General features: G+C 39.4%; 3 protein-coding genes and 1 long non-coding RNA gene across 5 annotated transcripts in view; 2 read left to right on the top strand and 2 right to left on the bottom strand.

The window, feature by feature from the left end:
• itga3b (integrin, alpha 3b) overlaps positions 1-13176 on the bottom strand; it is a 24702-nt gene extending 11526 nt beyond the window's left edge. Inside the window, exons 1-2 of the mRNA XM_057357825.1 lie at positions 12730-13176; positions 1-73 (exon numbers count right to left, since the gene is read on the bottom strand). The exon at positions 1-73 is cut by the window's left edge and continues 64 nt beyond it. Coding sequence (XP_057213808.1) covers positions 1-73; positions 12730-12902 — 246 coding nt within the window. The 5' untranslated portion in view covers positions 12903-13176. The remainder of the gene's footprint in view (positions 74-12729) is intronic.
• Positions 13177-28317: 15141 nt separating this feature from the next.
• Positions 28318-32227, top strand: dlx3b (distal-less homeobox 3b). Its single transcript, XM_057358536.1, has 3 exons — positions 28318-29002; positions 29868-30052; positions 30520-32227. The coding sequence occupies exons 1-3, from the start codon at positions 28681-28683 to the stop codon at positions 30817-30819; spliced, it is 807 nt and encodes a 268-aa protein (XP_057214519.1). The 5' UTR covers positions 28318-28680; the 3' UTR covers positions 30820-32227.
• Positions 32228-35487: 3260 nt separating this feature from the next.
• On the top strand, positions 35488-64943 carry LOC130569215 (uncharacterized). Of its 2 annotated transcripts, XR_008964798.1 has the most exons (5): positions 35488-35666; positions 56584-56847; positions 56929-57087; positions 57259-57976; positions 63866-64943. It is a non-coding gene; the product is annotated as an uncharacterized LOC130569215 (long non-coding RNA). The 2 variants fall into 2 exon arrangements; XR_008964797.1 differs by lacking the exon at positions 63866-64943 and having other exon boundaries at positions 57259-60176.
• Positions 37513-45900, bottom strand: dlx4b (distal-less homeobox 4b). The gene is made up of 3 exons (XM_057358707.1): positions 41868-45900; positions 40564-40757; positions 37513-38269 (listed from the first exon to the last, which is right to left on the bottom strand). Exons 1-3 carry the CDS (start codon positions 42166-42168, stop codon positions 38018-38020), a joined length of 747 nt encoding a protein of 248 aa, XP_057214690.1. The 5' UTR covers positions 42169-45900; the 3' UTR covers positions 37513-38017.
• Positions 64944-72089: the final 7146 nt, after the last annotated feature.

The raw sequence follows: 72089 nt of genomic DNA, 5'->3' as shown, positions 1-72089 counted from the left end.
AGCTCCGGTCTGATTGATGTTAAACTTGCTGAGGGAGGGTTGTGCTTTCTCTTGAGGAGCCCCGACCAACAACCTTTAGAACAACAACAGACATACAGTTCACTTACATGATGCTGATATACAGTATATATGAAACGCCATCCTATGTTTGTACAATCAGACCTTCAAGTAATTATTATGCAAATTTTGAGCATAATCCCCTGTGGAGTCATTTGGGGTCTCTCATCTCGTTTCTTCTCAGACTTGAAGCAGTGACCATGAACTCAAACATTTCTCTTCAAATTTAACCAAATCCAGATGATTTTCCTTGCACAGTCATTTACACCGCCATACTGTTAATAGATTTCATCAATTACAGTCTCATTTGTTTCTGTTTTTATTTCTCCTTAGCACTTCTATGAGAAACAAAGTTCATACAAAAAATTGCAACAAATCATTGCAGAAATAAATCTGAATTGAATTTGGATCTCAATCAGGAAATCTATCCATGAAAAACAAACAACACACATCTCCACAAACACAGAGGAGGAAATTCCTGAGTGTATGTTCTTGAGGAGAAATGAAGGCAAAAGAGATCAGAGGAGATAAACAAGCCCAGGCCTGAAAGGAAGGAGTCTTTTATCTCTTAGCTTCCTCACAGCAAACCTCAGTAAATGAGAAGTGAATCGACGATCAAACGAGAATTCCTGTTAACGACAACCTGTCGCCACGTGAACAACAGCACAAACTGGAATAATATACAGTAAGTGGGTAAAAATAAACATTTAAAATGCTCCACACAAAAATATCTAACACAATCTTGTATTTCATAGTAACTATTTTACGAGGTGTCTAATTCATATGGATTCGTACAATCTTATTTGTTTGTTTTAGTATGATGCTCTTTCACCCCAGCGACATTAGGTTGAGATTTTTGCTTTTTCTAATAATCATATGTTTATGAATGACTCAAATCGTACTAATTCACCTCATAAAACAGTTACAAATCGTTGCTGTCCTTCCAAATTCGCTGTTTTTCAGAAAATTGACAAATCACTGAACTTTTTAAACGATTAAATACTGGTTTGTCAAAGTTGACAAGCACTTTTTAATATATTTAATTGGTTAGATTTTTACAAAACCCAGTGACAAACATAGAGGGTGACTAATAATATGAAAAAATGAAAATTCTGTCATCATTTACTCACCTTCGAGTTGTTCCAAATCTGTATAAATGTCTTTGTTCCGATGAACACAATGAAAGATATTTGGAAGAATGCTTATAACCAGACAGATTTTGCCCCCCATTGACTCACATAGTAGGAAAAAATACTTTATCATTTTTAGACATTTTGAAGAATTTAGGACATCAGTTCTGGGGCACTTTTGACTACCATTGTTTTTTTCCTACTATGGGAGTCAATGGGGGGCAAAATCTGTCTGGTTATGAGCATTCTTCCAAATATCTTTCTCTGTGTTCATCAGAACAAGACATTTATACAGATTTGGAACAACTCGAAGGTGAGTAAATTACGACAAAATTGACAGACATTTTTAGGTGAAGTATCCCTTTAAGGCAAAAAAATCAGGAAATATGGAGATAGGAGGTTTCAGAAGGATAGCAGTGAAATTCCCCTGACATCAGACTGGAATGCCCCAAATGAACACACTGAGGGTGGGCTGTAATTTAAGGTAGTGGGCATGTACTTCGACAACCAAACAAAAACCATTTTGCAACATCCTAGCAACATGCTAACAACCATTGAGAATGTCTTAGAAAGCACATAGCGATGCCCTGGCACCACGCACAACTCCCTTAAAACACGGCAGTAAGTTTTCAATGTGAAGTTTCACCGTCTGTGCTGCAAACCGCAACATACATATTTCCCTCAAAGTGAAGAATTGCACGTCTCTACTCTAAGAGCGGGCGAATGATGTCACGAGAGACAGGCGAGCTATTTCTGAGCCCTGAGGATACGCTCTATCACCAGGTGTCGACGCACTGAGCTTAGCAAGAAGAGTCTAGACTTGTAGAGTTGTAAACTCACTCTCGCGGCTCGCTGACACTGGATGAAAAACTCAGATCTGTCATGTGCTTTTCTTAGACAACCATGGCCGCTACCTACTGTACATGAGATCCTTCTATGGTATAAGACCTGTGTCAGGAGATCTCCTTAGTGATGATTTTTGCGATCGTTTCAATTCAAGTGATAGATTCACGGGCAGCTCAAAGCTGCTGGATCTTTAAGGAGTGGGCAAACATTTCTCACTCATGTTCAGACAAGACCTCCGCAGTTTAATGGCATTACTGGAATTTTTCCCAAGTGAGAGTGTTGAAGCAAACCTGCGGTCAGTCGTGACTAATATTGGTCAATGCGGGAAGATGTTAGATGTACCTGGCTCACGCTAGCACCAGTACACTACACGTTATATGCGTGTTTACAGTTTGCAGACTGCAGAAGTGAGGGAGGAAAGGATTGAATATAACAATATGAGAAAAGCTCTTATTGTGATTTATTACATGAGCTGATGGCATGCAGGAATATTTAACCTGTGGTACATCTAAAGTATGTCAAAAATATGATTTAAAATGACCCCGAAATCAAACCTGGAGCTTTGAGGATTTAGTTAATGTCTGTTTGCTTTGAGGTCCTTTGTATGGTGTTTAGCAGATTTAAAATGAACAGTATATGAAAATCAATTAAAAATATCTTCAGAAAGAGGAATGATGTATTAAAGGAACAGTTCACCCAAAAACGAAATTTCTGTCATCATTAACTCACCCTTATGTTGTTCCAAATCTGTATAAATATCTTTGTTCTAATCAACACAGAGAAAGATATTTGGACGTATGTTTGTAACCAAACATTTCTTGGCCGCCATTGACTACCATAGTAGGAAAAAGGACTTTTTTACTTTTTCAGTTGAACACAAAAGAAGATATTTTGAAGAAAGCAAACAGTTCTGAGGCACTTTTGACTACCATAGTCATTTTTCCTTCTATGATAGTCAATGGTGGCCAAGAACTGTTTGGTTACAAGCCTTCTTCCAGATTTCTTTCTCTGTGAAATTTATACAGATTTAGAACAACTCGAGGGTGAGTAAATGATGACCGAATTTTTATTTTTTGGGTTAACTATTCCTTTAATTTTGTCTGACATTTGCAAATAAGTATCTACATGTGGCATGAAAAGAGACCAAAACCATTGTTTAAAGATACAATTGATAAACACACCACCACGATTCTCATCTATACAAAACAAAAGTAACCTAAAACATATTTTCTTGTGTTCTTACTTCAAAACATTCCGACAAGCTAAATAAAACTGCTCTATTCCTGACATTGCCATAGTGACCGTAATAAATGTGCAAGATTTTTGAGTGAACTTTATTCAGACCAGTAAAACCCAATCCTGAGCCAAGTAAAATCATATGAGCAGATTTGTTTACTATGTTGTAGTTATATTGGATTGACATTTATGTGCAGTGTGAGAGCGTCTGAAAGTTTGCAGCTCACACCAAAAGTGTGCATTGGCACATTTGGCAGTCCTGCGGCTTAAACATTTCCTTCCTCTGTCATTGCTGAGGTTGAGGTGCTCTGTAGATCTCACTATGGTTTCCTTTATTATTATTACTTTTAAGACAGATATGTTCAAACACAAGATAAATAATATTAGCGTACCTGATCAGTCACGGACTATTTTTGGTTTGTCAACTCCAGTTACAGGCCAAATAACAGTATGGCGATTTTGATATAAACATCTTGTTTATTACTGGTTTAGTTATAAACTATTATTAGTATGAAGATGAGAGAGAGAGAGAGAGAGAGAGAGAGAGAGAGAGAGAGAGAGAGAGGCCTTGCTTATCATTCACTACCAGCCCAGCTTTATCTGAGATTCCACAGGCACTGCAGAGAAAGAGACCATCAGTGTTTTGTGTGTGTATGTGTACTCTGTGTGGAGATGTGAATCAGCTTTTCTTATGGTATTAGCATGCAAAAAAAACACTCTGAGAGATATTATGGGATATCACTCGGCTCTGTGACAGCACCACAGTCAAGAATCTGACTGTGGCATACCGCTGTTCAGCCAATCAGAAGCATTTACTGCCTGTCAATCAATTTGAATGTTCAGGTTTGCTGACATGAGATTGATATTTTGAAAATAAGGGGCGGGTCTACATCAGCATCTGCTTGAGTTCTGGTGGAAGGGAACAACAAGGAAACTTCACTCACATGCAGAACCCTTAGTTTTACGCCTGACACTGTTTAGATTTAAAGCGGACGTAACACACGCAGTTTCTGCAAATCTCATATTAATCTTGAGTACCTATACCAGGGATGGATTTCTGACCGGGCCAATGGGGCCAGTGCCCATGAGTCCTTGACTAGCATGAGCCCGAGGGGGCCCTGGGCTTCACAGTCTCGCGGGAACTTTGGCCGCTTTCTTTGGTCAAGTCCCTCCCAACATATGACTGACAGGTAAAGCAACCACGTTTCGTTTTGTGCCGCGTCATGTTTAGAGGCATGGAAATGTCCCCATAATAACAGTCGTGAACCTCGCATACGTCTAAGAATTTGGCGTTCAGTCGATCGTGAGGAATTCTTATTGCAACCGATGTAAACACGACAGCTTACTACTTTAATCAGGCTTAATTATTTTTAGCGTAACCCAGGCATTTTACACCAGTATTCAGGTTTGAATACTCATGATCATCTTAACTTTCACTTTCTATAACTGTGAATGCGCAGCTAAGGGAAAGAACGGAAAAATTGTGGGAGGGGGGCCCTTGAAGGTAACTGGCCCCGGGGCCCTTTGAAGTCATAATCCGTCCCTGACTTATACAGTAGTATTTCATACTTCGTATCTTCGAAGAGTCTTTAGTTTGATCAAATTTATAAAAAATACAGATGTGCGATTATTTCCGAAACAGGCGAGCTCTTGAACACAATTCATCATCGCATTATCCCTGCATAACTGTTGATTCACTATAAGTTTGTGCTGTTTACATAATGCACGTATGCGGCGATTGCCAACAAGCTCTCGCGGGTTGACGCGTGGGCGTGCTCTTTCATCTCGCTCTCGCTGGTTGACGCGTGGGCATGCTTTCCGGGAGAATTGTCCAATAAGGGACTAAGAAAAGTTGTTACGTAAGGGAATTTCATGTTAAAAAAAACGTTTTCAAAACCTATACGAACCTTGGGGGAGTGAATCGAGCACAGAAATACTACGTGATACGTCCAACTCATTTTTAGACAAGTTGACCATGTCAAGCATGAGAAGCCAGCACGTTTAACAGTGTAGAAGTCAGAATGCATGAAACACCATTGCACATCCCCTTTAAATGTCTATAATGTAAGTATAATCAAGCTTTCACACATAATGTAGTTTTATATTTACAGATTCAAGCTTTTATCCTACAGTTCACAGTTTATTATGCAATACCCTGGAAATCAAACCCATGATGACCTTGGTGTTGTCAGCACCTCAGAGGAGCTACAGGAAAGCTAGAAGAAATGTTGTACAGTAGGAAACTCGCAGCTTTGAAACCGGATTCAGCATTTGCTGTCAACCACAGCCAAATCTGTGGAAACATAAAGCATGACCCGAGTCTGTCCTTTTAATCTGAAAACACGACTATTACTGAACCGTGAAAACTGACATTAATGACAGGCAGAACGGACCGAATGTGACCTTCTTCTTCAGATGCATAATGTACTGTACAGTAAAGCTATTCACATCATGAACAACTTTACATGCACAGTGTAGCTGGTTATAAAGCAGGTATGACTAGTCATGTGACAAAATGGCAACTTGTAAGATCCGGTTCTATTTTTTTAGATTTAGGTTTAGGGTTTGGGTTAACATATTTAATTGTGATCATTACTACAGGCGTACACTAAATTATGATTACATAGATAAGAGCAAACGTTGGCAACCACGGGTCTCCAAATTGCGGCCAAGTATATAAAGTGGGAGGAGTTGGATCTGGATCCAACCACGCATCCTGGATGTCGTGTACTGCAGTGAGGACCGTCTCAGCCTGTGCGAAGGCCTGTAGATGATGCGGCATCTAAAAAGGTGATTTTTAGCGCAATTTAAGCTTGTCAAACAAAAGTTATGATTCATGTCATGTCATGTTTAATTATGGATCGGAAATATGCTGTTTAATTGTGATTTTTGCCAGCGATTTTAGAAATATCTGCCTTCCCCCATTCTAAAACAAGATTGTTTAATGCATTAGATTATTGTTGATTGGATTATTAGACCAAGTTCCCCTTGGACAAGATTATCGATTCAGTACAAGTACCGTAAACAGGGCAACAACACAAGCCGGGAACAAAGTCCGTAATGTATTTAGCATTTTTCTAAATGGTGTAATTACTCTGAACAGGAGAGATGCAACCTGATTATAGAACATCAGTCAACATTACTGTGTGTAAATACTTACAAGAACAACACCACCGCCAACCTTAAACACTGAAACCTAACACTAAAAACTAAGTAAATTCATTTTACTTCAAGACTTGAACTCATTGAAAGTTAACATGACACTGCAGTCAGACGATAGAGGTCTTCCCATTAATGATGACATCACATATTACAGTACAGTATATCATATGATGATCAGACTTCAGAAAGAAGTGCCAGAAATGTCTCTAACTAGTGAAGGATGGTGCTTGCAAAGCCAAAACAATGGGTTTGATAGTCAGGGAATGCATGCGCTCATAAAATAGAAAGCTTGGAGTATGAACCTCACATCTACTCTGACAGCATCCATTTGCCTACTTTTAAAATGTTTTAAGAATGGCACATGACAGCTAGCATCCTAAAAAAACATATATTCCTTAAAGAGCAATCTGGATCAATGCATCTGTGTGTTAGACAGCGAAGGAACTCTTGGGTCATTTCATATATTTGGTTGTTTTTATGTGCCGGTCCTTGGTATGACATCTCCCGAGGGTTGAGTAATGATGAGAAAGGAAACAGATGTGGACACATCTCCCTGGATGACCATTTCCACCTCTCGCCGAGGCACCTGGGCACTTTCAAATGATCTCCTCACGATGAGAAATAAAGGTTCCCTGATGATGATGATGGTGAGAAGTTCATGATGTTCTCAGCAGGTGTCTTTTCACGGCCGATATCTCACGGCTCTCTTGAGCTGATTTCTTAAACAGATTTTAGGCCCATACTCAGATTCTCAGGGGAGGACTTGACTGAAGCCTGAAGAGCTGGTAAACTTTGTTATAGTTTTTGTTATTTCTATTTGCTCTTTATTTAATCTCAGTGATGTCTAGAAATAACGGTAGCACTTTATTTTACAGTCCTGTTTCCCATGTACATACTGTGTACTTATTACAGTAAATATTATAACTGGTTAATAACAATGTACTAACCCTGAACCTACCCCTAAACCTTAACTTATACCATGTAGTTACCTCATACTACCCATTGCTTTCTTAGGTAAGTACACTGTAAGTACACTATAGGTACACAAACTGTTAAATAAAGTGCAACCGAAATAACTGAGAAAAAGATCTGCGATTTTCACTTTCAATTTTTGAAAATGTTCTTTTTACACATCGAGTCAGAAGGAGCATTGATCTGGTGAGAAGTTCCCTCTGTATTGTCATTCCTGTGTATAAAGACCCAGTTTCAACCAACAAGTCTATTCAAAACCATACCGGCAGCGGATCATCAAAGCACACAGCTGTGGCTTTCAGTCACACCTGAATCAAACAGTGTAACCGCTGAAAAATGAGAATGCTGTAGGGTTGCCAGATCCCACGATTTCATGGCAGCCGCCTCTCAATAATACAGAATATTCTCAGCTCATTCATTCACAAACAAAGTCTTCCATGGGCATTTTCCTCTTTGCAAGTCTGTGTAAACATTTGCTTAGGAGGTCATTCATTTCTTGTTGTATCTTATTATACACAATAAGAATGAGGGGTACGACACCAAGGATTGTGGGAGTTGACCATGAAGACATGTTTATGTAGTGCATGAGAGTTATGTTTGTAAGGAGGGGGTTGAAATGTTTGCGATGGGCTAAAAGAAAGTCAAAAACTAAAAGTAGGTAAAAGAGAAAATCATTGAAGCCACAATGCACTGAAGTTTGAACAGCTCTCCTCTTAAATTAAATGTGTGACTCGGAATCGGACATATTGATTTGTTCGTACTCTCCATCAGAAAAAAAACAAGAGCGGAGCACTTAATAAAATCTGGGTCCTGCTGAAGCAGGTTTGGAAACAGTGTGTCTGTCTGGTTGGTAGGCCTCTAATAGCATGGTAATCCTCGGGAGCTCTATCTGTTTGTGAGGTTCATCTCAGTCCTGTCTCAACCTGCAGTCAGGCAGGTTCACTTGAGCTGGGAAGCTTGAGGAATTCTCAGCATTCCAGAGGGTCAGAGCACTGGAAGTACCAATCACAGGGAAGAACCGCACAAGCTGAATGAAAGGGCTGTATGAGGGGTATACGTTTGTGTTGTGCTTGGATGGAATCTACAAAAAGGTATCAAGCATCAGTCTGGCTCAAAGTCATTATAAAATTAAAACTGACCATGAACTTATTGTGCATCATGTGATTCAAAGTCGTTATTTCAGATAAACAAATCTGACATCGCTGATGGTATAAATCACATGTTCAACTGTTCCTCTACCTCTGTCACTGTCAGTCGCTGTTACTTGTGTGTATAATTGTAATTATTGTAACGATTATTTCACCAAGACTTGATGCACTGCATCATTGTGGTCTTATTGTCTGACACATTAAAATTAATTTGAATAAATAATGTACACCATCTGGAACATAATGGTCTGTTTCTGCATCTATGTTTTTCATTGTGTCACTGTCTCTGTATGCGTATCTCTCTTTTTTCACTTTAAAAGCTGCAGTATGAGCCAGCATTCCATCTCCTGGGATCTGCACGAGTGCCCTACTTGCACAAACACAGCCTTCAGTAAAGACAGATTTGATTCAATTTCATAAGATGCATTGATGTCCACAAGGAAGCCAAACCACAGCGCTCTCACAGTACAGAGACTTCCTAAAGATAATACAAATAAATGTCAGAAGATAATGACCTTTTGACTGTAGTCAATGATAGGTGGAGTCATCCCATGTCATGTTTTACATCTTTTCTTTGGGATTTAATGTCCACGTGAACCGGAAGTTGCGATCGTTTTTTCCGAGTGAAATGGAATTTTGAATGAGAAAAATAGTGGCCATGGCTTGTGTTTTTCGCTGCGATTTGATTGAATGTATAAAAACAGCCCTTGCATTTTGAAATGGAACTGGCAGCAGACTGACATTTGAAGGGGAGGAGTTAACAAATGCTCCGCCCAAGCCGTCTAACATAGGTCATTTAAGAGGGATAGTCATTTCAGGGCGGAAGTGCATTTTCAGATTTTAAATGAAGATTATGAGGGCACACGAATTTGAAGAGAAGAGAATGACCCACGTTGATACGCTATTTACAATAAACGCTGCAATATTTCATGGAAAAATATGCATTGTAATTTTCATTGTAAATTTCACTGGGACTTTAAAGTACATTTACATTCAGGCATTTAGCAGATTGTCATGGTCCTGCCTTCTTGTTCAGGATTTTCTAGTCTGGTGGCAAGATCGTGACAGATCCCTTATGTTTAGTGTGAGAAAGTCATGGGGTGTTTACCATTGACATTCCATGTGCTTTCTCGTGTCTCGTCATTGGCCCCGCCCCTCTCGTTTCCCATATTGCTTCCCTGCCGTGTCTTATGTTCCTCACCTGCCTCTCATTATCTTCCTTTGTATGTCTCCCTTTAAAATGCCCTCGCGTTCATTGTCCTGTGCTCGTTCGTTGTTCTTGTACCTGTTCTTGTACAGTGTACTTACCTGTGTAGAAGTCTTCGTGTTCCTGATTCCTTGCCCTACGGACTAAGTGTTTGTTATTTTCCTTGCCCTGCCTGTGTTACCCTTCCATGTTTTTGGTAAGATGTTGTGTCGTTGTTTTAGAGTTTAGTTTTAGTTATTTTTGTCCTGCTGTTTTTGCCCCCTCGTGGGAAGTGTTTTGGTTTCTGTTTTTATAATTAGTCCAGTCTTCGTTACCCCATTGTGGGTTTTTGTTTTGTTTTATTTGTTAAATAAATTATTTATTAACCCCTTCACTGCTGCTGCCTGCATTTGGGTTCTTCAACTACTCAAATCGTGACAGCAGATTCTTTTAATCCAAAGCGATTTGCAGATAAATTAGGAATCAATAAAGCGATTTGTCGAAAGAAGTAGGTATTTTCAAAGAATAATTGCTTTCAGAATAGATAATTGTTTTTATTATGTCTGTGCAATGTGCATTTTAATTTTGTATTTATAAACACATACACATATTTAAGAAAAATATTTTTTTATATATAATTTTAATTATATATAAATGTTAATAATATATGCCAATAATTTTTAAATATATACATGTATGTGTGTGTTTTTATAAATACAAAATAAGTGCACAGTGCACAAACATTTAAACACAAACATTTATTCTGGATGCGATTAATCACGATTATTTGTTGAACAGCACTAATTTGAAGTATAAATAAAATATTTTAAAAAATCTATTAAATTTAAAACTGTAAAAAATTTTTATCAATATCATGACACTGAAAGTGACACGCGGTAAACATACAAAATTTGTTTATTACGGTAAGGAAAATACGAGAAACGAGAGTTTTACACCAGGCTACTAAAAAAAGAATCTATGTAAATTCAATAATAAGCATTATTCTCGTTACGCAAAATATCATTCATTTCTTTTCACTTTTGGTGAAATATGAGCTGACATTATTTGGCAGTTTTGCGAGGTTCAGACTTCATCAGCTGGAGTCTGGCAGTAAATGTTATTGCATGTAAAGCGTGTTATTGGTTCTGTTTAACTGTCAGAGTGTTAAAGTGACCACAGCTGAGTCTGCTTGTGTCTATCCTTCTCAACAGAGCTGATTCTCTCTTTATATACCAGAGCCAGCACCCCCACGTGCCCAAGAGTGATGGACACACTCAACTATGGCCATGTGGCCTCCTCTCATGTTGCAGTGCCTGGACAGCATCACACTCCCCTGAGGGGACAATGAACGGGCAGAACATCCATCCAGTCCTTCAACAATAACACTGCATGAAGTGCTGAATTTATAACAGCCTGATAGGCCAAAGAGGTCGGAACCGAAGTGAATTAGACGATTACTTTAAGAACAGCACCATTGACAAAAACATGCAGCCAATGAGATTCCTCTGAAGTTCCTGTAGATGAAACTACACGATAGGCTCATAATAAGCAGGAAATCACAAATAAGAAAAGAGGGAAACTCCCTACTATCCCACAACAGAGAAACATCAAAAATAGATAAAGCACATTAGATTTTCTCACTAAAGTGACCCATAATTGTGCTGCCGTGTCTGGTACAGTAGCATGTTATAGCTACCCGTTTTCTTCTCAAAACACCCACAGAGATGAGTGTAAGCGGTTTATCAGAAGCAGGCAACAGGTCATACCAGCACAGGATATGAGGGCTTGAAAAAGCTCTGTCATACAAAAACCTGTACATATCTTTGAAGACCTAATTAAAAGCAGGGAAATGTGAACTGCACACCTCAACGGATAACAGAAAATATCTTGTTGAAGTCTTAGAAAACAACAGATTATATCTACTGTAGACTACTGCATACCCAATTGATTCCTGTCACAGCCCACGTCGAGCTACAAATCGTTCCCCTCGGGCACACTTTTCATACTCACTTAGACCAAACTCAAAACAAGAGGAAAGACAATGCAATGATTTCAAGGTTGAAGTGGGTGAATTCAGCTCCATTGTCCTTCTACAGAGCCGTGGTTTGCGCACACAATCTTATTGTTTTGATTGTTTCTGCCGTCTGTGGCATGTTAACACCCGTCCAGTTTCTGTTTCACAGTTGTAGTCTAATGACTTCGGCAGGGAACACTGTTGAAATCATATACTGATATTCACTGTAATAAACCCTTTACAGTATTACAGCAAATGTGTTCAATTACAACCAGTCGGAAATAATGCAAGACAGTGTAGAGCACAAATAAAAAGATACGAGTCAATATTCTTGTTTTTATTGCGCATTATGACCATATGTTTTATACGCTTTTTAAATGCTCCATTTAAAGTTTGGATTGTTTATTGCTGCAGCAAAATACCTTGTTTACTATCATTAATATGAATTAATATAGTATATAGTATAATATACACAGCAAAATTGCCAGTGTTAAAAAATGTCAAATTAACTCTCACAGTGTATAATTAATAAAGGGATTATATATACACTGTGAGTTTACTGTGTAGTTAGTAGCATAACATTTCTATACAGCTACTGTTTCACAATTCTGGTCTTATTTCACAATTTCACTTCTAAACGGAGTCTGCAGATAAGCGATTTTAGCTCAAAATTCTCTGCAAATCGATTCATCTGAATCATAATAAAGAATCGGCTCTCATGAATGATCCGTTTGCGATTTGGACACCATTGTTGCGCTACAGGTGCTAAAGAGTCATCGCTTTCCTCACACAGTTGCAGTGTTAATTATTATAAACTAGATCCAATATAGATCCAATGATAACGATTACATCTAAAAAAAATGATCTTGAATATTTGTATTCGCTCATTAAGACTTTGTGAGCCCCGAAAAAGAGAGCAGCAAACTAAAACAATTTAAACGACATATTTATACGACACCGTCATTGCCGGGTACTTACAAGTGTTGCTTGATTTTCCCCGTCTGTTTGTGTAATGCCACTGAAAAGCCGAAGAAACTGCCTTTGGTTTTTCCCTCTTTGATGACCGGGAACTGCGTGTCAATGTTAAATCCCGAGCTCGCGTGGATCGCGCACATTACAAACGCGCACAAGCGCAGCGTCTCTCCGGCCATAGTTCAATATTCCCCTCTCTCTCTCCCTCCCAACCAACGCCAATGAACAGGATTTTCTCAATCACACGCCATGGGGACACGCTTGCTTTCGGTCACGAGCATTGAGCTTTAAGGTGTTTCTCCCTCCTCCAGCCTTACCGCTTGTGTCCCCTGCGCGCGCTCACCAGTCCTTAGCTGCCTACAGAAATAGAGCGGCAGATCTGTCCCACAAGACTGATAAGGAGAGAAAGCTCTGAAATCCAGTAGAAGCCAAGTCTCTCTCTCTCTCTCTCTCTCTCTCTCTCTCTCTAGAGATACGTCTCTCTCTCTCTCTCTCTCTCTCTCTCTCTCTCTCTCTCTCTGTCTCTCTCTCCCCCCCGCACACGCACAGTCTGTTACGCACACACCTGTTGCTATGCTCCACTATGCTATTATATTTTCCAAGGTTTTGTTATTCAAATCTGACCTGCCTGTGACGTTAACACATGTCCAGGTCACATTGCACGTGGTATGATTTAGAAATAATAAAATCTATTCTATGATAATGCATAAGAAGTATTTTAGGGAAATTAACCAGGGTTTGATTATAAAAGTAACCTTGGATGATTGACTTCGATTTGACCACAAATGTCACGGTTAAACTATGATTACTGTAGTAACAACATGGTTGTTCTTCGTGGTGACAAGTGTCAAGCAGTGTTGGGCAAGTTACTCTGAAAAAGTAATGAATTACTAGTTACTAATTACATATTCAATAGTGTAATTAGATTACTGTACAAATTACTCTCTCCAAAAAGAATTTAATTATTTATTACTAATTACTTTCTACATCCTATATTAACCTTGATTAGTTAAGTGATTCAAGGATAGACATGAAACGGCTCTTTTAATTCATTCAAATAAATCATATAAAACTACATAAAGTACTCTTATTAACTAACCAAAGCATTACAAATGTGAGAATTATACATTAAAGCACCGATTTTAAAGTTAGACTTTGAATTTCGATGTCAATTCCACTATTGCACACACATAATATACAGAGTATTCAGTTCAATTATATCAGAAGTAACTGTAATGAAATTACAGAAAAATTTTGAGTAATCCCTTACTTTACTTTTTCACGGGAAAGTAATTCAATTACAGTAACTAAATACTTTGTAACTAGTTACACCCAACACTGGTGTCAAGTGAGTAAATAATACGTTTTGTTGACTTTCCATGATAAAAGAAGTTTACAAATATTACTATGATGTATAAATACTAATATTACTTTCATTGTTTTATAAATGATTTGCATTACTTTAATGACATTCTTGCATTAGGCTAACAATAGTGGGAGTGTGCTTAATTGTCATGTAAATAATGTTGCAATGCAAAACAAAACAAAAAGTACAAAAAGGCTTTGTTTTTTAGTGTTTTTGGAGATGACTAACATTGGATTTAGATTGAGATTAGGAGGAAATATCATCCCCCCATAATAAATGTTTGGTTAGAGTCTGGTGGGAATCTGGACTCTTGACTCCCTCAGTTGAGCTGATTGGAACAGCAATGCATTCACACTGTCCTGATAAGACCAGTACACCAGACCACCAATCCACCAGGTCATGAATCACACACAGACTGCAGAGACGGTGACAAAATCTCACACACTGCCTTCTTCAGCCCCAACAGTATCCGACATTTGTTTTACAGTATATTTGCCCGCTTGTGTATGTGAGGACAAGTTCCCAGTGTCATTCAACTTTAAGGTGTCTAACCTCCCACACACTGAGCTGGAGGTGGGGGTAGGAGATGCAGAAGGTTTGGAAGGAGAATTCACCCTCTGAACTTAAATAATAGTTAAAAGGAAATTATAGACTGCCCCGGCTTCTGACGCGGAGCACAGATCCAGCTCATGGGAAAACACTCAGGCAAAATGCTACATTCTCTGTATGACGAGTCTGTGCCCTTTTCAGAACCGAGTGTTTATGAATGTCATCAGAAGAAGTCAAATAATCCTTTTACGGAAATACAAAACACAAAAATGTTTTGGTCAAAGAAATTGGCAACATTATGTTGGTGCCTTGAAAATGGCACAGGTCAAGTTGGTCTCAAGCAAACTCCAAGTCACACTGGCAGTCGATTCAGAACATATTCATATCAAATCATCCTAGAGTTTGCTCTTTGATTGATGGAGTTTTCTATCTTCTAAAGAATCAACTTAGTCTCAGATGTTTCATCTAAAACAGAAACAAATGAGACTGTAATTGTTCAAATACACAAATAGTATGGAGGTATACAATGAAGATGAGACATGTTTGAGTTGATATTGAGATCTTCAATAATATTTTTGATTTCAGACTTGACAAATCTGAGCTCAGTTTGACACATTGTTGAAATCTCTTCTGAAAGTCTAATGACATTTCTGATTCTTTTTCTCAGGAGAAACATCTGAGACACAGATGAGACTCGAGCTAGTGTTTACTATTGCTCTCAGTTGGATCTCCTGATGTCTATGAAAACATAGAGATCTCATCTGTGATTTTTCTTTCTCATAGAAGATGATACAGTAAATGTAGAGAAACATCCCATAAACACAAGCATTTTAACAGAGAAGGGATAATGTATTCAAACCTGAATGTCTTAAGGGTGAGAGCTCTTTTGACCTCCCTAGCAACCACATAGCAATCCCCTGGCAACCATTCCCAGAATCTTAGCATTGTTGTGTTTTAAATGGATGAGGATAATGTCCAGTTTTAATAAAGTTTATTTTCAATCTGCAGACAGGATTTCTACTGTAACACTCCCTTTCCATCGTCTTTGCAAGCAAAGCACACAGTTAAAATTGATCCCAAGTGTGGTTAAGATTACACCTGCCATCAAACACACACCTGATACACACATCGAACACACATATGTGAGTCTATTCACACTGGCCGATGAGATCGCCTGACACACATTGTGCTTTCTAAAACTAGTTGCGATGTGTTCTCTCTGTGGATGTGCGTATTACTGTTGTCCATGACAAGAACATATGAAGAGTTTGATTCCAAAATGAGAATTAAAAATGTTCAAACATCATGTTTTTTTATTGTGCATTCCAATTAATATCAATCAAACTGCAGTTGGTTTGTTTTGATTTAAGCCATAATAACTCAAAAAATACAGCTAACTAACACAATAAAACATGATAACATAATAAAAAACATGTTTTTTTTATTTTATCCCATTTTGGAACCAAACTCTTCATATTTACATATATGTATGAAGGGAGAGCAGACAGTGTGTATGAATATTACACAGCAAATAAAATCTAACGAAACAAATTGCCAGTAGAGATGTACATTTGGAAAATGAATCCAAATATGTAAATGACAACTCAACCGGACTTGAACTCAGTGTGTGGAGTCCTGTGACAAAAGAAGACTTTAGTTATGTTTATTTCCCAGGACCCGACCCTGAGTAAACCAACACCAGTCTGACTGCTGACAGAGAACAAAGACCCCCGCTGCCCCGGGGTCCACCGCAGAGAGACCTCACTACAAACTTGCATGTAATCTGTCCCGGACCCCTGCTCTCCCTCCTTTGCCAATGGCAACTCAAAGGAACAGGATTACTTTCTCTCTCTTTGAGAAATTATATTCTTATTATATTCTTTCAGTGCAAGTTTTGTTTTGGTTTTGAGCTTATATAATGGAATGGGGTTCAGTGTTGTTTGGTTATGTACATTCTTCAAAATATCTTCTTTTGTGTTCTGCAGAAGAAAGAAAGTCATACAGGTTCGTAATGGCATGAGAGTTAATAAATGATGAAAGAATTTTCATATTTGGGTAAAATATCTCTTTAAATGCTCGGGGCATCATGGGAGGAATCTTCTGCTCTGAACAATTTACAAGCTGAATAAAAATGGCTAGACCTGTACTTTACAGCCATCTCACAGTAAAGATGAAGCCTAGAGTAAGAAATCTGATCTCTGATAAGCATTTATGGGGTTTGTTACAATGGCTCATGCCCCCAGGCCTGAACTCCGTGGCCTCTGTCTGTTTCTTCGGGTCTCTTCAGGGTTATCAATCCATTCTAGACGTTGTCAGGTGACCTCAACAGGGTCAGCAAACAGTGTTCAAACAAAACAGTCTGAACACTAACAAGAGCACTCGAGAGTCTGCAATTATTCATTGCCACGATAAATGAGCAAGCTAACAATAGAGTAATGCCTAAGAAACGAAAGACAGATTGCGGTTTCCTCAAGTGAAAAAGAAAAACAAACATTGTCTGGCTCCGTCGAAGAGCAAACAAAACACAAAACTCTTCTGATAAATCATGTACATGAGATCTGTCTGAGAGGAACACGACTCAAGTGACGCTGACTGTGAGGATTGAGCCGTGCCCTCACCTAGATGGCAAGTCCTGCTGTTGTCATGGAGACCATGCGGTTACTATGTGTGCAATGCCGTCCAAATGTGTGTCAGGGGAGGAAGACACTGAGTTCTTTTAGAGCGCTGCCAAGTTTTACAGCTTCCCCGCTCCCCGCTTTCACCTCACTAAACTTTACAGTACGACTAAAACTTCTGAATGACTATTACAAAACACCCAGAACCAGATGTACAGTATACACACAAATAATAACGCAATAGAGCTGCTGTGTTTACATGATGTTTGTTTGCATTTACAAGCACTTGAAAAATTGCATGGACAGTGAGAATACTGTTTAACCTCTGAAACACATTTCTCACGTTTATCATTTATTATGAGCATGCAAGGTTTGTTTTATGACATTTACCTTTATCAACTATTTAAAAGTTTCTGTGACATGAACAGAATATTCAGATATTATGTGACAAACCTTAAACTAAATGAAAATGAGAAAAGTTGTCTCAGCAATAAACACAATTATTACGCAACAGGAAAAAAACTAAATTAAAACAAAACAAAAATATATCAAAACTATATATACTGTACAGACAAATGACAAAATTGCTGAAATTTGATTAAATGAAAACAAAATAAAAAAACTACCTAAAAAACTCTTTCTAATGTGATTTAAACAAAGAAAAAACTTACATGTAAAACAAAATGATCACATGGTCTTAAAAAGATGGAACCTTTTATAGTTATATATGGTGAGTTGGGTTTAGCTAAAGTTATAGCCTCATCCCCTGCACCGCCGCCGCTGTGGATGTGTGTTACATATGTTTAACGTATCAGAAACTGAACTGTTATGTGATACATGTTCTGAGAGCTGTGTGAGGAAATCACATCACAATGTTTCAGACCGCTTTATACATTTATGACCCTCATCTTTCTCTCTCTCTCTCTCTCTCTCTGTGTGTGTGTGCGTGTGTGTGCGTGCGTGCGTGTGTGGCAGGAAACTGTAGGAGCTGTGAAAGACGTGATCTCACGCATAATTCGCTATAATCTTCTGATGTAATCTGCTAAATCTTCAAAGACCAAGAGAAAATGCAGCCTTTACATGAATTTCATTCATCATTTTTTTTTATCATTTAGCGGTATATATTATGCGTGGAAATGAATGAATGTATTGATTGTAGTTTTTATCTTCATGTACAAAGGATTTTCATCTTATTTTAAAATTATAAAAACGTTAAGGAGTATGGACAAAGTTAAATTTACTTCAGAAAACTACATTACAATTGAATTATATTAAATGATAAAATATGTAAGGAAAACAGCACAAAATAATAGGAAGTTTTTTATGTCACACTGATGTTATTTAGCTATATCAGATGCATGAATATATAGTTAGGTGTGTATTGTAGGCATTCAGATTGTTCTTTCCATTCTCTCTTCAACCCTCATACCCAGCTCCATCTATAAAGTGTGTTTCCAGTGGGATGTTTTCATCATCATCATCCCTTGTTGAACTTCACAGATGAGCTGTTGTCCTGATATACATTCATATACATACATTCAAAGACTGATATACATTCATATTTCCTCAGAAACATGTTTTTGTCATTACGTTTAATTGAGTCCTGTACTGACATCTGCACTGAAATCTTTCTGCTGTCACTATACAGGTCATCTGTCAATATCACATAAACCATTACAGTTTTTGCCCATTGCTTGAAAACTTTTTGCAAAACTTCGGCTCATTGTGTCAAAACTTTACACACAAGCACACAAGACACAACACTGCGAAATAAACCGTTCACATCTATGTCTAATTGAAACTATGCTATCAAAACCTAACAATCCTTTGTCAAAATGTCACTCTGATGACAAAATGATACACACTTGCATCATATGAATACACTTTCAGATTAGCAGAAACCCACTAGTGTACTTTATATAAAACACTGCAGTCTTTCATTTTCACTGTTTTTATTCAGTTCATCAGTTAGCATTCTGTGAAGATCAATGCAACACTTTCAGTATTTGTTGTTTTTTTCCAACAAAGGTTTTCACAACAACCAAAAATGAAAGTACTGAAAGGTTACAAATGACATCAACTCAATACTGTACATCACAGTACTATACTTTACAGTACAGTACAGTAAATGCAGTAATGCAAAAATAAAACAAAAAATACACTACTGTAAATACAGGCCAATTGTGCGTGGGTGGGATTATGGATCCTGCTGTCTGTGCCGTCTGGCCACAGGATCTCATCAACATCACAAGCGAGATTTTCTCCTGCTAAGCAACGGGGAAAACATCGCCTTGTGTGCCGAATCCATCCATGGATTGACCTTACCTCAATGTCTCCGCATGCCTCTTCCATTGCCTGTAGATCTCCAAGCGGAAAAAAATTCTTTGATAGGGTTTAGAAATGGCGAGTAAGGGGGCAAGTATACAACTTCGAATCGTCATGGTTGGTGAACCAGTCCCGGACCAGAGCAGCCCGGTGGAAACTAACATTATCCCAGACAACAACAAACCTGGGCTGCTCTGATCTGTCCTGTACAACTGCATCATGAAGTGCATCGAGAAATGTGAGTATATGTTGCGTGTTGTAGGGACCTAGTTTGGCATGATGGTGTAGTAGCCCTCAAAGGCTTATGGAGGCACACAATGTGATGTTTCCACTGCGCTGCCTCGGGACGTGAACAATTGCCCTTTGCTGGCAGTGATGCAGACAGGAACCAGAACCTTCGGAACCTTGTCAAAAACATACCTGTTTTCCAGTCTGAATGTCCTTATGATGGATGTAACTGTGAACCGGCTTAGATGTGGGTGGACTCTCTGCCCAGCTTCACTCATTTTCAGGCCATGATTTATCACATGGTCCACCAAAGTTGCTCTAATATCATCTGAAATATTGTTCTGTGCATAGCCTCTTCGACCACGTCCTACTCCTCTCTCTGTCTTCCTCTACCTCTACCTCTTGCTCTCCCTGCCTCCATGCTTGCAAAGTTCTCAAAATGGCCCAACTATTTGTGGCTGGCTGATTGGTGTTCAGTTTTGTAAGTAAGTATTTTCAGGTGTGTGTCTAAGTGTTTTCAATCACCCAATGTGTTTTGTATTTTGAATAGATGTGTTTTCCCAATGGTACCCATGAGATTTCATTTATGAACGAAGTGTCTTATGTATGAAATAGTGTGTAGTGTGCAGGAGCAAGCGTGTTGCAGAATTGCAACTAAAGTGCAAAGCAGCACTTTTGTTTAAAGTATGGTTACACTGTGTTTAAGTAACAAAAGCTTCAAGTTTTGTTACTTTGGTCTAAGCATGTGTCTATAGTGTTCAAGCAATGGGCAAAAACTGCAATCAACCATTTAGTCTCAACAATGTCATTCAATGCCTGTTTTGTTTAAATTGACTTTTTCTCATGAAACACAAAATGAGACGTTAAGCAGAATGTCTGAGCGTCTTCTCATACCAAAGCAACTGTACAGGAGTGAACATGACATATAGATATGATAGTTTTATATGCGTACAATAGGTTTATATAAAGAATAAAGTGCCATATACTTAAACTTACATTTTGCTTTTGTGTATAAATTGACATTCCAAATGTGAATAAAACAGCTTGGAAATTGTGAAAAGAAATAAAATCAGAATGATCTAGAATAGACTAATATCTCAAGTTCTCGAGAGAGAGAGAGAGAGAGAGAGAGAGATGAGTGGGCGAGCAGGTCTTTGTTCTCTCTGGACAAGACTAACAATGCTGAACAAACCTGCATGTTTCACACTCAATTGAATTTGCCTTTCAGATCATTACAGGTTTTTTCAACTGCCTACACACATTTTCAAAACGTTGCCTCTTTTTTCAAAACTTTACACACAAATCCAAGAATTGCACACACAAAATGCAAAACACATCTCTTGCAAAATGAAGCACTACATTCAAAACATCAAAAACACATTTCAAAAGCAAACATTTGTCTTCTGTTGCAAACACATTTACCATTATGTTATATTTTTGGATATATCATATACACACAGTTATTCAAAACCTAAAGCTCTTCTTTCATGAGCTCCTCTGTACATTTCTGTACAAGATTGAAAGAAATTGGCAGAGAGATGTTTAAAATTCACTGTAAAAACAAAAGCAAGATTGAAACCAAACGTTTTATTTCCTGTGTTTATTATTTTTTTGGTTGTGAATATTTCTGTACACAATACGAAAAAAATTTCTGGAGGACGCGATTTATTGTTGAGGGACTCACAGCATTTATGTTCACAAACATTGTGGATATGGTTGCGTATATTTCACGAATTCTAATAGCATTATTGGCCAAAACCAAATTCACGATAGCTGTCTCTTACTCTTTAGTGAACGTGATCTCGCCAAACTTGGGTTGCAGTTTGGACTTTGATTCAGTGTCAATATTCACGTCAAAGCCAGCTCTGTTTCATACAGTCCACACTGAAATCTCAGACGCCATTTAAACTCCATCACTAAACCATTAGAAGGACATCTGCTGTCTCGTCTCTGAGGGTTTTCCAAACTCCTGCATGTGACATGTGAAAACTCCTGCATGTGACACTTTCATTTGTTACACAAAGTACTTTCACAAATGTTCTCTATTCTCATACAAACATTATATCATGGTTTTGTATTCTAGTTATTCCACTGGGTCATGTGCAGTCATGTGGGGAAAACTGCATGTATCTTTTCACATGGAAACAGATGAGTGTGTGTTTACTGATGTGTCCTGGGATTTTACAAATCTATAATTTCTCAGTTCATATTCCTGTAGAATGAAGTGTACATATATACTGTATTAATAGAACTTGTCTAACTGTTTTCTTTTAACTTTAAGCCAAGACAAGTACAATCCAGGTGTGGCTTCCTGGAGCTCCGATGATCAAATCTGCTGTTTCCATGGAAATGTAAAGGGAAGAGAAACAGTCGACTGTTCAGTACAGACCAAATGTTCAGACTTTCTGTTATGAATTGTAATAGATTCATTCAGTATTAATTCAGTCGATTTATGTGAACTTCAGAACCATAAACACAGAAAAAAATCTAGACTCATCGGAAGTGTTGTGAAGCCTGAATGATGTACCACACAATCTCATGGCATTTCGTAATTTATCAGAATTTATCCAATCTCATTTGTATAAAGATGTAAAGATGCTAAATAAAGATACTACTGTAAGAAGTGTTTGTTTTTCTGCGATGACATGGAAGAACTATTCCGAGAGAAGAATGCAGAATCTTTACTTCCACCAAAAACCTTTTTTGTGAAAGTTAAAGGTGGAACCATACATCTTGACCACCGTTTAGGAATCGAGTCTAATAATCCAGTGAGACATTCATGTCTTGCTCTGGTGAGTAATGAAACGGTGCACAGCAGCTGTAAGAGGCCTGAGAGAGGCTGAAGAATGAGACGGGATTAAATGCAATGATGAAGTTCATTATAAGAAGCGGGACCCTCCTCTGTCCATCTCCTCCCACAGCTGTTCTCGGCTCTCTCCAGAAGAAATGAACACATTCCAGTGAAGAAAGCTCCCGTTTCCCAGACAAACCAGCTGTGTCTGTGCCCTTTATTTCCTATACAATCCGAACCAGAGATACATACACACCATTGAGTGCCCTACACGAGCGACAGACCAAAACACAACAGATCTCATTCTTGCAAAAGGGAAGCCTGTCAGACATTATAAGTTTCCACGCTCCGATTTTAGACTTTAGATGTTTAGCAGTCTTTAAATAAAATCTGGGAGAAAGGGCATTTCTGTGGGAAAATATCAAAACCAGTGACAGAGAAAAAGCCCCGTCACATGATGAGACACACAGGACTAAACAACAGAAATTGTATCAGTTTTGGGGAAACACATCAGAAGTTTCTAACATAACTAAGAGGTCTGAGTCTCCTGAGCAACATTCGAGCAATCAGTTCGCAGATCAAACCCAGTGGTCTGACGTAAGCATACATCTGACAGAGTATGACGATGATCGATGAATGTCAGTATATTTATGTGGACAGTGAGGTGCGCCTGCTGTGAAGTAGGATCTTCTGTGGGAGAGAACACACGGCTGAAGGTGAAAGGTCGGATCAGTGGCACGTCTAAAGAGGGCAGAAAGTCACGGAAACATCCCGTCACGGTTCACCAGCGGAAAATGATCACTTACAGATGTACTTCCCTCTTAGAGTGCGTGTTCGTGTGAGCTCGTGAGTGTTTAGAAGTGATAGAAACGGGGAGTAAATGTCGAGTCTTCATTCATCTGACCTTCATTAACTCCTGTGACATCTGAGGTTCTCTGAGGGCTTCACCTCCCTGAGGGCTCATAACCGCCAGTCAAGATTTCAATAAACAAAACAGAGACAACACACAGGATCTGAGTTTGCTTTATAGGTCATTATTGTCATTGGAAATGAGATTTTTCATTGTAGTGGCCTAAATTATAAGAGACCACCCCTAAATCACTGTCATATTTAGATCTCTACAGTAAAATGATGTGATTAATAAATCATGACAACATGTGTATTGACATCACTTTAACACATCAAAATATTTTTATATATTTTTGTTACTTTTATAAGTTACAGCAATTTCTCACGAGTCAAGAATTTAAACAGGAAGCCAAAATGACTTTTAAAGTAAATCAGGTTTTTTGCAGTGTTGATACGCCTTCAGTTTCAGTCCATCCTTCAGTAAATGTTCATACAGTAGTGGCAAAAGTTCTGTTCAAACTTATGTAAATATTTGGGTAATTATTAATATTCTTTTGTAATTTATGAAAAAAAAAGATTTTTGTACAATAAATATGTTTTCTTGAGAGAGTCTGTTGTGTTGTGTGAAAGCTCTCTGGTTTTATTCTAAAAGCAACTGAATTACAGTAAGTTTGTCCTGCACTCCACCAGAACCTTGAGGAGGGCAAGTGTCTCCTCCCTCTCCAACCTTAATTAAATTCCTCAAGTCCTCCCTCCACCTGTGTGTGTGTGTGCACGCGTGTGTGTGAGGTATGAAAGATCATGTACACACTTGTTTAAACATTCTCACATGAGCTGGACATCTATTAAAACTGACAAGTTACAACAGACTCGTGTCCATAAATTTAAATGAAAAACTGAATTGAAATGAAATCATTTAGATAAAACTGAGTGAAAATAATGACATTTTATAGAAAAATAAAACCAACCTCATGAGGAGCATCATGTGATGATATTGTACAGCACTGAAGATGTTCTGTCAACATAAAACATTCTCAGACTCAGTTACATGAGTTTCCAACACAACGTTTAAGCTCATTGATGATTTAAGACACATTAAAGCACAGCTGTGTGTTTTCTGCTGGATTTGGGAGCTTAATGGAAACGATGCACTTTAAAGGAAAGACAGAGGAATTTGTATCAATCACAAGAGACGACTATGTTTGACCTGCTGACCAACAGAAGTGTACACTTGTCCTGTAATTGCAGGCTTCCTCGATACTTCAATGATTTGGCCTGCACACTAAATGACTCTCAAGACATCAAACAAAACAGCTTCAACCCACAAAGAAGTTCTACAAGAGCTCCCATCAAGCCTTCCAAAAGAAGCTGTGTCTTTTTTTAACTCAAGTTCTTGTGTTGAACGCTTAGACTCTCCTTTATGATGTATCAAAGAAGCGCTCAGAGCTGTTGTCCTGAGAAAGGGAAAATGTGAATAATGAATCTTTAATCCTGTGCCAGTGCCATTCCAGGAGTTTATTTTATCCAGTCCAGAAAGATAACAGCTTTCCAAATCAGCCAGTCAGAATGAACTAAAGTGCTGGAGAGAGGAATTTCACTCTCTCTTTTCGTGTATGTCCTTCTGTTCCTCCATTTACATCCATTGCATTATAAGAAATATTTAAAATATGTATAACTTCAGAAGTTATGCATTTAGAAGCATTTATCATTTATTTTTTCTTTTCCAGTCAAAAATGTTGCACCATTTATTTCAGTGGCAGGGAAATGTCAAATAAAAAGAAAGCATTACTTTTAAATTAAACCACGAACCGCAAATCATTCATTTAAACTAATTTAAATTTGGACAACACAACAGAAAAGAAGACTGAGTATGACAATAGAGAAAACGTGTCGCGTTGGCGCCACCTGCTGCATATACAAGACTATTGCATCACGTTTTACAGACAAATCTAGACAGAATCTACACAGCAGCAGTATTTTATTATTGTTAATTTTTGTTCTAGTAGGCTGTTATTGCACATTTATTAGTAACATTTTTATTTTCAAACATTTTTATTTTCCATACGATTTTATAGCCTATTTTCCAAATGTCTATTAGTCATTCAGTTCCTCCCTTGTTGACAAATCTCAGTTTATCTCATACATCTACGTCTGCATTAAACCTGCACATTTTTAAGGACATTACATCATTTTGCACTATTATGGCCAGTTAGGAACATTCAAAATACAACTAGGTTTGCATCCCAAGGTCAAATGATGCCTATATAACTGTTCTCTAGCAGTGCTTTGGTTGAAATAAGCAAACACCTATCCTCTTAATAGGTAAATGTTGCCATCGCAATCATATTTTGCTATACTATACATCCTATTACATTGCTATTACTACAATCAGGCAAACTACAGCATATCAGGCAATGGGTCTTAACATTTTGGAAAAGTAAATTGATAAAATTGATCAACTGAATCCGTGGGTTTGTAAATGTAACACAAAGATCACAACATTGTGAACAAACAAATCTATGTCTGGCATTTTACTTTGATATCTTAAGAAACCAACGTAATATAAATTGTTATACACATATTTTTAAGAATCATATCCTGCATGTTTTATCTTGAGCATACTTGACAAGGCGTTTTAGATATGTGCCTTTTCGATATAGTATTTAAATAAAATTTACTTAAAAGTTAGATGAACTCCTACAAAGACATGACTGGGCAGAGGATGTCCCAGCATGCTTTGCATGGCACTGAAAAATAAACTGTTGAATTTTTGTGTTATTTAATGCATTTTTAAGCATAACAACAAAATGGGAGTCTTCTGATTTATTGGTATATAAACAGTTTTGGTTACAGTTTTAAAAGGTTACCATTTGGCTGAAGGGTAGAGCGCTTCCTTAGGTTCAGAACACAGACATGAAATACATTCTTAAATATTGCCTTGATTGAAAGGTATTATATTTAAAGCGCTAATGCTGAAATCATCATTCTTTGTTTGGACTGTCCCGTGAACATGGCCAGAAAATTAAAAGAAGATAGAATATTGCAATAAGAACCCTGGCATCATTCATGATGCCCCAACTCAAACAAATCATGTTAAATGTTTGAAAATGTCATTTCTGCTTTTGAAAAATCTAACACTCAGAGTTTGAATCTGTATGTTAAAAGTTCAGGGGATCAAGCCACTTGTATTGAGTAATTACCACTAAAATATTGTTTTAAACAAATCAACACAGATATTTACGTTGATATCACATAGCTAAGTTGATGTAGTTATTAAGTCTATCCAACTCATGAAAATGAAGTTTGACACTTAAAACCTTTTATTAAATCAATAAATTAAACTTTTTTTTACTTGCAATAATGCATTGAAATTAAGTAACGCAAACAGATCCCCTGAATTATGAAAAAAATAAGCAAAGATGGAGTTTTTTATCAGTTATTTTATCAGTTATCAGTTTTTTTAAATGTTGTCGTTGATCCGCGATAAATTGCACTATTTTGGCTTTAGCACATTCTCAGAAACAAATGAATAGTTTAATGCAATGTAAGTTGCTTTGAATAAAAGCGTCTGCCAAATGCATGAATGTAAATGTAATGGTTCGATATTTTTGTGCGATTAGTTCAATACTGTTTTGACAGAGTACTTGAGAAGACAATAGTGGGGTCAACGTAAGTAAAGTATCAATAGTTGTATAATATTTTGCCACAAGGTGGCAGTATCACACAAAAAACTCGCCGCGACAGAACGAAAAAACGATTAAAAATATTTAGGTCACACAATGCACCAGAAATAAATATTTTCGTTTTGAATTAAAGGGTCTGAGTAATAGTACTTTATACGGCTAATGATTCTTTTGTTTTAATCAATTTGCTCAGCAAATAGGCCTTTTGGGAATAAACAACTAAAACAATAAAATAAAATAGCCTACACAATATCGGGGGAAAGTATTCATATAAATACATAATTGTTAGAATGTGTAATAAAACTAACGACAAACAAACATCGAACAGAATGTTACAAAGCTCAAAGCATTCGTGTGGAATTTGACTGCATGACGCGGCCGTGCACATCAGGTATGTGACAAACTCTCTCGCCTGAGGTTCACACACCTATAAAGCACTGCATGTGCACAGCGTTCAGATGCTCAAAAGAAGTCAATAAAAATGAGCTGCAGTCAGTTTGTCTTTTCCTTCATCCGACGTCCTCCGAAAAAGGTCAGTGGCGATAAATTGTTATTTGGGTGCTAAAGGTTAAGACGCATTCAGGTGCCACGCATTGTTATAATAAGGGCGCACAAGAGAGCGCCCGAGGGCCGATCAGCGAGACAGATAAACTTCAGTGTGAATCAGAATAGAGCGAGCAGATCACTTCAAAATGTCTCCTGCATGTTATAGATGGTTAAGAAAACGGCCAAACGTGCGACATGCCGAAACGAATCTGATAACTATCGATGCATTTAAGTTGTAAAGTGGGAAACAGACACGTCTGGCCTTCCGCAGGCCTTTATTACAGTCAAAAGAAAGTAGCCTACACCATGAAAAGTGCTGTTATAAACATGTAGGCTACACAATTTAAAACGAGTAAATGAATCGATTTAATTTCTAAGATGTTTGAAAATTATAAGAATATATAATGAAGCAAGAATCAACCTGACTATTTCTATTTACATTTTGGTTTATATTTGTTTGTACGAAAGTAACTTTTATGAGTCCGATCATGATATTTTCACACCTTGCGGAGTAGTTGATACAGCTAGTTCTTGTACAGCATTAAGTGTAATTTATCAACTTTTTTTATAAACATTAATAAATGTGGTCTTTTTATTTTTGTGAATACAGTGAAAGGGACGGGCAGAGTGATTCTATTGCACTTGTATGCCAGTGCTAACGAATATATAACCTTCACATCTGCATGATGATTATAACCGATGAAATTCTCAAATCTTTAGTAAGCATGGAGACGCTGAGGCGCTAGGCGGAGAACTCCTCTCATACTCTTGGCTTCGCCCTCAGGGCTAAAGTAACGAGCCAATAGGAGCACACCGTCCAGCCCTATAATTCGGAGATTCTCATAGTAGATCTCTACCATTGCCTTCAGCACTTCAACCGAGGGAGTTAGACAACGCAAGCCATCGAGGATTTTCATATTGAACTGCGCGTGCATGATTTATTCAAGTCTGCCCTGGAAATATCAGTGGACGACTGCTTTTTTCTGAACGGGACACGACCCCACGATGAGTGGACCGACCTTTGACAGGAAGATACACGGTATTTCAGGCGATCTTTCGGGCTCTATGAGTTGCCACCCGACCTCTAAGGACTCTCCGACTCTTCCAGAGTCGTCGGCTACAGATATGGGTTATTACAGCAGTCATCACGAATACTACCAGAGTCCCCCGTACCCGCAGCAGATGAGCTCATATCATCAGTTTAATCTGTCCGGGATGGGGGGATCAGCAGGACCCTACCCCACCAAGACAGAGTACCCTTACGGCAATACTTACAGACAATACGGACATTACAGCAGAGACCTGCAGACGCCACCCCAAAGTGCAGGTGAGCTTTTTTTTATTAAAAAGGTAAACTAGAATAGCTAAAATAAGTTTTAACGAAGAAAAAAATAAGAACGTTTTTTCCATGAAGCATATGCATTTATAAAGTGAGAGTAAGTATAGTTGTAATAAGCAATAGAAAGTAGGCATGGTGGTAAATAATGCTTGTTTGCGCATCGACATTGGTAAGAACAATTAATATAATCGTTCATAATAATTGATTCGGTAATTAATCATTTATTTTACTTTGTGACATTATCCTGAAGTCAAAAAACAAATTGGCAGAATAGACTTAGTCTGCATACATTTTATACACATTAATATAATAGGCTATTTTTTGCAGTGTAGATAGCCTAAGTGTAAGATATCTTTAATAGGCATTAGCTTGCGGTTGCTCTAAAACAATTATGACATTTCTAGTGCAACGATAACACGATTAAGCATTATTGGTCACTGCTAATCTAAGCTCACTGTCACAATATATTTTATTGCCGAAGTAAACCTCCAAATTACACGATACAGTCATTACCACAAAACCTAACGCTGAATTAACTTTTATTTGCTCGTATATTTAAAAACTTTGGCATTTCAATATGTCTTTCTTTGGCACTTGCTTCCTGAACTTACAACCTTGTTATTAAATACACCTGCTTTAATTTAATTTGATATAATATCACATCACATCTTTACACGAAACATCTTTCGCTGTTGAATTTTTTAACCAAAAAAAACAAACACCTGCAAATGCTCTAGGAGTTTTAATGGAAAAAAAACAGTTACAATCTAGAAGTGTGATCATACGTGACGTGAGTTGCCTCTGACTGATGAACAGTTTGAGTTAACGTGATCTGTTATTTTATTCTTTCCAGTCAAAGAAGAACCAGAGACGGAAGTTCGGATGGTAAACGGGAAACCCAAGAAAATCCGCAAGCCGCGCACCATTTACTCCAGTTACCAGCTTGCCGCGCTGCAGCGCCGCTTCCAGAAGGCGCAGTATCTGGCGCTGCCGGAGCGCGCTGAACTCGCCGCGCAGCTCGGCCTTACGCAGACACAGGTAACACCACTGCTCGATTTCATTTAATAAACAGTTATAATACTATATATATATATATGTAATATACGTATGTAATAATATGCCTGATTTGTGCCATAACAATATTCATGTTATCAGCTCAGAAACGATTGTGTGATGTCAGACTTTTGTGTTATTATTGTATTGCTTGTACTCTTTTTGGGAAAATTATGTAATAAATCTTTGCATATTTTGGCGGCGATTTTTAATCGTGTAATAACGTGTGGCCTAAATGAGAGGGGTATCATTTTATTTAATTTTGATGTGTAATTGTTAAATTATTTAAATAAATAGCCTAGATGAAATATATTTAAATATACGTCAAGTTTATTTTACAAATCGACAGCAGGCAGTATAGGATCAATAAAAGTCAGGTAATTTGCGCTGTAAGGAATGAGATGCTGTGTCTGAAATGAGTTCTTAACCATCTACTTTTTTCGTTTTGACAGGTGAAAATCTGGTTCCAGAACAGGAGATCCAAGTTCAAGAAACTTTACAAAAACGGCGAGGTTCCTCTGGAGCACAGCCCGAACGCCAGCGACTCCATGGCCTGCAACTCTCCGCCATCCCCGGCTGTCTGGGACAATAACTCTGGCCAGGTCAACAGGGGGCAGATCGCCCAGCCACCCCTCAGTTCCACACCCCCCTACATGGAAGATTACAGTAATCACTGGTATCCGCAGGGGTCACATTTACAGCATCCAGTACACCACCCGGGACCACCGCAGAGCGTGGGGGCCGTGTATTAACAGACACTGATGGAAGAGTTTCACGTTGGTGGGAAAAGACAATGCAAAACCCGGAGAAATAAGCTGAGAGATACTCCGGTAGTATCTGGAGTGACACGGCACGCTCGCGTTGGCATTTTATTGACTGTTGAACGCATATCTGTCGATATGTATACATTGTGTTCAAACAAGGTTTCAATGCTACTCTGACCTATTTCATATGCACCTAAGTGTGTAGGTTCGACAACGTCAAGGAAGTTTGCGTGGTTTTAAATTATTGTCTTTTTTTCTTGTTGACTTCCTTTATGACTTCATGTTTGGTTCTTTGAAAGCCGAATATTGAAATGTTTTACTTAAAGAACGAGTAATCCCCAAATCGTGTAGTTATAGCCCACGCGTCGTGGGCCAGCGCGCGCACTCACGGGCGTCAGAGACTCAGGATATAAATTATATAGACTTGTACAAAATGTTGAAAGCTGTAAATATGTGTTTAAATAAAACGGAACCACTAAGTTCGTGTTCTTCGGAAAGATAAAGACCGCACGCTGGTGCTTGAATCCTTTTATATTCATGTAAGTAGTTATTGTTATTCTGTCAAATTAAATAAATGCCAATTAAAAAATCATTTCATTTCATTTCATCGTGTGTTTGCTGAGTTCAAGACAAACCTATATAGCCTATGAAAATATTAGTCTTTGTGTGCAGATTAAGGTGGATTTATTTGTGTAAACGATGCCTTTGGCTACTTTAAAGTATCTATATGTGGAACCTTTAAGCATACACACCGTATTGTTTCGGTTCTCGGGAAATATTTAAATGAGACACATGTTATTTTGTGATGTTGCTCATGTAAGGCTGGTGGGGCTGCGTGCAAAGAGGCTGCAGGAGGCGACAGGCGAGCAGACATGTTGGAGTCACTGGATTTTATTAGTATTCTCTTGGCAGATAACAAGATAGACTGCAGAGAAGGTGGAGAAACGACTACTGAAATGAAGCCTGGAGCTTTAGAGAGAGAGAGAGAGAGAGAGAGAGAGAGAGAGAGAGAGAGAGAGAGAGAAAGAGAGTCGGGCGCAGCATGCATAGACACAGCAAACAAAAGCTTTAGATGTAGGCCTAGAAAAACCCCAAAAGGTTAACAGGTATATGCAAATGATGACTGTACTTCAAAGCGTCTTTTACCCTCTTCCCTACCACATTCCAAATGAATAACAGGTCTAGTATATTTCTGTCATAAGCCATAGGTGTTGTACATTCAAATATAATCACACAGGCTATCCAAATATATGATTAAATAATAACATTATAATTAATCATCTGCGGTGTTTATTCAATGTTATTTATTTTGTTTTAATCATTTAACAGCGTGATGTTGCATGTGTTGTTTATTTTCCACTTTTTATATGAAATTAAAGGTTCGGTCTGTCTCAGGTATGTCTGCTCCAGGTCGGTGTTTGTGGTGGTCTGAGGTTTAACAGCATCAGATGTTTTCTAGAAGAATTTATTTCCTGTAGCTCCTACTGAAAACATGTGTTGTTGATGTTTATTCAAGGAAATTGGCGCGAATAAATCCAGTGGTTGCCAAAACAGCAGAAATTAGGTGTGAAAAAATGATACCTGAAAATTGATGTAATTCAAATGTAAAATGTATTGAAATAGTTTATGCGCTTTATGATAAATAATTCACAAAAAATATATTTGATTTAACAAACATTACAACATTCCTAACGGGGTCATTTTGCCCAAGAGCAACGTAAGCAAAAGAAATATATAAAGTATTGTAGCATTGATTGCGGCATACAATATCACTTTCCAGAATATATTTTTACATAAGGCCTATTTATACAAAATAATAATCCATGATAAATAAAATTGACAATAACAAAATATAACAAAAATATACAAATATAAAAAAACAGTATCAAAAATAGTACAAAAGCAAACAAAAAAGGCCTGTTCTGCACAAAATAATCACAAGTAGGCCTAGGCCAATAATTTTTAATTAAACAGATAATTTGCCTGAATATTTTAGGAAATAGCTTTTAAAATGTCTCGGTATAGGGTAAGTATATGTAAAGTTACGCAAAAAGCTCTAAAAAAGTTATACCAGCAGTTTTTACGCACGTATAAATATGAACGTTTGTAAAAATCGTAAAAACGCTGGACGCAATGTTGTCTGGAAGCTGCCTGATTAGTACGTCGTTTATATTCAGGTATAACTGCATAATGATTAATAATTCATTGCATTTTTAGAATGTAATATTGTTTGTTGAACAGCGGGTCTGTCTGTCTGTTTATAATGAATGTGACAGAAAATTCAGATTGAATTCCCCTTTAAATATTACAACTGGGGAAAACTCGTATGTTTATCTGGCCTGATCGGGTCCTGCTATCAAAACGCCGTTACAGCCAAACATCATTTATAAAGATGAATTTCTCGGTTTTCTTATGGAAGTCGCAGGTAACGCGTGGGCCGTAAACGTATCCCATTATTGCAGCCTAATTATAATGTCAGTTTGTTTACTTTTGGCATGTTGTGTTTTTTAATGACTCATATTGATTAAATATAATTACAAATAGACACTTTGCATCTCAGACCTTCAGCAAATTGTAATTGTTAGGTGTTGTCTGCTGGAACAGAATGTGCTTCGTCTGGTTAAAATTCATTAACCAAAACGGCCAATTCACATCGAAAGGAACAGTCTCTGCATCATCACTGTGCAAAACACAAAACAGGCTCAACTCGAGCAGTTTGTCAGCTTGTGTATCATGCTCTCTGGTTTTCAGTGGACTGGGCGCAAAACCATAATTTGAACCACAGAGACCATAAATAATCTGCTTTCGTGCAGAAATCATAGGAGTGACCGCTAATGCCCAGCTTTCACATCATCGTTCAGAGCCCATATACTGCAGAACAATAAGAAAAGCTGAATTATCAATCATGGGTCAAAAATGGGCCAAAACGAAAGATTTTTAAGATCGATTGATTTTCAAATATTATTTCATATTAGAACATACAGTATAGTATATTTAACTTATTTAGCTTGTAATTGACATTTAATGTAAACAAAGCAATCATGTCCTTTTTCCTAAATTTCAATTAACATTCAGAATGCATAACTCAATCCGCAAATATCAAGGTATCCTTCATTCTCTATGGAATATGAATATGGAAACAGTTAATTTGTGGCCACTCACAAGGGGCCTTATGGAAAACATGCCTCAGGGATTTTCAGTGGAACAAGAAGACTAATTCCACAACTTCTAGAGATTCTTTAAAATTAAAAGTTTCATTCAGATAACCAGTGTTGGTACTTTATTGTAAAATTTGTTTGGTGTCCACATATGTTGCTGTGAAATCCAGCAATGACGTGCATATGGATGCTGATGTAGGAAATCCGTGAGCTGCCCGTCACAGCTATCTATCAGATTAATGGCGTGATAGATCGAGAAGATGTAGATGGTTGGTTGGTCAGCTGTGAGTCATTTCATAGCTGTGGCATTAGTCATGAAGATATTATAATACCCGCCGCTGTGTCGTACGAGATTGAGTTACTCTCCAACCTCCAAAAGAGAAGAAAGAGTCACATTCACACCTAAAACCCGTCAGGCCACTTAGTTCTACTTAAAACTTGATCATCTCGTCATATGTACATAATGGTCAGAGATCAGATCATACGACATTTTATCCCCTCTAATGTGTTTACCACTTTCATCTAATCTAGTTATGCCATGGGGGTAAATGAGGAAAATGCCCGCCATCCGTTTGATATGATATTTGCAGTTGTAGTTGGGCCAAATGCAAGATATCTGCTTTCTGTTTGTCTTGTTCATGGTGTGTGGCCTTCAATTATAGGGTACCATCTAGGCTGCGGCGTCCTGGGACACATCGCTCACTCGCAGAAGCTGGTACGCCAGCAAGGCCAGAGCCGGGTGTGTGGCCTAACAAGGTCACCCGAAGAGTGCGCAAAACCCCAAGTGGCCCGTCCAGGCCTGAACTGTTGAACTTGAATGCGATACTAACATCGGACGCATCGCGACACCCTAAATAAAGTTAGGTAGGGCCAATCTCCATGCGTACGATGAGAAACCATATCCCAAAAAGCAGCACCGCAGGCCTCTGGGGTGGCAAATGAGGGTTGAGCAGGAGGTCAGCAGCGCTGGGGACATGCACATGTTGCCATGTAAAGACGGGGGGCAGCTGCCGGACCCTCGCTCAAAGCCCGCGGAGCAGACGTCACTCATCAGCATCGTTCTGCTGGAAATGTAAATAAGATCAAATGAGAGAGGCATTCTTGACAGCTGTGAACCGATGAACTTTCACTCACCCTGAAACTTTGCAAGATTTCGGCAAGCATGCAGTTTCACTGCGATAAAGCGACTTTTCTTCTGGCCTCCGAAGACGAAAAATCACACTATCAGTCCTGTCAATATATCAGATGCCTTTTTATCTACAGCCATGTAGTTCCATCATCTTATACACTTATACTCCCATCCGTCGGCCCATCACTCTTTAGTGTTCTCCCAAATCAGCTCCTCACATAATTGCCCTGTTTGAAAGCCGCTTTTCTCTGCTTGTCCAAGTCGAGCACCCATTATTCTAATCTTAAAATGTAAAATTGCCCATAATTTCCCATGTGAGGTCTCACCGCTTCATCCAAAAACACTTGTCTACTCTTCCCATGACTGTCTTCCTAGAGCAACATAAACTCCGCAAATCAAACTCAGGGACAGAGTACAGTATATAAGACGTGCACGCGTGGGTAAAAATGAAGCCATATTTTGGGAACATTAACTAAAGAGAGACGCTTGGCATCTTCAGAAGTGTGCTGAATTTTCCTCTGTGGTTTGTTTGGTGGAGACTGCAGGAGGTAAGTGACTTTGTGTTAATGGTTTCAACTGGCTCTTCTGGTGTTGTCGACATGAGCATTTTCAATATTGAAATATATATAGGAAAATAAATTATTGTGGCACCGTTGAGTGATTGCAACAAATCTTCAACAGATGTTGCAGAAGCTCATAAATGTGCATTATTAGCGTTTAATGCAATAAAAGGTTTTAGATTATTTTGTTCATTATTGTTGGCTTTGGACATCACTTCTTCGCAGGATAACTGCATGTGGCAGGCATTCTTTTTATGTCCAGGTTATTTCTCATATTCATTTTAAGTACATTGGCTCAATAATTTCACCTCTCTGATTTTATTACCATATGTGAGATTAATGAAAACAGATCTGGTTCACATCAGGCTGAATCCTCTGAAAAGCTCAAAATGACAGAGATGCTTTGTAATGCCATGGCTGTTTTACCAAGGCTGTTTAGACAAGACTGTGTTGAGGGAGCTGGGTCAAAGTCAGGTCAAGTGGACCCCACAACCCTCCAGGTGGCATCTTATTACCATAGATGAGGCTTCACCCTTCATTTTGACCATGAAATGACAATGAATAATATTAGATTGCTTCTAATGTTCACACAATGCGTGCTTTTTGTCGTTTGCAGCCAGTTATCCAAGTGCGTCAGATGTTTGATCAAAACATTAAAAGATTTTGGTATTTTTTATATGCAATCGATAGCCTACTTTCGACTAGCAGTTGTTCTTAAATAAGTAAATAAATAATGTCTGCATGGTTTTGCGTAATTGACACAGCAATAACTCGGATCTTGAGCTTTTACCCACAAACCCACAACAAATCTGTAACCAGGGTCCGCGTAATTTCAAGAGCAAAATGTTAAACTCTTTATAAATTAGTTTCATAATAGTTCTGACTTGAAACAAACTTTAAGATAATACCTGTCGATACGAAAACGAAAAATGTCCCTCTGTTCCTCAGACACAGAACAATAAAATGCGAACCGTTCTCTTTGTAATCAAAGTAATTCAAAGAGTGCGGCACTTGGATCAGACGCTCCAGATACGTGATTTTTTCTGTCCAATAAAACAGCGCATCTCGCTGCTTCCCAAATAATGCGCAAATCAATAATGGATCAAACAAGTGGACAAACGAATACGTCCCAAAACGTGCCAGAAAATGTTTGGTGCAGTTAATGTTCAGGCAATAAATAAACAATTTTACCTGTAAGCGCATCATTTTAATGAAACTATAGATGTCTTATTGTTGTTGAATAAACAAATCACCCAAATAAAACCAAACTAATTCAATCAAGGGTCAAAATTAAGGTAAATATTAGCCGAAATGTGTTCGAGCATGTTTTTCCATTAATGCGAGTTCGGGGCAAGTTGTCACGTGTATTTTGAATGCTATAAAGGTAAACAATTACATTTACATTTAGTCATTTAGCAGACGCTTTTTTCCAAAGCGACTTACAAGTTGGGTAAACAATAGAAGCAATTGGGTCAACATTAGGAAAACAAAAAGCATAAGTGCAATAAAACATGTCGCACAAAACCTACTAGTGTACAGAGCTAAGTTTTTTTTATATATACAATTAAGTATAATATTTGTTATGCAAAAACGAATAATAACTAAATGGTTAAAAAATTAAATCAAATGTTCTTGTTAATACACTATTGCTACCTCATTTCTAAAAATAATAACAATTGTTTTACTGTTTTAATTTAGCTGCAAATTGCAGGCCGACTGTAAGAAAACTTTTACATTTACATTTTAAAATCCAAAGTGGCACCAAAGCAAATACTTATTCACCATCAATTTATTTTATAAATATAATATAAAACCATTTAATAAATGTATAATATATATAATCTGCGTGAATAACAACAGAAATGCTTTGTAAAAACGTTTTTGCTTTAAAACTGTGACTCTCCTCTTCAATTTAAACTATAGGTTTTATCTCAAATTATTGACATTTGTCAAATACCGTTAGTGGGAAATATGTATTCCATAATTGTTTTTTGGTATGTATTTTAAATGACAATATACCAGCTATAGTTCTGGTGAAATAGTACTACCAACATTCTTGATAATTTAGTAAAATACTCATAGTACAGCAAGACGTTCAACTTTCATAAATCCTTTATTTAAAGCAAATATTAAGAACTTTGGAAACGTTGAAAAGCTACTGAAGTGTATAATGGAGTCACAGGCCCCTGACTGCAAAGAGAGTAAACACAGTCCTTTCAGACACACAAAGTTATACAACACATTGTAAAAGACAATCACCTTCCGTGTAAGTGTGGTTACACTTTAGCAGGTATCAAATGCGACTGGAGTCTCTGGCTCTGTTTTTTTAAATATTTTAATCACATCATCTGAGATCTGTGCACGGGATCCTGATGGTGCGGAGGATACCAGTGTCCAAAATTGTTCATGTAACTGCTCGGGTGCACAGGCGGCCCTTTGTTGGCCATGGAGATCTCCCAAAGCTGCGGCAGACCCGGAGAACAAGGAGAGGCGGAGGACGTGGACTGAAGTAGTTCCCCTTCAGGTCCGCTGGAGCCATGCTTCATTATCTTCTTATATTTCGAGCGCTTGTTTTGAAACCATATTTTAACCTTCAATGAAAAGAGAAGAAACACGCACATCAAAACGAAGTCTTAAATGATACAATCAAACCAAAATCTGGAGGCCAGATTTTTTACGGTCTAATCAAGACGAAAATGGTCCATATTTAAGATGTCCTGTTGATTTCTTTTCTTCATCATAAAATTATTGGCACAGAAGAGTTTGCCTGACAGCTTCATGAATCTTTGCTTCAGATGGACCCGCGGAGCCGTTGCGAGCAGTGCGCGCGTTGCGCCCGCCACACTACAATAATCGCAGCGTAAAAATAATAAAAATAACTCGACCGAAATGACTGCCAGAGAGGTCGTTAAATATATGAAAGAACACAAAGTTAGGCATACAATTAGCATTTGCGACCTAACAAAGCCACCCACCATCAAACATTATACGACATCTCAATTAAAACAGTCATTGTTTCGATGCAAATACCTATATTTAACAGTATACGAGTGGTTTGGACACAGAATGCACACAACATGTGAATTCGATTAGGAACCAACACCTTTGAATCCTAAAATTATTCCTTCAGAGGAATTCTGCTGAGAAAACAAGACAAAACCAGCCACCAATCCCTACCCCGAGCGCATGCCTGTCTCACCTCACACAGTTTCCATAACCTCACACGATTAAAATCTATCCTACACAATGTTATTACCTTGGCTGTCAACACATATAAACACATGTAAAAGGGAATTTCTTTTGTATTTCCAAAGCTTGGTTCGCCAAGCAGCTTTTACAGCGAGGTTATGAATTCCAGGTCTATGTTTAAGGATTTTGAAAAGCCCAAACATACTGTATGCTGCGTGTGTTTGCTTGTTTATCTAACTGGAACTGGCTCATATGATCACACACAAATATCAATTTTATTTTAATCACAGAGCTTTAAAGAATGAGCACTATCTGAGGAACAGTATATGTGTGAGGCGTCCTAGAGCAGATGACAGAGACACTGCTTTGATGAAGCCGAGCCGCAATCAGACTGGAAAATCCTTTTAGCTGCAGACAGACTGAACTCATTTTCCACAGTCAAAGCTGAAGAGCGACCTGTCACAGACGGGGTGGCAAGTGTATAACAGACAGTGCGCAAGAACAGAAACAGAGTGCGCAGAAAGAGAAAGATATCTACCACAACACACACAGACCTTTGCATTCACACTCTGCTTGCAGTGTGTCTGTTTCAACCTGTAATAAATACATTTTAACAACATTACTCTTATTTATAAGACACACATATATAAATGACTTCTAATTAAAAACAATTATTAATTCAATAGTCTTGTCAAATAAGATGATAAAATGGAAACTAGAACAATTAAATAATTAAAAATAAATAAATAAAAAAGAGAGAAAGAAAGAAAGAAATGTATAGTGTGAAAGATTAGCAAAAAAGAGAGCCAAGAATTTAAGCAGCACATCATTTTTACATTACTGTTTTCTCCCGCCCAGAAAAATATATGTCTCTGTTTATACATCTATCTATAGCTTAATGTATTAATAAATAAAAGTCCTTTAATCAGTGGCGAGACAAATGTTTTTACACTCAAGACGGAAAACACAAAAGATGTAGAGTGCTAACTGAGAATTAAAGTCAAGGATCAGGCCAAATCCTCACTTAGCACTAACAATAGAGAAATGAATAAGGTTACATCTGTTTACATGAATGTATATAGCCTACTGTACATACTGACTCACTACAGCCACACCTACATGGTCACTGTGTGTATATGGCATGAAAAGCTCACTTCAGTATATATGGGCTCAGAGGTGTGACTCCAAAACGTGTTTAGACACTTATGAACTTTATGAATGTCATTCCATAGACAACTTCAACAACAACAAAAAACATGCAGGTAAATGATGCTAGAGATGTTGCTGTCTCGCGATCTCTTTTACTTTTAAGCAACTGCACTCGGATGTGTGATGTCAACTTTCCTCACATCTATGTGTCCTGGAAGAATGACCATAATAAAAGACCATCTATGTTGTTGTGTAATGCAATGACATTCATTTGTAATTATGGCCTATAGGCCTCTAAATAGGATACCTGATCAAATACAGATTTTTATTTACCAACATTTTTTTCATGAGGTCAAAAGGACGTCACAATGCTGACGTCATTTTACTTGGTAACGAGCTGCATGAACAGGTATTACAATAATTCACATATTTATAATGTAATTCACAGTACTGTTCCACATCCGGCCTTCCGTGTAATTCATTTAAAAGACTATACAGCCCAACGCCTACACAACGATGTTGCAACAATAATGTGTGAAAAATTCACCTGTGTTTGCGTCAGTCCCAGTTTGGCTGCCAGGTCCGCGCGCTCGGGCAGCGCGAGGTACTGGGTTTGCTGGAAGCGCTGGTGCAGCGCCTGCAGCTGAACACTGGAGTAAATGGTGCGCGGTTTGCGGATCTTCTTTCCTTTGCCATTAAGGCGAATTTCACCGTTCTCAATGACCGCTGGCTTCTCGTGGTCTTCATTCATGCAGACGAAACACAACGAAAGCATTATGACGTAGCAAATGATAAATGAACCTCACACATGCAGGTTACTGAAGAATCATTGTGTTCCTGTCTGCTAGATTCACATCCACTCATTTTAAATATCTGTTCATCTAATACTAATTGACAATCCTAAAATGGGATTCACCGGCCTACCCGCAAGGCCTGTCGCAAACAACAATGTTGCAAATGTCAAACTATTATAATGATATTTTAAATAATTATATATTACAAATAATATTATTGAACATAAATCATTTGAAATTACACGTCATTAAAAGTTGTTATGGGTTCTTCGCTAAAAATGTTTAAATGGCTTTTGACTTCTCAATATGCATGCCAAATACAATTTATTTGGACACAATTTTTACTGTACGGCTATCCAACTGATATGCTTTGCTCTTGCTAAGGTATGGTATAGTCTATAGGCCTACAGTTTTCTTTGCTGTCGATGAGTTGCAGTTTGACTGACACCCAGCACGTATGAGCATTTTACGGTATTAATAAAAGTGTTGTCGTTTGCATATAGTTGGAACTTGAAATGTTCGAAATAAAACTATACGGTTTGCACAGCATTTTCATTTTGCTGTAACAACAAACGCTGCAAAATCTGATGCGTAATGAATATTCAGGAACTTTATGTTAAAAAACTTTATGTTGAAATCCAAGGATTGTCTTAAGAAATAAAAACACATTTGAGAATTAAATAGCTAAAAACACAGGCGCGTACGGCTGCACTTGTGTAATACTCATACTTTTGTTTTTACCATGCGCAACTGATTTATCCTGACACGTGAATGCCTTGGTCTTTAAAATTAACTACATCACACGTGCCCCCTTTTAACAAAATGAGCTGTTCTAATACACTGCGCATTCAATAAGCTGGTCATATCTACAAAAAAATCACAAAAAGATCATGTCAGTTATTAATAAAGTTGATGTCATTAATAACAAAAATGTCTAGCGTAAAAATAAAAAATGCAAGACAAAACAGCTCCAATAGACGTGATCAGGAATGTCAGAGCAAATATTCTTTAGGAAACACTAAACACGTTTTTATTTGTCTTTTTTTAGTATACTCACTGTTGTCTTCAGTCCTGCTGTGGTTGTTTTGCTGGTAAGGCATGTAGGGGCTCGGTGCAGGAGCGCTCACCGACCCGGGGTAGGCGTATCCCAGCGGCCGGCTGTAATGGGACGCGCTGGAGGGGAAGGGGCCATCGTGCTGGAGGTGTCCACTGGAGCGCAATCCGTGCACTGGGTAAATATTGTGCGCGAATCCGGGTAAATGCTGCTGGCTGGTTGGAAGTCCGTGGCCAAACTCTAAAAATGCTGATTTGGAAGGATCTGGACTATTAAGAGTGTCAGACATGAAACTCATAGACATTATTAACAGTCAAGTCCATAAAGCCGGATGAAGGATCGAGTACAGCATTGAACGTTCACTGTGCACGAGAGACACCTTGACCAGGATCCATCGCAAGAAAAGCAACCACGAATCCCTGCATTAAAGTCTTTTTCCAGATATCACCGAGATGAATCTCATATGTAAAAAGAGCGTATCTTAAACCATGGCAAAAGCGCGCAATATCTGCAGTCACTTCGGGCTCACGGCGCTGCGCGCTACTCACTGAGCACGCTCCACGGGCGCGCGCGTTGATTGGTGCGTCACGAGACACCAGGGAGAGTTAAATTAAGTTTGAACATTTGTTATAGAGTACAGATCCCGATCAGGTCCATTCATAAACACATAGATCTGCTGGACTAAAATAATTGTGCACGAATGCAAAGGGAGTTGCAACATATATGTGGCCGAACGGTCTAAAACAAGCCTGTGTGTTTAATCAGAATCATGGCATGCAATTTTGCAGTCTAATGTATAGGGGAGACCGGGGCTAGTTGTCTCACGGATATCTTTTTTTCTGTATCGGCACATACAGAAAAGCCACACCTTTTGTTGCTATTTATCCACCCATTCACTGAACACAAGTTTGGCATGATTGACAATATATATTTTTTCACTAAACGATGCATAATATATTTATGAAACAGCAGAAATGTATAAGGGAATACTGTACAGATATGTCAACGTATTGCGCAACGAATATTGTTTTAAATAATAATGCAAAATTACAACCCTAAAGAAACCTTCCCCATTTGTCATTTATGCTCATTTGTCATTTATTTTCTTATTAACTTTCGGATAAATCTACCTTTATATTAAATTTCTTTATAGTTCTATTACTAAAATAATAATAAGAGCAGTTAGTCTGGTTGTAGTCATAAGCGCTGCATCTCATTCCTATTAAAATGTGATTTTGTGATCCATCTCCATGTTTACTGTAAACAGTTGGGAACATCAACTGTACACATTTGCTTCAAAATGTAAAAAAAAACATAGGCAGAGCGCACTGTGGCAAATGGGCGAAACCAAGCTCCAGCAACTTCGTTCATTTATTATTCCATCATTTAATAATTCATTCATTAATTAATTAATGCATTTATTTATTTATTAAAAAACGCATTTTATTTGGCAACCCATTTTGTGTAAAAGAAAACAGCTGGCACAGGTGATTTACATCACTCACATTTGGCAGACGCTTTTATTCAAAGGGGCTTACAGAGCATTCGCTGAATGAATTTTTTGTCAGTGTGATCCTGGGATCCGAACCCCCATGCTCTACTAATTTAGCCAGATGAACAGACATCGCTTCCCCATCACTCACCCGTTAACACACTTAACGGAGCCACAAAACGTTACCAAAACCCCCACCATTACCATTAATACTAATACTAGTCTACTATTTTATTTTTTATAATAACAATCTAACGTTTTGAGCCAACTTATGATGACCACGAGAAATGAAGTGAATGACTAAAAATAAAACTGTTGTTTACTGTGTACTGTTGTTGCTGTTTCTGTGTTCTGGATGCTCCTGTCACCAAAACAAATTCCCTGTATGTGCAAACATACTTGGCAATAAAGCTCTTTCTGATTCTGATTTGTAAAGAAAAAAACAAATCACATGACCTGACATCTTCTTGACAGAAGGAGCTCATGTCAGCTGAAGACACATCCACTCTCTTCAAAATGCATGAGGTTAAAGTTTGACAAGCCTTTAAGAACTTTAAAATCTTTTACATGTATGTGTTATAGGCCTATAAAATATACTAATATAGTGGACGTTTTAAGCTAGTATGTCTTTGTTTTTTGAAGTAAGGCCTTTTCTTGCTGAATAAATTGAGTATGTCTCTCCGTGTTTTATTATTATTTAAATAATAAATGTGCCATGGACACAGAGAAAGATTTTGATATGAATTTACAGTAAATAAAGGGGCATAAGAGACAACATTCATCATATTCCAGTTCAACACAAAACATTTAGTAATAACATAAACTCCACTAAAACACAATTATACTGAAACTCAAGATTTCACCTGTTTTGTTAAGAATATTTATGCTTATAAACAAAATGTAGCTATATTGTGTTTCCAGAATCTGAACAAGAAATATAAAAGTAATACAGCAAGTTTCTCCAAGGTGGCTGTACAGACAGTGGCCACAGAAAGTCTGGATGAAGATTACTGTATCGGCCAGAAGAACCTGCAATACACGTGTCTCTCGATCACACCCTGAAAAATCCCAAACATCATAACTACAGGCTGATGCCTCTCTCTTCATAAACTCTACGCACAGTAATGTCTCAGAATGTCATCATGAGAGTCACACATTGCTCATGTATTGTTGTTAGAGTGTCGCATGTTTTTCAGGGTCATAGGAGCCCACAGCGGGCTGAGACCCAAGCCGAGATGGGCCAAAACGTAACCACAAATTATTGTCACGGCTAAACCACATCTGCAGAATTGTCAGTGAGAATGCAGCATGCCGGTTTCACTGTGGGACGAGTCTTTATCTTTTCTTTTGCAAGTGAAACGTATACTGCCGGGGCCAGAAAATATTCAAACACTTATTCAAAAAGTATTTGCATAGACATAAGAATGTTGCAATCATTTTGATAATCAGTAAGTCATTTAAACCATGCTTAAATACACTACAATTGGTTTGATATTTTGTTGTTAACATAAGCCCGTTTTTATCTCCAAATACACTTTGGGGCCACTGTACAGAACTGTATGATATAATAAAAGTAAAGTCAGGCGGTTTTGGTGTACTGACTTGATTTTATGAAGAACATGCTGGAATACAGTGCAGCAAAGTAAACCTGAGCACAGAGTTGATTTTCCCGGTGTCGACGCAGATCTCTACGTATAGCTGTTGTTATAGTCGGGGGTGTGGGGCGGAGAGGGTGAGAAGGAAAGCTAGACGCTCTTTAAGGTTGTAATTATGCCTGCGTTACGGAGAAGAACAAAGCCGAGCCCTGGAGTCACAGAGCAGGGATGTGTCCTCACCGTGCCTTCATACACGCGAGACAGAGCGTTAATAACAATACACCAGAACGCGGCCCAGACTGCCTGGCGTCTGTTGTCCCGCACACGTATGCCTTTGTGAATGTGCGTGTGTTAGACATGAGAAAAGATTGCTCTTACAGGTAAGTGTGTTTGTGGAAATGTATATAGGTGTGTGTGTGTTTGTTTGTGTTGCTTGGACACGAGTGCTGTTAACACCATCAATGTCCAGCGATGTGGAGTAACGACATTCATTTATATCAATCAACTGCACGTTATCCCTGTGGCTCCCGGGCCGATCTTTCAGACCGCTCTCCTATCATCTCTTTAAAACGGTTAAAGCACAGAAAAAATGAAATTGTCTTTATAAAATGTTAATATAGAATAATTAAAGATCTGAAAATGTTAAATAATATAATACTTCTTGTATTTTTTTATTACAAATAAGATGTCATAAAGTGTTCTCGCATTTTATGTTATTGTACCTGAGATTGATAATAAACCTTTCACATTTCCGAAGTCTAAATGCAATCTTAAAAAAGGTTCTCCAGGGCCATGTTTGCTTCCCAAAAGATTACGAACCATTTCTTTCTTAGTTTTTAAGAACTTGTGAAAGATTCTTCAGAAGTTAAACGGTCCTCTAAAGCATCATGAAGAACCTTTATTTTTAATGGGACAAAAAATGAAAACTCTGTCATTATTTAATCTCTCCATAGAGTTGTTCCAAATCTGTATAAATGTCTTTGTTCTGATGAACACAGAGAAAGATATTTGGAAGAATGCTTGTAACCAAACAGTTCTTGGACCCCATTGACTCCCATAGTAGGAAAACTTACATTATCGTTTTTTTCTGTTGCACACAAAAGAAGATATTTTGAAGAATGTAGGACAGCAAACAGTTCTAGGGCACTTTTGACTTCCATTGTCATTTTTCCTACTATGGTAGTCAATGGAGTCCAAGAACTGTTTGGTTACAAGCATTCATCCAAATGTCTTTCTCTGTGTTCAACCATACAAAGAAATGCATACAAATTTGAAGCAACTCAAGGGTGAACGGTCCGTTTAGAAGTGATGTTAACAAACTTATTTACAGCTGTGATCACCTTGTGGGCTTATATACATTTACAAAGTCTCTTTTGAACTCTTCTTTATCTCTTCTTTAGCTTTTTTTACATCTTCTTTATCTCTTCTTCACTGTTGTCATCATTATTTCAAGGTTTAACATTGGAACAACTGATGATCGAACACTATATCTGCATGCTCGAATCTTGCGAACATCAATGTTTACAACAGGATTTGTCTTTTTTCACTCATGTTGTGGCCTGGGGAGAGCGTGGGTCAGAGGAAGAGGTTGGTGCGCTTTGTAGGATAAAGTTTGTTAATCTGCGCTCCAGGCCACTGTGGAAGATCTGGAGACTACTTTCCGCCGTTTAAATACTTCGCACTTTCATCCTAAAGGTCACCGAAGGCCCGTGCACGTGTTTGCCCGGTGTCAGCAGCTTGAATATTATTGAGCTAGAAATCATGTTTGGATCTATCAGACGTTTCAGTTAACACCACTCCTAAAGAAATAATTACCCCGAATCATCAGAAGATCCGCCTTCAATCCGGCTGACACTCCCAGTACACAACTGGCATAACTCTGGGCTGACCTGTATCACAGACACACACAGTTACTAAAAACAGATTAAACTGTTAAAAAAAGACAGTCAAATGATGACAGATGACAATCTAAATTATAATCGCAGACAACCGCAGATAAAACTGACTCAAACACTTTCACAAACAAGGTTTATAAAAGCCAAGAGCTGCTTATGAAGAAATGATTTGTGTTCTAACCAGTAAAAAACGTTTTTCTAATGCAACTTTTTTTAAAGGTTAAATCTAAGCTTATTAACTTAATTTTTTATTCATTTTTAAATAACAATAAAGTTTAAGATTCATTTTTATTTTGCTCCTATATTTTAAATCTTATATTAACGCTTTCGAGCGGAATGTGACACCAAAGTTTAAATGGTGTAATAACGTTTAAATAATTTGTTTAAAATATGAATACATCACCCTGTATGGGTTGAACCACAAAATATTTGTTTAGGAAAATAAATAGAAAGTTTCTTAAAGCACTAACTGCACATTTTCACCTTACCGTAGTAAAGATAATGCAATAGACACCTGCAGATAAAAGAGTCACACAAACAGAAGGAAATCTTGAGTTTGTGGGAATTTTTTTTGGCCTGAACTCTGAATTCATCAGCAGAGTAATTGTTGCCAGACAGAAATGTGAAGGAAGGCATTGTGTGTGTGTGTGTGTGTGTGTGTGTGTGCGTGTGTGTGTATGTGTGTGTGTGTATTGACCACTGAGACCTGATAGATAAAAAAAGAGTGTATGCGAACGCCACAAATTTATATTAATATTACAGATCATAGAAGACTTACAGAACAAAGTACTTGGTTCTCTACTTTAGTAAATAATTTATAAAAATAAGTATAAAATTAATAAATAAATTATAAATTAAAACTCAAACCATTAAAATAATAAACGACTATCAACAGTAAATTGGAGAATTATTCCAAGAAAAAATATTTTGTCCAACAAAATGATTCGATTATTTTTAGCACCAAACTGCAAATCAACACAAAACAAAGAGAAACATAAAAAATAAGTGAGAAGAGACAGATTGAAATCAGCACACTAAACATTCACATCTGGACCATACAGAAACTGAAGTCAAACCCGTGCAGAAGCACTAAAGATGTTTACTGTCACTCATTCACAACAAGAGTCAAAGAGACGTTCCAGCGAGACGACACTGAGGGGGGACCACAGGATTTTCCACTGTAAGTGTCACCATGTGTCACAAAACAGAAATGAGATGTGGTGAGGGAGTCTGTGAGATGCGTCAGGCGCGGCTGGAGGTGGCACGGTTCATCTGAGGTCACAGAAATCAACGTTGCGTTGTGTGCTGAGAGGAGTTTACACAGACAATCTAACTTCACATCATGTGATAGCCGCTAGACTGCTGCACAAGTCCTTGTTTAACATCAAACATTGGGATAAACCATGACAATTAAAGTAAAAAGCGAATGATCTCCCAGATCAAATGTTTTTTTTTTCATGAAAAGCCTCGCCCGTTTGATCCCGTGCACTGTCCACCAGACGGCCCCGTCTAGAGTCGGAGGTTTTTCCCGAGGGAGTGACCCAGAGCACATGCCCAGCCAATCAAAACACAAAGCCAAAGGCCTGAGGTTGCCAGGTACTGACAGGGAATTTCTAAAGACCGGTTTACCAGGTCCAAGGATTATCCATCTGGGGTTACCAAACCCCCGCAGTAACGTGACCTCCTCTCTCCCGTGGTATTGTGGTCTACCGTGCCCCGAGAATCCGCCGAGCGTTATTATTAACCATCTCGGACTAGTCCATCTGTACGGCCAGCTTCCGAAGACCTGACATCTGTCTAAGCAAAACAAGAGCGCTTCCTCCACGAGAAACATGAGAAAGGCATTCTCACCTCTTTGAGTTTCAGCGCGGACACCTCGCTCTCCGAGCGGCTGAAACTTTAGACATCTATCGGCGAATATGATTTTTTTCCCTTTCACTCCCAACGAATAAAATATGAAGAAACTGCCTGCCCCAAGGTCAAATCCCTCTCCTCGGAGCTCTTCAATAGAAACAAACCACAGGATCAGGTTCTCGCGCTGTCAGTGTTAAGTTCCATTGTGACCTACAATGGCACACAATGGCCCTCACATCACCAGACTAAATAACACACAACAACTCAACGTGAACATGAGGACGCTCGTCAGATGGACGTGACACAAATCACTGACACTTGTCCCAAAATTATGAACTGCAATCGCTTGTGAAAATTGCGACTTTTCACCTTTCCATATCATATTACTGTAGCGGACAAAAGTGAAGACTGAAGGGCATATATGAAGTTAGAAGTCTTAGTTTCAATTAAATAATAATTAACTAAAAACAACTTCATTTTCTCTTTATTTGGAGTGACGTTTTGTATGGTGTCCCCTTTCCGAAGGGCCCTTTGAAGGGAGATATATTCTGTTTGGAACGCAGCGCGTATCTGCGCGCGCTTGCATTTCCTTTTGTCTATTTGCGAGTTGTAGACATGACGCGCAGCACCGCTTCTCGTTGTTTTAACGTTTCAATTCATAATGAGCTGTTTGTGAAGAAAGGCTCGACTTCCAAATGATGTCATTTTAATCAAATTCAAGCATTTAAAGCGGTTTGTTCATGGTGTGTGCGGCAGCAACGATGCAAACGTTAATGGGTCATCTCAATCATTGTGAATGTTGTATGACGTTTTGACAGAAAAGTACTGGAAATACACAGGTCATACATACAATTCTGTGGACGTTAATAAATGAAGATATTTGATATTGACACAAGGAAAGGGCACAGGCCTACAGAAACATTTTATTCTTATCACTCAACTTATATTTTACAGTTTGTCAATTAATAAGATTATAAACTTCATATACACACCCCTCAAAATCCCCCTCAGAGCCCCGCCACATAACAAATCCCAATTTAACCCCTGGTAATGATGTGACTCACAACCTGGTACTTTCAACAAACCTGCTGATTTCAAATACAACATAATCCTAAACAGAGAAAACGAATATTCTTACAGGGATAGTTTACCCAAAAATGAAATTTCTGTCATCATTTACTCACCCTCAGATTGTTCCAAGCCAGTATACATTTCTTTGTTCTGCTAAAACAAAGGAAGATATTTGGAAGAATGTCAGTAACCGAGGAGATCTCGTCCCCCATTTTATTTTCCCTACTATGGCAGTAAATGAGGGACGAGATCTGCTCAGTTACTGACATTCTTACAAATATCTTCCTTTGTGTTTAGCAGAACAAAGACATTTATACAGGTTTGGAACAATCTGAGGGTGAGTAAATGATTTTCATTTTTGGGTGAACTATCCCTTTAAGTAAAACAGACAAATGAAAGTCAATGAAAGGATGTCCAGCATGAATTCAGCCCAAAGGCAGCTCTGTGCCGGAGAGCCCTGGACGCTGAATCTGTCATGTTTGAAAGCTTGCTGCTGGGCCCAGGGCACAAGAAGAGAAGGGAGGAGAAAAAGGTGTTACTCTTTTCTGTGTCCGTGTCTGAAAAGCGTCAGATTGTCTGCCTTTTGAGGGACAACCGCTGACTTCAAAGGATCCACATCTCTCTCGCTGTCATATTTGACCAAAATGAGACAAGCTTCAGACAGCCATCTCTTTCCACCTTTAAAAACTGTAGATTACGCTCCAAAACCTAGTATGCCACCTATGTAGGGAGCATTTAAAAGGAACCTTGGTTATAGAGAGATGTATGGCTTAATATATTAACAATGGCATTGCCTTTATAAATGTGAAATAAAAATACATTGTAACTGTCACTATTCATAAACTTTGAATAAATATTTTTACTCGGAGGCCGCCATTTTTTGCGTCAAAATCCATGACGTCAAATGGTTGCAACCTAAACCCTTTCTCTTAACGCTAAAGTGAAGCACACATGTTTTCCATCTGTTCAAGGTGAACATGCATTAAATCATAGCTTTAAACTGGGGCAGTGTATCGCCAACTACTTTACGATACGATACGCATCCCGATACAAGGCCACGATGCGATACGTATCCCGATACGGGTCAATTTTTTTTATTACATTTATCATACGACAGATTTACAGATTTTCTAAAACAGGGTTTCTAGGCTACATCATATGTGTGCATGTGTTTTACAAATAGACTACATGTCTAACGAATAAATATGAATATATGCATAGACATGCAGTCAGAGTATATAGATTTAATTAAATAAGAAAGTGTTGAATTGAAATAGATGGTGTATTTCTTTCTAGATGTCAGATTTCTAGATATAATATTATAAATGTATTGGCGCTGTAAGCTTTAAAGCCACAATATGGAAGAATTTTGTTATGAAATATCCAAAAATCACTTGCACAGTGTGATATATTTCATGCAGTTGTGTATTTACATTATTCCAAATGTTCCCAAGAATGTGCAAATCCAGAGAAATTCCTATTTAAAATAATGGCCCGTTCCTTGTCTCCCATTTGTATTTGTCACATATCTGTGACTTAATATCCGTTGCTCCGCACTACCCTCAGTTTCCGGTTGTAGAAACTACAGCAACACGCGGAAGTGGTTATACAGCATCTTGGACGCAGCATCTGTTGTTCTGTTTTTATGGGTCACGATTACTCTTTGGCGAGTAAAGGAAACCCAAAAAACTGTAAACGTAGGCCAAATGAATATCAGCGTGGCATTTTCTAAATGGAGAGAGCTTCGCGACCAACTTGGACTCGACAGAGACTCCGCTCTCGCATGCATTTTAATAGACAGGTAAGCACATTTTTTTTATTGTACACGAAATACTCATGCAGATTATTTGAATAGTTATGAATGCAGTTACCCTATGAAATACAGTATATGTCGCACAAAAATATGTAGCCAATAACGTTAGTTGTAAATACTGTGGGTTCGTTCCAATTTACTTTTTAAACGACGACTGTATGACTGTTTTAAACACGTAAAACTGTGTAGCATTACGCTACCAAATCAATTGACAAAGTCCAATATCAGTCGCGGGCTAACGTAGCATTACATTCCACGTTTCTTGCATGCTAATTCATTACGATGACATAAAATAAAATGTATTCATTATCTCGTCCGTGGACATGATGGGCGATCTCCTTACGCCTCTGGATGGTGAAAACGACATGTCTCATAATTCCTCTCTCCTACATAATGTTCGCCTTTTGTTGTTGTTTCGAAAGTGCTCCATCTAGTGGTCCAAATATTCCATTTTGTGGCAGTTTTTTTTATTAAGCAGGTCTTTGCTCTTCACTTTCTATTACACGCACATTTACTGTCGCTCTTCCACGTCTTACTTTTCATGTATTATTTATGAGTGAGCAGCGCATCACTGCATCCATCCAGCGGCGGGAGTTGCATTGATTTCAAACGCGTACAATAGTTGTCATGGCTCTGCTTCATTTAGTCATGTTTTTCTTGGTCTTGTAGTAGAGCCATGACAAGGTCTTTGGTTTGGTGTGGAGAGAAACATATTATTGTTCTTTTGACAATAATATGCGTTCTCTCCAGTGTCTCGTCTCTGTTCCCGCCATCTCGTTCCTGTACCTCCCGAAGTGTTCCTCAGTCACGAACTGCCAAGAAGAACCCAACGCAGGCAGTGAAGAGGGTTAACAATAACTATTATTTATATAAAACAAACACCACACATTCTTCCACACATAACCAAAGATTCTGTAATTAACCCCTTCACTAGTTGCCTGCGCTTGGGTTCTTACGCCAAATTCGTGACAGATACACGAGCCATCACTGAACCCAGCAGGCAGCATGAGCACGGCGGTCCCACTAGCTCGCCTCCTCTGCGGACTTCGCCAGGGGAACGAGAGCTGGATGAGTACGTGGACAGTTCCTGGACGTCGTCGAGAATGGCGTCTTCGGGGAGGAGGAGCTTCGCGGTGCTATTGTAACTCCGGTCTCAGGGACCCACTTTCTGCGGGCGGAGATGAGGGCGTTGAGACCGTTGGACTTCGACGCGTGTGGCTGATCCGCCGCGGAACGATCGGAGTCCACGGCCTCAGCAATTACCAGCTACCCATCTCCGCTGGTCACGATTCCTGAGCGTGGTTCCCTGCAGATCGGGGTTGTGGGCACCTGCCACTCCATCCTTCCCACTCTACGGCAGCCTCTCCACCATCCAGCCTCGTTGGCAAGCGGGGGAGGCGAGCATCCTGGGAGTCCACCTCCGAGGAGTCCCAGCCGGAACCTAGCCATGCCTCCTACATCCTTCCTTCAGCCGACCTCCAGGCGGGTGGCTCGGCTGAAGAAGAAGAGGCAGCGGCGGGCAGCGCAGCCATCGGTCCAGTCCGTCGTCCGATGTCCAGCTGTGTCCAGTTGTCTGAGTGTCCAGCCGATGTCCAGTCCTGTGTCCAGTCCGTCAGCCGGCTCCAGTCCGGTGCAGCCGGCGATCCAGTCCGGTGCAGCCGGCGTCCAGTCCGGTGTCCAGCCGGCATCCAGTCCGGTGTCCAGCCGGCGTCACAGTCCGGGTCCAGCCGGCGTCCAGTCCGGTGTCCAGCCGGCCTTCCAGCCGGCGTCAAGCCCTGTCCAGCCGGCCTTCCAGCCGGCGTCAAGCCCTGTCCAGCCGGCCTTCCAGCCGGCTCAAGCCCTGTCCAGCCGGCCTTCCAGCCGGCGTCAAGCCCTGTCCAGCCGGCCTTCCAGCCGGCGTCAAGCCCTGTCCAGCCGGCCTTCCATGCCGGCGTCAAGCCCGTGTCCAGCCGGCGCCCTGTCCGTCCGGCGATCCACGGTCCAGCCCTGTCCAGTCCGGCGTCACAGCCGCGTCCAGCCGTCCTCCGGTCCAGCCGGCGTCAAGCCCTCGCCTTCCAGCCGGCCTTCCAGCCGGCGTCAAGCCCTTGTCCAGCCGGCCTTCCAGCCGGCGTCAAGGCCCTTTCCAGCCGGCCTTCCAGCCGGCGTAAGCCTTCCACCGCTCCGCGCGTCAAGCCCTGTCCAGCCGGCCTTCCAGCCGGACTAGCCTTTCCAGCCGGTCCCTGGGATGTCCCAGGGCCAAAGACTGTTCCCCCCAGGACTTCCCCTAAGTCCCCTAGGACTACGCGCCCTCGAGCGCAGCCGGGGACTAGAACTGTTCCCCCCTTGGACTCTTTTGTTCCCCCCTTGAACTCTTGTTTTGCCCCACCCCCCCTCACATGTTTGTTATTCTTGTTGTGTCACCCCAACCCCATGATTATCTTGTCTTGTTTGCCTCTGATTTTGTTTTCCTTGTTCTGTCTTGTCATGTCACTGTCTCAGTCTGCCCTGTCTCGTCCGTCTACCCCTTGGTGAGCACCTGGAGGTGCTCATTAAAGGGGGGGCTTCTTGGCTCTGCTTCATTTAGTCATGTTTTTCTTGGTCTTGTAGTAGAGCCATGACAAGGTCTTTGGTTTGGTGTGGAGAGAAACATATTATTGTTCTTTTGACAATAATATGCGTTCTCTTCAGTGTCTCGTCTCTGTTCCCGCCATCTCGTTTCCTTGTTATCCTTCCCTGAGTGTTTCATTACCCACACCTGCCCTGTGTCGTTATCCCTCGTTTGTCTTCCCTATAAATGCCCTCATGTTTCTTTGTCCTGTGCTCGTGTATTACATGTGGATGTGCTGTTTACCCGGTTTGTTTGTCATGTTATGTGAGTACTTTGCCTTGCCCGTGTTTTTCCCCTAATATGTTTTTGGTCGTGGTTTTCTAGTTAGGTTTTTGTTGTTTCTGTCTTTTCATTTTGCCCCCACGTGGGAAGTCTTTGTTTTGATTATACAGATTTCTTAGTTTCGTTTTTCCCCCATCGAGGGTATTTGTTTCTGTTTTTTATAATAAAGTCTTGTGTTTAAACCCTTCTCTGCCTGCCTGCGCTTGGGTTCTTCTCTTCGCTGCTTTCCGTGACAATAGTTTTATAGTGGAGACAGAAGCAGTGCTGCGTCATGTGTGTTTTGAATTAGCGCCTATACGACACTCACTTTACACTTCGCCTTAAACACAACCATTTAAGTGTGTCTTTTATTTTGTAAACGTCACTTCCTGTCTCTGGTGTAGGTGTATTTAATTGCCATTTTGGGTAAGGAAGTAGGGGGGTGAGTAGAGTGGACGCCCACTTTCTGTTGACACCGCATTTAATAGCGACCGCATTTAGCCGCTTAGAGGCTAAGTAGATGGATTTAAATGCTGACGCGTTCAATACTCAACCAGCCAAAAATCTCTTCATGTTTTTTGACTATGGAACGCATTTAAATCCATCTACTTAGCCTCTAAGTGGCTAAATGTGGTCGCTATGAAGTGAATGATACTAGAATGCGCTTTCATGTTTACTGCGCTCACGGATGCAGAGAGAAGGTGAGATCACATGCGAGTCACATGAATATAGAATCATGAGGGGCGATCTGTACGGATCACGGATAAACTCCGATCAGATCCTTATACCACTAATAATTGCAGAATCGATACGGAGGCAGATGTATCGATGCCCGCATCGTCAGGAGCTCATGACAATGTATTGCCATATCGATAATTTGAGTACAGCCCTACTTTAAACTACCGTCTTTAAGACAGTTAAGACTATTTAAGACATCAGCATCCACCATTAGCGTTTACTTTACACATTATGAGAATATACTGATAAACACAATAATAATATGCTTGCGGTTTGGTTATTTATTCTGTATTAGAGCACACGTAAATATTAGCCCCCGTCAGCTAATGACAGAGAGAGAGAAGACAATAGGCTACTAAAAAGTCAAAATCGGGATAAAATGCATTTTATAATGGCTAAAACATTGTGTATATATTAAATTCGCAATGATTTTAGTTATTAGTATGTATGTTTGTATTGTTTCTGACTCGCAATATTAAAATGTATGAAAATACACCAAATAGCTTCTTTACTGTCTTTCTTTATTATTTTAGCATTATTTATATATATATTTATCCTACAGCACCTTATATTTACTGAAGAACTGATTAGTGTGTCTGTGTTCAGTTTGGCTGCCTGTGCGAGCAATCATTTCACCTCATCAAAAAAGAACATGACGGCCTCCTTAGGTTAAAATGAGTATTACATTTAGTTTTTTTTAAAGAAATTAAAATATTTGATGTGGTTCTAACCTCAAATGCTAGTAGTAAGGCTATTACAACGAATTAAGCCATACATCTCTCTATACCCTGAGTTCCCTTTACGGTGATATAAGCACACTTTTGAGGCTCAGATTTTGCTCTTTCATAGCTCAGGAGATTTGATGAAGTTCTCAGGTGTGTTCTATTAGTAGACTTCTAAAATGAGACTGTTTGTTCTTCAAATACGTGTGCCTGGAGGATGGAGGTGTAAAATGATTGTAGATTGTAGAGGTTAAATAATCTGAATTTGGGTAAATTTGATGAGAAATTAGTCCATGTTGAGATATGTCTAGAAGAAATATTTGAGATATTATATAACGATCTTATCTGTGAATTATTTTCCTTATGGAATTGCACAAGTCAGCTCCATAAGTTTAGAAACACAGCTGTGTGAGTGTTTTGATGGTACAGTGTAGTCATTTTTCATGCAGGATTCTCTTCTGAGAAATGATAAGCCGTATGCTCTTGGCGGCTGTGATCTCCATAGCCCCAAAGTCCCATTTTAATGTGTCCCCACAAAGAAGTGAGCTATTGTTGAAGTGAAAGACAGCGCCCTCTACAGTGACTAGGGTCAACAGGAAGATTGATGTGAACAGATCAGTGACCTTTGAAGAAGATCAAAGTGGCACGGGTTACGTACTTCTAGCTGTTTAACTCTTTCATCTGTCTGCAGCAACGTCAGCTGTGACCCGAGTCCATTTAATCAGCCGGCCCGCCGCTGGACGTCTGGCACCCATGCACCTGCGGGCTCTCTCTAATAGCAATGACGAAAACCCAACTCGCTTTGCATTGAGATGCTATTGAACAGAACATGGTCCACCTGTTGGAACATAACTCTGGAGATATTATTAACATGCTGAAATAAACAAGAACGCAGAGCGGCTCGACAGATGGAGGAGGGTTAGCAGCGTAAACGTGCGAGAATTTCGCCTCGTGGGTGAGTAACAAAGAGCCATTGCATTCCAGCAGTGAGAGTGAGGTCAATTAAACCATTTCCCCACCAATTGATCTCCTGCAGCAATGGATCGAGCTGAGCCAAGCGCAGCTGCACAGGCCATGTGTGTGTCTGCTGGGAAAAATGAGAAGATTGAGGTAAACCTCGCCTGGCCCCAAGGAGAAAGACGGGCAAGATTGTCTTCATACCTGTTCCTGATGAATGGGGGTTTAAGTCTTTAGGGTGTGTATGTTAAGAAGGGGAAGGGGGCGGATAATACAGTATGTCATTGTTGTATTCTTTTGTTAGCAGAACCTACGGTGTGCACTCTAGATCGGCATAAGTTTAAATTTTAAACTTGCATCTCAAAGTGTTGACTTCATATTAAATTGCACTGAATTTGTTCTTTGACAGGGTGCAGAAATGATGCCGACAAGGAACACACACCACATCAACTCAAAAACAAGAAGCCTCTGGGGATTGATTTGCTGACAAGTTTAACATGAGCCACTGGATCAAAACCATAAATCTTATTAAAAGCAATTTCCCAATTCACGATTTGGAAAATCATTACAAGTTGCATGTGGAGTTTCCTACAAAAATGTACATTGATGATTTTGTTGTTGTGGATAAGCTAACGTATCTGCTCTATTGGTGTGGACACCAGACACACAGCAGCGATTTGTGAATCTTGTAAAGCTCTCACGTTTCTCACGATGAAGACATTTAATGACACTGTGACCAAAGCCATCTGGAGCATTTCCCCAAAGGCCTTCCACTCCAAACCCAATTAGCCAAATCACATTTCAAAAGTGCTTGAGTTTACCTGCCAATGGTCAAATCCTTCAGGTGTTAAAAAGAGGGCTTAGAGCTGGAGGACAGAACCAGAGAGAAGAATGAAGTGGGATTAGAGCTAACAAAAGAGCCAAAGATATCCTCCGACACCTGTGCAGCTACTATGGCCAGTGGAGTGGCTGCTAATGGGAAAAGCCTGTGGTCCAATTTGCAGGTGCTCAGAACCTAATCTCGCATCTCTCAGGATAGGCCGGGTATCTGCTTACCACTGTACCACTTCTCCAGATTCGGTCTAACGCGATAGGCGGACGACTTCCACCCTCGCAGCATAATCAAGGTAATCAATCATTTACATCAGTAATTAGGGGCCAGTGTCAAAACAGAGATGGAACATGCGCCCGGGGACTTGTGTGACATCAGACTTGGCGAGTGTTATGGGTAATGTGGGTCTGCGTGGGCAAGAGTCGGCGACTGTGGTCCAAAAGCCTGAGGTGAAGACATTCCACACAACCTGATCCATGTTTCAGAATACCGTTCATTTCGTCTTCTCCAATAGGCAATCGAGACAAAACCTTGAAGCGGGGTCTATTAATACTACATGGTGCCAAACCTGTTTTTCTTTGGGCTACGTCTACACTAATCCGGATACGTTTGAAAGACATGTTTTTATTTAAAACGATCTTTGTCCACACTTCGTTCTTAGAAGTAAAGGTGCTAAAGGTGGCTAAATAGTTTCATAAAGAACTTTTTCTGTTTCACCTTTTGTAGTGGAAAACAGTTCTTTAGATCATAAAAAGGTTAAATAGAAATTGTTCTTCTATAGGAGAACCAAAAATGGCATCGCTGTGAGGAAGCTTTTGAAGCACTTTTATTTTAGGAGTGTTGTATTTTCAAGCAGTTCCAAAAGTTGCTCATCCGAATCTGAAACGCTTACATTGCTGTCCTGTGCACGAGGAAAACATAAGACCCTTCAACGTGTGTCCTTTCCATCAGGCCTTTATTTACTTTCCACCTCTTTAAAATGGCAAGTCAGGTAAGGTCAAGTAAATCAAGTCAAGACACCACAACTTTTTTTAAATGATGTGGAAATGTTGTTTAAACAAGACTATAAAGTTGCAAAAGGTAGACTGGGAATCATGCCAGAATCACGACATGCAAAATATTAGACATTCTAAATAATACATATAAAATAATGAATAAAAAGTAAGAAATATGCTTTACTTCGGGCTAAATTGGTCACATGACTGTGTCACGTGACTAAAATTGCATCATAGCTTTTGAAAGCCTCCAGCTGATGTCAATCATTTTGTCTTACGCTTTGAAATAAACCTATCTGGAGTCCTCGAAACAAGCGCAAAAATCAAACTCTGAAAGCTTGTAGGCCACGAAGCGTGTTACCCGTGGGAACGACGCATGGCCCTTGCTAACAGTAATAACAGCACAAACCGAGGACCTGTAGGTGTTTTTTACTTTAACCTTTCACGCTAAATACCAACCGATAGCCCAAGGGAGGGCGAGAGTTTAAAAGTCTGTTTAAGAATGCAGAACACAGAGTCTCTCAGCTGAGTTAAACGGTGGTGCTTTGAAGCGGTGAGAGAGAGAGAGAGAGCCATCAAACGATCCAATAATGAATTAGTACGTTGGAAGAGCCTGTACATGGGTGGGGCTGCAGATCAAAGCATGTTTCTCTTATTGCCCCGCACCTCAGGTGAAGTTGAGGCATGCAGCCAGTTGAGGTGAAGCACTGTCCCGAGAACACATGCAAAATGCAGAACAGTTAGTTCATCGTCCTCTAGCGTTAGTGTAGATATAACCTCATGCATGGCATTGATGAAATTACTTCGGTTTATATAATAAGCTATGGTATTACAGTAAAGAATTAAGAATGGAAAGCTTAAAATTAGGGCTGTCAACGTTAACGCGTTAACGCGTGTGATTAATTATTTTTTCCGATTAACGTGTTAAAATATTTAACGCAGTATCCGTTTTATTTTGTCATCCTTTGTCTAGCGTTACATTATATAATCACGCTCTATTTCATGTAAAGGCCTTTAAACCATTTAAGCGCGATTTGAAACCGTTGCTTTGACACGTTCAGTATAGATAGACTTCTAGCTTCTAGCCGTGGGATGCAGCACAACACGACAGCGGCCCGTCTGGTGTATACAGTCACGGGCTAAAGACTGCATCAGTCAATCTCTGTCAGAAGGCGCAGCACCAGTATTAAGTTCTCTTTCGTGCTTGAATGAACAAAACCACACCAGATTATGTCAGGAAGCCCGTTTTGTCTAGCATTTTCGTAAACACAGATTTCAATGTGTTAAATAAAATCCTATATGAATGCAAAGAGTTCTAAAAATGGGAAGGGGCGTCTAAAAAAAATCTTGTGGTTCATTCTCTCCTTTGCTTACTCCAGCTTTAATGCTCCCAGTAGCATGGCCTTGTAAACTAACGGTACTGTTTAATGTGTTGACAAAATGTTTATATGCTCTCCTACTTGTAAGTCGCTTTGGATAAAAGCGTCTGCCAAATGAATAAATGTGAAATTAAAATAAAGAAAAAATAATCAATTTAATGGAGACATCAGTTGCAGTACTAATTACAGAATGCTGCCTTTCATTCATAAAATGATGTTGTTAAAGAAATCTGTTGTTTCTACATTAATTTCGAGATTAAATGTGAAATAATTAGAATGTTAAAGTATATTTAAAAACATTAATGTTATGTGCGATTAATCACAGAAAAAAAGATTAATCAGATAATTTTTTTTAATCGATTGACAGCACTACTTAAAATATAAGTTCTGAAGTTCAGTATCAGAGAGCCACGGAAATTTCTTTTCTTCTGTACAGTAAAGGGAAGTAATGGATAGGTTTCAGAGCTGAATTCAAGTGTATCAAGCTATTTAAAGACGCAGAGGGCAGAACCCTCCTGGTAAGGTCTGTAATGCACTTCTCCGAAGACTCAAAAAGCAGAATCAGAGCAATATGATTTAGTGGGAATCATCCGCCTCCTCTGGGTAAAGAATAGAAGCTCCTCTATTCTTCAATATATGTGCACTGGGATGTAATCCTAGTCAACAAATAACCACTGAGAAAATCCCCTGAACAGCCCTGTGCCTCCTGAGAACATCAACTGTACTAGACAAACATCCGAACACTGACTGAAGAGCCACTGAGACCTCATCTCGCTCATCTGGAGGCTTTCCTGTGGGAACCAGCGGTCGCAGATCCATATTTGCCGCTCTCAATAGCGGTGCTGTATTTACTGTGCAGCCACCGAGTCTTAATGCCATAATCACCCTGCACCGTCATTAGTCAGACAAAGTGAGCTGTGCTTTAAAGAGGCCGTTGATACAAGCCGTGCAAACTGGGAAATGTTTACATCATTCCAACACCTGTTTTTCCCACAAGTTCTTGTGAATGATCTCTCTGTGTTGCCAACCGGGACGCTCGTGAGACAAATGACCCTGGGTTGTGGGACCTGTTGTTGTCTGTTCGTCTTGAGTCAACACAATTATTTATGGTAGATCAAGAACCCATTATCGCACAATAGCGCGCTTAATTCATACACATAACCTCGTAGGTTTAACCTGAATGACAGAACCTGCAGGTTTCCTGTGTTTGGATTAGTGAAGAACATCAAAGCTTGAGCTCGGAGAGAACATTTATCACGATCAAACTCTGAACCTTCGGAGAAGCGGGAACTGTGGCTAGCCTTTGTGGCTTTTGATTAGCGCTAATGATCTACCAATAGGGAAGATCTGTTATAATCACAAAAGCTTGTGGTGGAGAGAAGACTGTCAGCCACAAACCACAAACAAGACTAATGAGATGATATCGTGGAAGCTAACAGGTATCCGAGACACAGCCAGATTGAAGGAAAGATGGTGGGGAAAGTCCCCTGAGTAGCCGCTTAAAAGACAGAAAGCCACAAATCCGGAGAGAACTTTGGGCTGCGAACGAGTGAATGAGTCAATCCACCTTGACCCACCTATACAGTCCTGCCACAACTTCAGCTGAACGTCTCGGTTTTGTGAACAAACTCTGAATCGCAAAGATACGAATGGTGAAACGAAAGGCTTGACAGGTGTCGTCTACCTGTGATAATTATTCCAATCAAACCCAACACCTGCTCGCTGCTCTCGCCTCCCACATGCCCCTCGACAGATGTCACCTCTCAATCTCATGAGGGCAAATTCAGCAGTTAACACAAAGAAATAAACACAGATGCTTCTGGAAAACACAAAGGTGACCTGCGATGGCCGGCACATCGAGGAAGAACATTTAATGGGCAAAAGTTTGTTCTATACGACTGTACTTGTATTTGAGCAAATAAACACCAGTCTGCCTGTGGCATCTTTTCCAAGATCGTCTGTGTTTACCATCAAGATCTGTCCCTAATTTGACTAGAGGCCGGCAGTGACACGCTTCCTGTTTATTTGTCTCTTTCCTCCCTCTGATTCGGGCTGGATTGAGATGGTTTGATAAGCGTTGGGCTTTCCTTTGCTCTCAGTCACGTTAACACGACCCCATTACCCATTATCAGCTCCCGAGGGCCAGACTTGAAAAACAACACAGGGTCACTTAAAAACGGTTAAAGGGAACCTTATATGTCTTAAAGATGCCATGAATTAAAACCACAATTTTAACCCGAGCTTTTGTTATATAAGAGGGAATCGTATTCACGCGAACATCATGTAAGTGTCAGAACTGAAAAAGCCCTTGTTACTGAGATTACAACCGTTATTGACACCAGGCCCAGCGAACGGCAGGTTCTGGAATGCACCTATATATGACGACATTGATAGGTTGAACACCACCTCCACAGAAAGAATATCAACGACTACTTTTCTAGCCCCGCCCACTGGTTCGTGCATGACAATTTTGAAGTTACAAGTGGCGCGGAACCAATGCGAGCAAGCAATAAACAAACATGCCGTTAAAGATAGCTAAATATTGTGCCATCCCTGGTTGTGGAAGAATACAGTCGCTTCTAGAAATGTCTGTAGCACAGGGAAAGTGGGATGAAGCGATGATGGGTGACTACGTCTGGAACTTGGTTCGCGAGGACAGTATTAGTCATAAAAGACAAAAACCATCAAATGGACACTTCTGAAGTTTTGGACGACTCCTTTTTAGTAACTGTTATGTTAAACTGTTGTTTTGAGCTCAGTGTCATGTCAGTACCTTGTCATTTCTGCATACGAGTAATAATACCGAAATGTATAAATGTGTGAAAATATTTTTTGGAGTACCGTCGATGGTAAAAAAAATATTACTGTGATTTTCGTATTCAGCATGTTAAACTTCATAAAGAAACAGTACAAATTAAAGCGAAACGCAACTTTAAAAATTTGTTTAATTGTGTAATAATATCTACTTTTCAAGTTAAACTTCAGAAGATCTAGGTGTACTCAACTATGTTATTTTGAGACACTATGAATACAAATACTGAAGACTATATTTTTTTGTATATTAAGTACACACTTAAAGGAGCAGTTCACTTTCAAAATAAATGTTCATGATAATTGACTCACCCCCATGTTATCCAAGATGTTTAATGTGTGAAAAAGGGCACTTAAGGAAGTGTAATAAGTGTAATTAAAAAGTGCATTATAGTTGACAATTTTTCTACTTGGGTAAAAGAATTGATTAACAATGATTTATGTTAATTCAGGACACCATAAGAGACAGTTCTTCTCCTGTGTGTTTTATATCAAATATTGCAGTACAGGGTAAAGTCCCACCAGCAGCACACAGGTGTTAAGACTGGTCAGAGGATGAGCTCTCCTCAGGTAAAACACGTCAAGCTCAGCAGGTCTGATCTGCCTCTTCAACTAAATATCAGAGGCTTTAGGGATTACAGAAAAATCTTGATCAGGCCTTGCAGCTGCGGTCAGGAAGGGTGGAGCCGTCATGGCCTGTAACCACCGAATATAAACTCACTCAAATCTGTGCGTAATAACCCTTCATCCCTACAGGCCGGCACACTGCGCTTCAGTGACGACAGCAGGTCCGACTGATGTGAGATATTTGTACCGAGATGCACACTCGGCATCAGTAGAAAAAGCCGGCCTGGGCCTCAGTTCCGTCTTAGCCTGGGGCAGATAACCGCACAGTGGCCTTCTTATTGTCATGCATCAATGAGTTTGAGAGCCCATGGGCCTTCTATTGTTTCCAGAACAGATTTGAAAAGCTGATTTTGTTTTTCTTACTCCATCCAGCCCTCCCCCATTCGGCCATCTTGTTACCTTCCAGCGCTGTGGGCCGGAATGTTTATTGAGCCTCGTCAACAATGACAACGACAACAAAACCGGGACTTGCCCACCTGTGTACCCACCCCTTCAGAAACAATGCTGCCTGCGAATCACCAATCCAGACTGCTAGTCATTGTGACCCAACCCGTGGCCCCCTGTAGACTCTGGAATGCCTGAAGAAACGCCTGACTTTGTCTTTGCCACTCCTTCAGTTCTCAGGGAGATTATGAATAAAAGTGGAGGGCTGCGAGTCTCCTATCAAACACACAGATGCCTCTGTTGACCGCATCATACTGATGACTCCATGCAGGGCGATAAATATCAGATTCAACGCTCATTCACACATGAGTTAAAGCTATGCACCTTCAGATAGTTTTCTCAAACACATTCAGCAGACAACAGGAAAACCTGGTGTTTTAAATCTCTACACACTAAACGGGTCCATAGTGTGTTACTTTACAACCATGTGGGCTGTGGACCACAATGTTTTAAACGAATCACATCTGAACACTTTTGTTAAATATAAAGTTATTTATGATGAACATAAACATCAACTATACTAAAATATTCCTTTATTCACCCTCTTGTTATTCAAAACCTGTATGTGACTCTTTCTTAAGTGGAACACAAGAGAGGATATGTAGAGAAATGTCTCAGTGGTTTTGTGTTCATACAATGGAAGTCAATAGGGTTCCGTGTTCTCCTCTTCTTTATTTTTTTAAATATTTTTTTTGCGGAAGAAAGAAAGCCATAGGTTTGAAATGACATGAGGGTGAGTAAACGATTAAAGATGAGTTTTAACCATTTTCATTTTGCGTTGAACTACCCCTTTAACTATAATGAAAGCGTTAAAGCTACAATCCATAACTTTTGCTTGTATATCGCCATCTATGTTGTGTTTCTGGGTGTGAAATCAGATAAATCATTATTATAAATTTACTGTTGTGTATCAGGGTGAACAGACAGTTTGCAACACTGATATTTTATAACTAAAAAAAGTTACGGATTGCAGTTTTAACACTCGAGACAAAAATGTTATATAATCCGTTTCATCGGACGCACACGCTGGCCTAAAGTTAGGACTTTCGGTCTGTGTTTGGTTATATTATAACAATTTATATTATTTATAATTTATATTACAATTAAATCAAAATAACATTTTATTGTTTATTAATTGTGTCAAATTAATTTAAAACTACTGAGCAGTTATTTATTCTTTGCAAAGGTCTAACGGAAATTAAGTTTGGGCCACATGTTTATGTTGTTGTCAATGATACCATCTATAATACAGTATAAGTATTTTTTTCAGGTGAATATGTAAAAGTCCATTTTGAAATGTATTTTGCACACATATCCACTTTCCTAGTACCCTGACTAGTATGCAGTATATCTGAATTATTTTTCAGAGAGCAGAATGTAAAGAAGACTGAGTTACTGAGAACGTATCTGTGTCGATATTATAGGTACATGTGCACAGCACATTTCAAGCCCTCCAGTAAAATCAAACTGTGTTAGCAGAGGAAATAACAAAACAACAACAAAACAACAACAGAAGAAGAGTAACAATAAAGATGGAGCAGACTAAGCAGCACATAAATCCACAGGATATTAGGTCTCTGCCCGCAAATTAAAAAAATACAAACGCACCGAACAAGAAAATCTCACAGTAAGATGGCTGTGTGTTGATGGGGGTATTTGGATAGGGTACACATGGTATGGGGCACACTAGGCGTCTGGCTTGTATCACTCTGACTGACAGCTGGATAGGGGCACACCCTTTGGCAATTTAATAGCAGACCCCTAAGCCCACCCACCTGACCCTGGACAAAGCCCACCATCTTGAAACATCTATATTATGCTCTCAGGAAAAGAGTTAATGAGTCAATAAGGTTCCGGGATCAGGAGCTATTTCTGGATTTAACATTTTTGGCAAGCAGAGGGGTTTCAGTGAGTGATATAGAGAGATTTAAACCTGTTTATTGCTGGCAGGGTTTTAAATCAACCGCTCGACCGTTAAATCAGTATGTGCTATGTCCATCTGTTTCTCCATATTTTGTGATTTTTATTCTTTGCCATTAATCATTATCATTAGTCACCGTTTATGTTTGTCACTGGGTTTTTGCAAATATCTAAACAATAAAAAGGATTGAAAAGTGCTTGTCAAATTTGACAACACAGTGTTTAATAATTTAACAAGTACTCCCTAAAAACAGCAAATTTGGACACCCAAGGTTTTGGAAGGACAGCGACGATATATTACTTCTATCATGTTTGCATTGTTATGCAGGATTTAATAATCACCTGTAGCTCAGTGGTTAGAGCGTGGTGCTAGCAACGCCAAGGTCATGGGCTCGATCCCAGGGATTGCACATACTTTGAAAAAAATATATAGTGTAATGCAATGTAAGTGGCTTTGGATAGAAGTGTCTGCCAAATGGACTGAAGCAAAAGTTTCCATTTCATCTCAATGAGGTCTAGAAGAAATAACTGAAAAATTAATGAGATCTCACCTGTGTTTTTTCTTTCTCATGGTCCCTGACAGTGTTGGGTAAGTTAATCTGAAAAAGTAATTAATTACTTAAAATAACTTTTTCAAGGGAAAATTAATTAAATTACAGTACTAATTACTTAGTAACTAATTACACCCAACACCAGTCCCTGATCTAGGTCATTAATGATGACAGCAATCAATTATTATTCATTTACATTTACATTTAGCAGACAGTTTTATCCAAAGCGACTTACAGATGAGGGAAACAATGGAAGAAGTTGGAACAACATAAGGACAACAAAAAGCATAAGTGCAATAAAAGAAAACTGGTCTCATATAGGCTACCACAGTATACAGAGTTAATTTTTTTTTTTTTTTTAAAGAGTAGAAAAGAGATAGAAGTCAGAACTGATCAGTCAGGTGTTGACGGAAGAGATGTGTTTTCAGACGATTCTTAAAGATGGATACAGAATCTGCTGATCTTGTAGCAGCAGGCAGATCATTCCATAAATGTGGAACCGATCCCGAGAAGGTACGTGTGAGAGATTATTTACCTTTTTGGGATGGCACCACAAGACGTTGTTCGTTTTCAGAGCATAGGGATCTGGTGGGTATATAAGTCTGCATTAGCGAGTGAAGATAAGGGGGTGCCAAATCAGTGGTGGTCTTGTAGGCCAGGAGCAGAGTCTTGAATTTGATTCTATCTACTATAGGGATCCAATTTAACTTATTGAAGAGAGGAGTGATGTGCGCTCTCTTCGGTTCATTGAAGACCACTCTTGCCGCTGCATTCTGGATCATCTGTAGAGGTTTGGTTGTGCAAGCTGGATGTCCAGCCAGTAGCGCATTGCAGTAGTCCAGTCTGGACAGAACAAGAGCCTGGACTAGGACTTGCGTTTTCCTAATCTTGTAGAGGATGAATCTACATGACCGGGTGGTGCTGGCAACCTGATCAGTGAAGTTAAGCTGATCATCGATCACCACTCCCAGGTTTCTGGCCTTTCTGGAAGATGTGATGGTTGATGAGCCCAGTTGAATGGAGAAGTTGTGATGAATCTTTGTGTTGGCCGGGATTACAAGCAGTTCTGTTTTAGTAAAGTTCAGCTGCAGGTGATGGTTGTTCATCCAGAGCGAAATGTCTGCTAGGAACAGTCGGATCGTCAGGCTGAAATGACAGGTGTAGTTGTGTATCATCATGGGTCAGAGCGGGAACAACCAATGGAGAGATGGCCTGGAGGAGATGAGTGGGGATGGGATCTAGCGGGCAGGTAGTTGGGTGGTTAGCAGTGATAGGAAAAGCCATGTTTCCGAATGACAGAGTCTAGGGATGTCATGTATATAGAAAATAGCAACGGACCAAGCACTGAGCCCTGAGGCACCCCTGTGTCGAGATGTTGGGACTCACCGAGACCTCTCCTCTCCAGGATACTCTAAATGACCTACCTGTGAGGTAAGACCTGAACCATTGTAGCACCACTCCAGAGACACCCATAGCCTTGAGGGTCGACAGGAGTATGTGGTGGTTAACGGTGTCAAAGGCAGCAGATAGATCCTGAGATAAGTACAGATGAGTAAGAGTTGGCTCTTGCCAGTCTCAGGGCTTCAATGACAGAGAGCAGCGCAGTCTCAGTGGAATGACCACTCTTGAAACCAGGCTGGTTGCTGTCCAGGTGGTTGTTCTGGATTAGAAAGGATGAGAGCTGGTTACATACCACACGTTCAAGAGTTTTAGCAATGAAGATGAAGAGTGATACCGGTCTGTAGTTCTCTAACAGTGCAGGATTAAGGGTGGGTTTCTTCAGTAGCGGGGTAATACGGGCCTCTTTGAAGACTGTGGGAAATGTACCAGTGGTGAGAGACGAGTTGATAATGTGGGTCAGAGCGAGAACAACCGATGGAGAGATGGCCTTTAGGAGATGAGTGGGGATGGGATCTAGCGGGAAGGTAGTTGGGTGGTTAGAAGACATGACCTTGGAGACATCATCTTGAGATAGGAGAGAGAAAGAGGGGAACGAGCATGTGTCTGGGGTTTGGGCGTGATCTAGAGGTGGCGACACAGAGAACTGACTGCTGATGGTGGTCAATATCATCAGCTGTGATGAGGAAATTATCTGACGTGTGCAGCGGGGTGACCTGGGAGTGATTTAGGAATTTCATTGGAAATAAATTGTGCTCCACGGTGTTTTATCACATTAAATTCAGTGATCATCTTCTATACTGTGATGCAAGTCTTTTTAAGAGACCAAATGCACTTGCACACTTGAGAGAATGAATGCTGGCCCTGCAGGTGCATGTTTTGTATATATGAAGCTTGTGAAATTAAGCAGACCCTTTAAATTAGCATGTGCAAAAGGAACCATTACAAAATCTGTAATTGTTTCTAGGCCAGAGTAACTTGGCATTGATAAATTTGGAGTCTGGAGCTGCTGTTTTCCAGATGAAACGGCTAATGAGGATGTAAGGTGGAACATCAGTCAAATCAGGTGGGTTCAAGGCGGGTGGGCTGGGGGTGTCATCCTATCATCAGCTTGATACAAACCAGAATACCTCCAAGCTTGTAGTTAAGCTATGTTCTCATTTACATATAAAAATCTGTCCATATGTTTATTATACACTTTTGTTAAATTAACATATCATACAACGTTATAATTTAATACAGCACAATATTAAGAAGAAAAAATACTTTGTGTGTGTAAAAAGAGATATACACAATGCACAAACACATAATAGCAAGTAATAGCAAGGTCATGAAACAGCTAAAAGATAACATCGGCTGTGAAGGTTCATGAAATGGAGCGTACACTTCTCCATGTCTGCAGGTCAGAAAAGCTCTTATTCTGTCATTAAATATCTATTATCGGGCACAGACACAATGTGTGGACATTGGTTTTGCTATATTTTAACAACGTTATCTTTCAAAAAAACATGGTTACTTTACTTTTACTCTGATAAAACCATGGTTAAGGGTTAAGGGAAAGTAAAAATATATGAACACACACAGGGAGATCATGTATAAATCTATATGAATGATGGCCATTCCAATTTAGTTCTGTATAACCTAAAAAAAATTATTTAGATTAAGGAGCTTGTGTTTAATGGACATCTCTCCAACCGTTAATGCTATAATGCTGCTTTGATTCACACCATGACCACAAGCATGTCTGTAACAAACCAATTACTTAGTCCGTCCAGACCCATGTTCTCATCAAGCCAATTACTTCAGTTGTCTGAAACAGTTGTGCCTAATCCTTTGATTCATTCCAGTGTTGATGCTGTGATATTCGCTTTGTTTGTTTGTTCCACTTCATTCCAAGATTTGTAATTTTAATAAACGAATAAACTAATCCAGTTATAAAAGAACAAACAAGTTAGGTAAGGTTTAATATTTATAATCTATGGCACACACAGCATTAAAAATACAATTCAGATGACATACTACCACGAGGTTATGAAGTTCTTGAGTATATCAATGTTTGGATAGCATTTGAAATAGCTTGTACTGAAAGTGAATGAGGTGTCTCTATAGGGAACATATGGCAACAATCAAGGAGAGAAAGCGCTGTCTGACTGGACTGCAATTAGCACACAGCCTCACGCTGGCCTTTCTTTTAATAGCCTGGATTGCCCTGTTTAGACTAAAAATAAATGGTCCAATTTAGGGCTGTGGGGACTGTCATTTCAGGAGCGTGACCTCTGACCTTGGCCAAAGCTGACAGTCCAGATGGATGGAGCACCACATCCCTTCAAATCCACGCTATACGGCACTTACGCCTGCACCAAACCCACGAAGACTGATTCATCAACCCCAAAAAAGCAACAAAATTTTACTTTTATTATAATATGTCTCTCTGGAAAACTTGATTTTGATTGGTCAGTTGCGTCATTTAAAGGTCTGTTACTTCCCAATAACAACTGCTAAAACTCATAACACATAGATGCAGTCTTGACCAATGCAGTTTAATACTTACAAATAAATGTAACATATTCTCACATACGTTATTATTTAGGCATAATTATATTTACAATTAAATGTCTTTTAATTTTCTACGAACCGGTATTCTTAGTTTGCTCATTTGGCAATTTGACATGTACGAAGTGGAGCTATTTTGCGATGGATGTTTATCGCATACAGAAGGCACGTTTGTTTTCCTTCTGGATTTCTTAACCGGATATGCGTAACAACCTAAAGCGGCTTCCAGACCACAGTCTAGATTTGACATGGAGTGAAGGGGAAACTCTTAACAGCCATTCTTTAAACCACCTTCCACGTCCATCGTGAAAACTGCAAAATTGCTCTCTTGTTTAAATGGAATTTGCAGCCAAATTCAGGCTGAATGTGTTCCAGAGCTCCGACCGCTTCTCCAGCACAGATGTTCAAATAAGTACAGGAACAACAAGAGGAACCCTTCACACCTGGCAAATCTCAATGCAAAACTTGGCACCACAGAACCTGTAAGATTGTCCCAGCCTGACCTTTCACCCCAGTGATGTCAATGTGTCCGCAGTCCAATCGGCGCTCTCAGGCTGCCCTTTGCTTCGCGGGGCACAGCTATGAAGACAAACGATTCTTTCAGATTAAATGTTTTTTAATGGCACATGAAGAAAACAAGACTAGAAGCCATATGTGGATTCGCTCTGATAATCATTGGAAATTCTCACAGGGGCCTTCGTGGAATCTGTGTTGTTTTTTTTGTTTTTTTCCTGACGCACTATATGTAATGACATTGGGCCTCTGTAGCGTTAGAGAAAGCCCAACTCTTAATGCCTTCACCTACAGCTAAGTCATTTATTCCATCAGAGGTTCGGGAATACATTTGAAAATGTCAAGACAAGGCAAACAGGAACCAAGACGAAGTGATTCCTGGTACTGTGAATGCAATGCAGACCACCTGAAAATCAGTTTGTCCAAACCAAGTCACACTGAATTAAAATGGACTGATAATGGAGAGCTGATGAAATGACGGCGTGACATTGTGTCTCCAGCGACAGCGTCCAGAGGTAATTGTTCTGCCTTGTGATAACGCAGCCAAGAGTTTCTGAGTCATCCTGGAGAACATACCAATGAAGCTCTTAATGCAGAAGACAACTGAAGAAAATCTCTTAATTACCAGAACAAGCTACGTCTGAAGTACTGAACCTAATCCCCACAATTAAAGTATTTATTCACTGGACATGAACAATATCTATAAATATCTATTAATAACTAAAGAGTAAGGAATGTTTAAAAAAAATGGAAAAAAGCATGGGGCTAGTTGTCACACAAAGCCTTTTAAAGGCATACTCCACCCCAAAATGACAATTCTGTCATGAATTGTTCCCCCAGTTGTTCCAAACCTGTACAATTTCTTTGTTCGGTTGAACACTGTAGCTAGGAAGGCGGGACGAGAGCCGTGGGGCAGGAAGGCGGGGCCGGTGGCGTGAGTGATAATGAGTATCAGCTGTACGCGCACCGGTCCCGCATGCCTCACGGGGAGCTAGGGAGCATAAGAGGACGAGCGACGGGACTGCCGACGAGAGAGGACCGGGCCCGGAAATGTTAAGTTTTATTTATGTTTGTGTGGCCGGCAGTCGACCGTGAGGTGGCTGCCGGCCTTTTACTTCCGTGTTTTTGTTTGTTTATTTTTGATTAAAGTTTATTGTTTAAATGTTCGCCGGTTCCCGCCTCCTTCCTTCCCTACATTGAACTGTTGTTACAAACAC

The sequence above is a fragment of the Triplophysa rosa genome, linkage group LG18 (assembly GCF_024868665.1).
Source record: "Triplophysa rosa linkage group LG18, Trosa_1v2, whole genome shotgun sequence".
Classification (NCBI taxonomy): Eukaryota; Metazoa; Chordata; class Actinopteri; order Cypriniformes; family Nemacheilidae; genus Triplophysa; species Triplophysa rosa.
This window is presented reverse-complemented; position numbering and strand designations above follow the sequence as displayed.

Excerpts from the sequence above, each read along its gene's own strand:
- dlx4b (XM_057358707.1), bottom strand. The coding sequence starts at position 42,168 with ATGTCTATGAGTTTCATGTCTGACACTCTTAATAGTCCAGATCCTTCC. Across the intron at positions 40,758-41,867 it reads CAGCAGGACTGAAGACAACA|ACCACGAGAAGCCAGCGGTC; the intron begins GTGAGTATACTA and ends GCATGAATGAAG. Across the intron at positions 38,270-40,563 it reads TGGGACTGACGCAAACACAG|GTTAAAATATGGTTTCAAAA; the intron begins GTGAATTTTTCA and ends TTTTCATTGAAG.
- dlx3b (XM_057358536.1), top strand. The coding sequence starts at position 28,681 with ATGAGTGGACCGACCTTTGACAGGAAGATACACGGTATTTCAGGCGAT. Across the intron at positions 29,003-29,867 it reads GACGCCACCCCAAAGTGCAG|TCAAAGAAGAACCAGAGACG; the intron begins GTGAGCTTTTTT and ends TATTCTTTCCAG. Across the intron at positions 30,053-30,519 it reads TCGGCCTTACGCAGACACAG|GTGAAAATCTGGTTCCAGAA; the intron begins GTAACACCACTG and ends TCGTTTTGACAG.